Here is a 71,598-nt window from a genome sequence, read left to right as displayed (position 1 = left end):
TTATGTGGAGACATAAGAGTGGATCAGATTCGAGTAAATAGTCAAAATGATCTATGGTACATGAATAAGGTTGGGTACCTTATTCTGGTAACATCATTGGATGTGGCCTACTCTGTACTTGTTACAAAGAATTGTAAAGTGCTACATACGATGTGATCTTAATTCGTACATGTTATGACATGAGGAGTGGGGGCATCCTGTGAAATGAGTTTGCATAAGATCAGGACCAAGAAATAAGTCACTCTTACTTTATAATGTTGTTTACTGTTTAAGACTGACTATTTCACCTAGATAGCCTAGGTAACTCGATCTTAATCCTGGGCTAACTACGAACTTCTGTTTATTCGAGATTGCCCTTAGATTTGCATAGTTGAGGGTTGGCTCAACAGCGTCGACTCAATAAGACTCTCATTTCAGGGGTAAGATTGGATAGATAGCTGGGGACATAGGGTGCAAGACGAAGCTCATGCCTACCCGATTTAGGGACAGAAGAAAGGTTGTTCTCTCAAGTACTGAATCCAGGTCTTGAACAAGGGGCCCCACCCTCTCACTGAGCTGAGAGAGTTTGGTTTGGTGATTGGATCACAAACCAGTTGTTCATTAGAGGATCAGTAGGGACTTGAGGAATAAGACGTAATCTCAGGGATAAAAAAGATATTTGACCTAACCATTATTACAAACAACCTGTGAAGGGTCGACTTGCTGACTATGGTTAAATTATGTGGACATAATATATCTATAGTGGGGGGAGTGCAAATATGGGCTTTAGTGGAGTGACCTATTAGTTAACAAATGGAGATTAATTTGGTCTAATGAATTTAGCCATTTAATCTCGGATCGTTGGAGCCCATGATCTGTAGGTCCGGAAGGTCCCCATACTAGCTTTAGAATAGCGTGATAAGTTAATGAATTAAGGAAATTAGTAATTATATAAGATATAACTACATATTTAATTTAAGAATTAAACAGAATAGGAAAATTTATATATATTTAAATATGATTTAAATATATAAAGATGGATATGCGTTAAAATTAATTTAATATTTGATATTAAATTAATTAAGGTTTATTTAATAATTAATTTATTAAATTAATTAAAAAATTTCATTTTAAAAATCAAATAGATTTTTTAAATCAAATATTTGATTTTATGATAAAATTGAAAAAAGTAAAACAAACAAAACACATAAAATGGAAAAAGAGGTTTTTCAATTATTCATCACCAAGTAGCTCACTCAAATGGCATTATCATTGCCTTGTCTTCTCCAAGCATGAGCTGCAACTCATGCAATTCACTCTTTTTTCATGTTGTTCTGCAATATAGTGAGGAGATTGGAGTGAAAATTGGGCATGCAATCTATAGAGATTTTGAGAGAAAAATTGGTTTGAAGAAAGAGTTCTTCAACTGATTTTCTGTAGTGAGCATTTCTCCTTCTACCCTTGATTCAAGCTTATTTTGAGTCCCACAACTCAATCTAGAGCACCAAGAGAATAGTGGGGAAGATCTTGAGGTGGTCTACAACAAAATTTGGAGAAAATAGCAATTGGTGAAGGAGTTTTGAAGAAGTTCTACAAGAGGTATGTCTTGAAACTCACTTGTTTCTGAAAAAGCATGCTTTATATTTTGCCAAAATTAGTGAATTTGGGTGCTTAGATGATTCTTGTGCTTCCACTGCTGCTGATACAATCCTAAATTTACAAGTTGAAGAGAAGAAATTATAAAAATGCCCCTTACGAGCGTAGCAACCCTCTGTAGAGCGTAAAGCTATTTTGGAAGACAGAAGCATCAGCACTCGAAGGAGCGTCGCAACGCCCATCTTACGCTGAAGCCTTACGCTTGAAGGCAGTAGCCTGCATTAAGTGCAGCGTACCAACAATGCAAGGTATCGTTGCAATGCTAGGAACATTGACGAAGCAGAGGGAATGCGCACGTGCTTGGCAAGTTGAGCAGCATAGTAGATAGCGTTTCTACGCTACATCCTTATGTTGCAGCAATTAAAAAGCCAACGTTGATATGCTGTCGCAGCGTAGCTGCTAGTATAACTAGAATTCTTTCTGAATTAGGTAGAGGGAGGAGGAGTTTTAGGCCAATTTTGAGAGCTTTAAGCTCAATTTTGGCTATTATGAGATTACTTTGTATTTTGAATTTTAATTGTATATCTTGGCACCGTGATTCAGATTCAATGAACCTTTGAAGGCTCATCGTCGGTTTTAAGGTTTGTTGGGTGTTTTCTTTGAATTTTATGAGATTTTGATAAATTCTTCTTGGATCTTTTTGTTTCTTATTGAGTTCCTCTCTTTGTTTTAATTTCAAGAATGAGCATATGGGTAGATTAAATTGACAACTTAATTGCATATACTCATATGTCCATCCACCCTTGCTATGTATGTTTTAAATGTCCTTAATTGTATTGAAAACATGCTTAATTTGTGTAGCAATAGGATTTAATTAGAATTATGGCTTGATTGTTAGACTTCTAGGATTAACTAAAAGATAACAAAATCTAAATATTAGAAATTTGTTAGGCTAGATTTGGCCAATTTAGCTTAATGTCCTAATCAATCCAAGAACTTAATGCGATTAACTAAATGAAAGGGCTTGTTTGACAACATTTAGTTAATTTAGGAATAGACATCATGTTGATTTTTTTTTAGGGAGTTTTTCGGGATTTCCCTACATTTGATTAAGGTCGATAAATAGTTAATCCTTGAATATTTACATTGATGAAGGTAATATTGTGTTCCTCCTTAGTCTTTTTTAATCTATCTTACTTTTCTGCATTTTTTAAATTCTACATTTAGTTTTTCCCGTCAAACCAAACACAAAGCTCCCCATTTTTATTGCTTTCAAAGACTAATTTAGCTTAGAAGAGATTTTATCTTAGGCTCTCTGTGGTTCGATCCCAGACTTACCGCTTGTGCTATCCAATAGTATAAGTAGTTGTCTCAGTGAAATTATAAATATTATTTGATTCTCGAAGAGAGTTTTATGATAACTTGTAGAAATACAAGTTATTGTTCTCTCAAAGTTAGAATAATTAGGATCTTTAGTTATGTAAACACACTCATTATGAAGGAAAACACATGAAATTCCATATATGTAGTAAACTCATACAAAAGTATCTTTTTTAATAAAAAGTTGCCTCACTAACGCAGTTCAACGCAGGAATCAGAAAAATTTACTAAGTGGTGCAGTGAAGGCCAACGCAAGGAGTATGTGTCCCAGACTGTTCAACGCATGAAGGATACAGTTGGCTCGTACATTTAATGTCAAATTACCACTTGCAAGTATGGGCATCTGACTGACAGCGTCTGAGCAATCCAGAAGTGGCAGGCGGTTGGCCCAGGGTATGGAAATTAATGCAATCAAATCACCATGTTGTTGAGAGATTGCCTATAAAAGGGGAAGCCAACTGCAGAATCAAGAGTTAGAGAATTTTAGAGTAGACAGTTACAAAAAGCCAGTAGTTAGAAACTCTCTGTCGTCTGCAAGCAAGAAGTAGGAGGGATGGCCACCATTCCACCGTTGATCAAGAGGTGCTTCCAGAGAGAAGCTCAAGAGAGAGATCTTTTTAAACTCCTCCACCAATTTGGTCACAACAAGCATTAAAAACAAGTCAAAGAGGACAAGAGATTGAACTCTGCAACTTGACTTCTTCCCTTTCATCTTATATTTTCATTCACCATTTTATTTCACTAAGTTGAGATTGTTTGTATAAACACTTGTTATCTTTAACTCAATCTTATCTTCATCCATTCATCATTTCTCTATCTATTTACTTCCAAAGTTGTTGTTGTGTTTGTGAATTAAGTCTTCCTGATCAGTTGATTAAAGTGATAACGTAGTTCATTCATTCGAGAGAGTAGTTTAACGGTTGAACGCATCAAGTTAGGGCATGAAGTAATTTTGGAGATAGAATTTCTCATGTATGTCGCCTGTTCTTCGTAACTAACGCATGCACCATAGATATAGGATTATGTGTGCATTCGTATCAAGAGATGTTGAACTTAGCATAAACTAAAGAATAGAATTCGCAACGCATAGCACATACACTTATATTATAAACAAATATATGCACCATCTTCATTCCATCTTCATTGTGCTCATATAGGCTTGTTATTTCTATTAGGAAATAAACGCATATCATCTACACTTAAAACCATTCATCCATAAATCCCTTTCTCCCTCTGAACTTCTATTCCTTCTTGCATGCATGCCATTAGATTAGTTTAAATAACCAACACCTCTCAGTTAATTAGGAAACATCTACATTAAATACGAAAACAATTCCTGCGTTAGTATTTTAGAGTCTTTGCTTTCGACCCTAGACTTACCAAGAAACTTAGGTTAGATTTATACTTAGGTCTAACTTAAGAGAATTTGTATGCATTTACAAGGTGTGCATGCATCTATCACCAATGTATCGCCTTATTTTCATACCAAGAGATAGATCAATCATCCATCCATCTTCACTTTTCATAATCATTCGTCACCATTTTCCTTCATCTTCATAATCACATTTAGAACCTAAATTATGGGAGAACAGTTTGTGACACCTATTCCTTTGGTCGATCACGTGGTAAGCACATAGAAAGGAAATATCACCTGATACGAGAGATTATGCAACAAGGATATGCGATTATCACGAAGATAGCTTCAGAGCATAACATTGTTGATCTGTTTACAAAGACTCTCACGGCTAAAGTGTTTGAGGTCATCTCGAGGATATGGTCAACGAGATATGCATCACCTTGTCTAGGGCAAGTGGGAGATGTATAAGGTATAGTGTATGCACTAGTTTATTGTATTTTACTTTCATGTTTTGTACATCCCATTAGTTTTAGGACAAGTGGGAGATTGTTGGAATTTATATCCTAAACTCGTAGTCTATAAAGTTGTAAACAAATTTTCTATATAAATAAAATGTTATCTTTAATAACTAGTTGTTATTTATTTAATCACATAACTCAAATCCAATAAATTAAGATCTGAGGTTATTTTTAGGTAACTTGAATAGTATATGGCTAACATACAAGTGAATCATGTTCAAACAATAACCTAAGATTGGGTGCTTTATCCTGGTAAGACTATGGATACGGCCCACTTTGTATTGGGTGCTTAAGTATCGGGTCGTGTAGACAGTGGGATGCTCAACTGAAAGAACTCTTAACGAAGAGCATCCATGAGTGCATTCAGATCTTTCCGATTTCATTGTGACCAAAATACAATACATACATTCTAACAGATAGTTATGCAAATTAACACTAATTAACGGCATGCTTTGATAAATAAAAAACAAAGGAATGAGTTCTCATACCAGTTGAAGATTCTCTTCAAAACTCGAACTCAACACAGCGGAAGAACCTCTACGAACTCTATTGCTCAGCAAATAGTCGGCTACGGAAGCACGATCGTCTACACGAACGGCAGCAACACAAATAAGCACGAACAAGTAAGCAGAGGGGACGACACCACCAGTTGGAGCCCTTAATATTCTCGGAGTGAGAATCCAAATTGTGGTCTTTGGTGAATTTGGTAGAGGTAGGAGGAAAGGCAGATCATGTAGACGATAAGTAAGTGAGAAAGATAGCTATCGTATAGTAGGGATGCTTATCGTTTAGACAAAGCTACACGATCATGTAGGTTTTACTAAGCAATCTTCTAGTAAAAGGTATACAATCGTTTAGAAAACACGGCACGCTAGGCGATCGTTTAGGAAAGCTAAGTGATCGTTTAGAGAAAGGCGTTCGATTGTTTATACACGGATGTGCGATCGTTTAGACGACGAGACTTTATCATATAGGCTCTCAGGTAAGTGATCAAGACGTTTTCACACCGATTGCGATTTTTTCTAACTTTTTTGCCAAATGAACAAATTTTCCTTTTATTCTTCGGTTACCATGACTGAACACGACTGCTCCCACTAATGCACGATTGAGGAGAATAATTCGGCCAATTATCTCATAATTAACCAATTTAATAATAAATGAATATAATCATATTATATTCTTACCCTATAGTTTGATATCATATATCTATTATAGTAATTTCTCCTCCACTTGATATAAATCATATTTATATCTAATTTCCTCCAAAATAATGTATCTTATACATTTAGCCAATTATATCATATATAATTAACCAGTTCAATTATATCATATATAATCGAACTCTCTCTTGTCAATTGAACATTTCAAACTGACCCAAACACTAATTCTCGACTTTATCCAAGCTACCTAGGGGACCTAATGGACCTGTGGCTTGAAGCTACAACGGTATGTGAATAGCTAACTAAACTCTTTAGTCATGAGATCCACTATTCGTTAATTACTAGGCATTCCACTAAAGACCAACAGCTGAACTCTTCTTACCACAGATATATTTCAGTGTCCATCGGATATAACCAATCATGAGTACGATGACCCTTCACAGATGCTCGTAAGTACAGTTGGGTCAATTTACCGTTTTACCCCTATAGTTAGATCTCACTCCTTAAGTACCACTGATTCCTCTAATGAACAATACAACATAGTCCAACTACGTGTGAACACCTCTCGGGCTAAGAGAAAGTGTGTGGCACCACATCGTTCAAGCCTTGGAATCAGCCCTTAAAGGAGCTATCTATCTACTTACTCCTGCCTCGGGAAGGAGTGAATTTCATCTTGTGTAGCTGAGTTCCCAGCTTCCAAATCAGAAGAATCCTCAAAATGGTAGGTTTGAATCGGCGACCTGGCCACTTGTACCCATACAAATCAAAGAATCATCCTCAATGGCAGGAGTTCTCAACTCACTCAGGATTGAGGTCATGTTACCTATGGTCATCCTAGTGAAATGAAGTCTCTGTCATGAACGGTGTTATATAACGAGACGTTAACACTTCGGGGTCAGGTCTAATACAAATTATTTGTATAGAACGCCCCTGCTCACTGTCCTCTACACGAATGATCAAGATCAGATCATTTGTGACAAGTCACAACACTTGTGACCATTCCACAAAGTGGGCCACATCCATAGCGTTACCAGGATAAGGTTTCCCTCCTATATTCATATACTACATACCATTTTGGTTATCACTCAAGAGATGATCCACTTGTATGTCACCACATACATGCTTAAGTTACATATAGATAATCAGGGATTTTATATTTATTGGTTTGTGGTAAAGTAAATAAAACATACAACTGAGCAAAAACAAGATGTGAAGTAAATATCATATATTATACAACACAAGCGGTCGTACAAACTATTTACAAACTACAAGACACGAGACTTTAGGGCATCAGCCCCAGCAATTGTTACAACGATTTAATTCAAATTGTTCATGTGGAGACATGTAAGTAGGGGTATTCTATGCAATGAGATTGTATAAGACTGGATCACGAAATATATAGTCTCTCATTATAACACTGTTAACTGAAGAGATTAATATTTCAAATGATTATCATGAAACTCAATCTGAATCCTGAGTGAGTTATGAACTCCTGCTGGTGAGGGTCATCCTTTGATTTGTATGGGCAAGAATGACCTCGGTTGCCGACTCGATTAGCCTACCATCTTGGGGACGATACCAAATGGGGAGCTGGAAACATAGCGTCACAAGATAGAATTCACTCATTCCCTTCTTTAGAGAAAGTAGATAGGTTGTTCTCTTAAATGCTAACTCCGAGACTTGAACAATGAGGCCTTACCCTCTGACTGGCCCGAGAAGGATTTTATTTATGGTTGGACCATAAACAGATTGTTCATTAGAGGATCAGTGGTACTTAAGAAGCAAGAAGTAACTACAAGGGTAAAATGGTAATTTGACCCAGTTGTAGTTGCGAACAACTTGTTAAGGATTGAATTACAGAAAGTTATTAAAAATTAATAGACACAAAAATATTCTATAGTTGATCAGAGTGCAGTTATGGGTCTATAGTGGAGTGCCCCATAGTTAATGAATGTTTGATTAATTTAGCTAAAGAGTTTAATTAATCTCGTATCAACAGGATTAAACAAGGATTTAGGTGTTATAAATTTGAAGTGTTCAAATTATTGTTTAAGGAAATTTATTGTATATGATACAATTTAATACAATGTATATAGATATATTATAATATATAATTTATTTAAATTAGATTTAAATTTAAATCTATGTAATATGAGAGAATAATATTTGAGGTTATAATATGAATCAGTTCATCTTAAATCTATATAGTAAATTTAATGTGAATGAGATTCATATTAAACTATAGGTTATGAGAGAGATGGATTTTGAATATGATTCAAATATTAAATTAATTAAAGATTTGATATTTAATTAAAGATTAAATAAGTATTACTTTTATTAACTAATTATTAATTAATTTATTTATATTTAAATTAGATTTAATTTCAATTTCAATTTAAATAAATTAATCAGTCAACTCCCCTGCATTGCAGGGGAGTGGTTAGTGGGATGAGGGGTTTTAACTCCCCTCACGTTTTATTTTTTAACCCTAGAAGACTAAGAAATACAGAATAGTCATCTCTCACTCTCACGTAAAAAAATAACAAATAAGAGTTCTCTGGTTTTTGTCTTCCCTTCTCCAAGAACACTAAAACTCCTACAAGCTTCCTTGTTCTAAAGAGAATAGCAGAGAAGATCGATGGTCATGTCATGCTTGTGATTTGATCGTGTTGATCTAGAAGATTGAGAAATGGTCTTTGAGAATTGATTCTACAAAGGGTATAATTCATCTTCCCTATTACTGTGTAAAGCACGTTTGGCCTAATTCTTTATGTTTCTATTCTATAATTTTTTTGTAACAAAATTGGGGCAAAGCGATAAACCGCTTCTGCATTGGGATTCAATCCCTTCACCTCAAAGGCACTTCTGGGCAAGGTAGTTTGGTCGAGGTACTTCCTGTTTTTAGTTAAAAGCGTTGATGCTGATTAGGGCTTTGGCTTGGATGCACGTCGTTTGATTACTGGATTTTGTGTGTTCCTTGGAGATTCTTTGGTCCCTTGAAAATCTAAGAAACAAACCACTATCTCTCGTTCCTCCACTTAAGTTAGATATCGGGCCTTGGGTATGGATTTCTCAACTCCTTAATGATCTTCACGTTGATTCATTCTCTCCTGCTTTGGTCTATTGTGACAACCAGGCAACAGTATGCATCGCCACCAATCCCACATTTCATGAGAGGATGAAGCATATTGAGATAGATTGTCATTTTGTACGTGATAAAGTTACTACTAGATTTTTGAAGTTGTTTCCCATTCGATCTTCATTCCAGGTTGCATATATGTTCACCAAGATTTCCTCCTCAACTCGTTCGCACTTTCTTATGTCTAAGACGGGTGTTTTAAATTTACACACTCCATCTTAAGGGGAGTTTCCATTGTTGAAAGCTGTAGATTAGTCATTTTGTTATGTTAGTTTGAACTAGAATTAGTTAGTGTATTTCTATTACTTACTCAAGCACAGTGTACAAATATGGGTATAGAATCCTTTATCGAATGGTGGAAAATAGAAGATTGTTCTTCCTGAATTTTATTTTCTTCCAAAATAACCAATAAATAGGGTAAGAAGTAGCAATAAATTCCCACAAAATGGGACAATTTGGTGTCACTGTTCCCCACGTTCACTTAAACACTTTAACATTTATTAAGAAGATTGAATTGCTTCTGATTTCATAAGTACACATCGCATTTAAAGAGGAATTTGCACTTAAGTTAGCATCCCACAAACCTCTGATTTTCTTTTTATTCGAGAGTGTCTGAACCTATTTATGTATGCTTCATTTAATTTCGTAGAATAATTTATGATAATTAATAGATTTTTTTAAATTAAATTTGCCAAAATTTTAAAAGTTAAAGATTAAACTTGACAAAATAAGTATAACTCAATTGACATTTGAATGTGTTAGCCACCATCAAATCCCTCAAACCTCTATTATATTAAAAAGAAAAAAGAGATTAGATTTTATAAAATAACTTGAAACTTTAAAGTTTGTTTCGGTTATATATCTATCTTTTAAAAATATTTATTTTGTTCCACTAAATAAGTTTTTTTCCATAAAATGAGATGGAATGACTAATGTGTAAAACTTAAATTGCAGACATGACATCATTTAGAACATCATATGATTTATATGTGACAACTTATGTATTAAATTGATTAGGTATATGAATTTAATAATATCTAATGACCCTTTTGAAAAAAAAAATGGAAAAAACCTAATGAGATGAAATAAATTTTAAAAAAATGAAAATCGTGTTCTAATTTGAATACATCAATTTGCATTCTTAATTTTTGTAACAATTTTAAAATTTAAAGGTATTTTTCAGAACAAATTTAAAGGTTAAAGTTTCAAAGTTAATATACATAACTGAAACTAACCAAAAGCTTAGGTTGTATTAAAAAAAAACATTTGTATATTTTATTCTTAAAATTTGGAATAGTGTTTTCAATATTATCTTTTTAGTGAAATTCAAAATAGAACAATGTTAAAAAGTAAATAATATTTTCATAAACATGACCCTTTTGAACTATCTTTCAATCGACTAGAGATTTCAGTGCATAAAAGATGTGTTAGATGATATATAATTAAATTCGTCTTCATTCATTAGTTTAAACTTTTGGATCAATTGGTAATTTAAGATGATATTAGAGTAGATGGTCTAAAGAGGTCCTATGTTCAAGCCCCTTATTTTTATTTTCCCCCTAATTAATACTCGCCTTCACCCACTATATCTTAAGTTTTTGGGTCAATCGGTTAAGAAGCTGGACACATAGGACATTGCGTGTGGGTAAAACTCTAGGAGAATTGTTGAAATTGACCTAAATTTAATCTCATAGATTCAAACTTTTAAACTTTTAGAGTGTTATTTGCCCATTTTAGACTAATATGATCCTTAATATGTAACAATTGTCTTCAACTTTCAATTATTATTTTGTCGACTTAAACATACTTTAATAGATAGAATATCTACGATTATATAATGATTTAATCTTTCATTCTTGTAGCAGTAATTCAATCCGCAAATTGAGTATGAAAATGATCACAAATTTCAAAAACTAAAACCCCATTTGATAACTATTTTGTTTTTTGTTATTATTTTTTAAAATTGTCTATTTCATCCACATTTCTTACAATGATGTGCATCTTTTTTAAGTACAATGGTTAAATTCTTAACAAAATTCTAAAAACAAAAACAATTTTTAAGTTGTTTTGTTTAGTTCTCAAATTTTGGCTTGGTTTTTTTAACCATTGGTAAAAAAATAAATAACAAATGAAGAAATTTGGAGGTGTAAGTAGTGTTTATAAATTTAATTTTTAAAAACAAACACAAAAAATAAAATGGTTACTAAACGGAGTCTAAATAATAATCAACTAAACTATTGGGAAGATAATTAAATAAGATATATATATATATATAATATTCTTGAATAATAATCAATAGATAATATGTTTAATATAATCTTCAGTTCAACTCGACATTAAGAAAAACATAGCCTAGGACGACATACCAAATGTTGAACAGGAGAATTAATTATTGTATTTAATTTTCATGATGTCACTCTTTTTTCTTTTTTTTTTCCTTTTTCCGATCTATCTTGAGACAGTTTTTTCGAATAATTTATCAAACTGAATAATAAAAGAAGATGGAAAGTGAGAAGTTGAGGAGTTTAAAAGTAGAATAAGTACAATCTTTTTAAGTATTTAATTGTAAAAGTAAGTCATTTTAAAAAAATAACTGAAAGTTAAACAACTATCAAGATAGTTTTTAAAACACCTTTAAAATTTATTTTGAATAATTATCAAAAGAAGTTCAAATAAAAATGATTTTTTTTTTTAAGAAAACACTTGTTTTTAGTTAATTCAAACAGTCACTTAATATCCAATCGCTTATTTTAAGTTGGTAAAATAAATTATTTATTAATCTATTAAAATTATTTTTTTAATTCTAACTATTCAGTATCATTCTACTTCCAACTTTAAAATCAACTATTATCATGAACATAACTGATGTTCAGAAAAAAAAAATCAAAGTCTGATTTTTCTATACCACAATATTGTACTTATATTATTATTATTATTTTAAAAAATAAAGTCAACAGACCAATTAAAATACAATAATGAAATCTAATATTATAAAAATATATTTCTCATGTAAGTGGTCTAATATATCCTATTAATATAATTTTTTTTTTAGAAAGATAATACATCCCATTAATGACGAAGACAACCACTGTCATGTGACATTTAAAGTCAAATCTGTATAATTGGCATTATGCCCTTAATCACATATAAATACACATTAATTCCACTCAAATACCATCATAATTTTCTTTAGTAATACCTTCTCATCATTTTTAATCATAGCATTTTATGTAGATATATTATAATCTTTTCCAACTTTGTCACGCTCCCAATTTGTATGGGGTGGTTTGATTTTAATGCTATATATATATATATCAATTAATATTTCTTTTAATAAATATAATAATTTATTATCAAATTAATATCGTCATCCTAACAATTAAGTGAAAACAAAACATAATTCAAAATTCAACGACCAATCCAGTAAAATAAGTACAATAAATAGAAACAAAATTAGTTTTAGTTCAAAAGTTGCATAAATCAAATCGGATGGTCAATCAAGAAATGGCAATTTATGTCATATCCGTCTGGAATGATATAAAATGATTATTGATGTCTTATCTACTAAATTATGTCGTGAGTTATATATAATAAAGTATGAGGTTGGCTGGAAAAAAATGAGTGAGAAAAAATTTATAATTCTTTTTTTTTCTCTCTTAAAAAAAAGTGAACGATGTCACTCTCGACAAAATGACCTCTTATATAAATTATTGGCTATATGATACAAAAATGATGGATCTTTTAATATAAAGAAACATCTTCAATTCCTTTTACGAAATCGATTGCAAACAAAGAGATGGAGACAATAATTTGTGTGTAGTAATAATTAATAATCCAACCAGAACAAAAAAGAAGAGAAAAATAAAGAATCTTTATAAGAAAGGAAGAAGCCAAATTAAATGTAAAGCAGAGGAGCCAATTAGAAATCATAGCGTGGCAATTATCAGAATCTTAATTGAAGATGATTATAATGTAATTGGGTCCAATTAAATAGTGAAAAGGAGCCAATTTTACTCGATGCTGGGTCAACTCAAACATCTGTCACCTCCCTTCCTTTCTTCTGCGATCAAAACTTTGCTTTTAGAAGGATTTTGGAGTGATTTGACTCGGGAAATTAAAGGGCAGTTTCCTTTTTTATCTGTTTTAACTCTCAATTCTGAGGTTTAATTTAATTAACTACACTGTGATTATGATCATTGATGAGATGGGCTGCTCTTGTTTTGTTATATAAAGGCCCTCATGGCCATCGTCTGCCTTTCCCAATTATAATTGCCGTTTTTCTCCATTTTTGTTGAAGTTCATCAAATTCAAAACAACCCCTTGTTGTCTTTTTTGAGTAATGATCCTGAAATTCTCTTTTGTTTTGTTTCTCCTTTTTTGGGAAGAGTTTCAATTCTTCGCCATTTAAAAAGGGTATTATACTCTGCAGAAGATACTGCTGCTTCTGCTTTTCTTTTTTTCCATAACCCCTTCTGTTAGTTTTTGCCTTTTCCCAATGTTTCTTTTCGAATTATAATAAGGAACACTTCGATTGTGAATGGAAGAGAGTAATTCAAAAAGCAAGTTCAAGAGGGTTTGCGTCTTCTGCGGCAGCAACTCGGGTCATCGAAAAGTCTTTAGCGATGCTGCTCTTGATTTGGGAAATGAATTGGTTTGTTTCTTCTATAATCCATCTCCACCCTTTTACACTATATTGCTTTTCGATTGCGATTGGGTTTCACTTTCACCATTGATTGCGTTATTAGGAGATGTTTCATTCTTTTCTTACCCTATGTTTCATTGGGGTTTTTTTCAAAAGTCATTTTGCTCTTATTTCCATGGTTCCCATTTACTTAATGCTGTGAATTACAGGTGGAGAGGAAGATTGATTTGGTGTATGGTGGGGGAAGTGTTGGGTTGATGGGCTTGATATCCCAGACCGTATATGATGGAGGCTGCCATGTTCTTGGGTAGGATAGAATCACAATTTGGGCTGTTTTTTATTCGGTGCCTTTCATTGATAATGCAAGACTTGAATGAATTTGAATTTTGAAGTGCACATTAATGAGAATTGTTCTTGATTTTTATTTACATGTAGGGTCATTCCAAAAGCTCTGATGCCCCATGAGGTATAACTTATAAGCTTGTTTTGTTTCTTCATTTAGCTAAACTAGTATTCCTTTTGCTCTTTTATTGTCTCTAGACTCAGAACATGTCTTTATTACAAGTGCTTCACCTATTTTTATCAAAGTACGAAAAAGAAATTGACCACATGTAAATTGTCTTGGATGATGATCCTGGTAGATTTCTGGTCAAACAGTTGGGGAGGTAAGAACGGTTTTGGACATGCATGAGCGCAAAGCTGCGATGGCTCGAGAATCAGACGCTTTTATTGCTCTTCCTGGTAATTTTTATGGAGAATTCATGCCAACAACTTTCTACATAGTTCTACATTATTGCTCAACAGCATTTTGTTTTGCCAATTCATTAGCTTGGAGGATTAGATGTATAGTTTGTTTTGATGTATGATTATTATTTGCAATAGGAGGGTATGGGACGATGGAAGAGCTGTTGGAAATGATAACGTGGGCCCAACTTGGTATCCACAAGAAACCAGTAAGCTTAACCTGTGATAATTCTGTGGTTAAAAGTCTTGTTAGTCTAGCCAACTTTCTTTTAAGCTTGTACTGTGGGCATTACTCTGTGCAGGTCGGCCTGCTTAATGTTGATGGTTACTACAACTCTTTGTTGGCATTATTTGATAATGGCGTGGTAGAAGGTTTCATTAAACCCGTTGCTCGAGAAATTGTGATATCTGCTCCAACAGCAAAGGAACTCATGGAAAAAATGGAGGTATCTGACACCCCCATCCCAGTTTTTACTGAAAGCAGTGTAAGAGAACTGAATAAATATAGAATGAAATGAAACCAAAGCATAGATTCTGACTTTGAAAGTTTTTTTATAAGACTAAGGATCCTGAAGACATTTTCGATAAGATTCGTATATCTTTGAGATCAACGAGTAGATGCTTACTGAAGTGTGATCAATATTTTGTATTGACCTCTAAAATTGACTTGGAAGTTCAATTTTGTATGATATGACGATTACACATCTGGTCTCTTGCCACAATTGTAACTATTCGATAAAGCCATTCTAATTCTGTTTTTGATAATTTTGTTTTCCAGGAACATACTCCTTTCCGTGAAAATGTTGCTCCCCACGAAAGCTGGGAAATGGAGCACCTTGGTGATTATCCGAGCCATGAAAACAAACCTTGACAGATATGTGGTAATGGGACTTCCCTTGAGATTCCTGATGTCATCCATCATCATTTTTAATCATGAATGGAAACCTGTTGTGATGGGGCCATAAGTGGTTCATGATTGTGTACTTGTGTTCTTTGTGATTGGAATTTTAATAAATACCCCTTTCTGTTTAAGAAGTGCTTGGTTTGTGGTCAATCAAAACACCAATCATAATATCTAGTGGACTGGTCACCACTTCTTAAAAGGAAAAGCAAAACAGAGTAAACAAGCATTATTAATGCAGAACTTTCTTTGCACTTTGAAGGCCTAGTCCCACAAATTTGATGTTCTTTGTGGACTTAATTAGGAGAGTTAAAGAAGGCCACATCTTTCAATTAATTGATGAATTCCAAATAATTGAAAGTCGGTTTCATCATTTTGAAAAACGTTTTATTAAATTACATAGACCATCTTGAAAACACCCTTATTTTAAATACAATAGGCACCACATAATTCCCTATGAGTCGATATCAAGCGCCATGCTTTATAACATTTTCTAAAAAAGATAGGGACTAGTCCTTTAATTTGGGCCCAAAAAACTGATGCCCTAGCATTGGGTGCCACTGCCAGGTTGTAGTTGCAGAATTTTGGCCTGGGCTGATAAGAAGTTAAAACAAGCTACCTAACACTTCATAGAGGTCAACATTCCAATAGATTCAATGTTTTTAAATGTCCAAGGCACACTAAGGCGTAATGGTCCTCTAAAGTCTAAGCGTAAAGCGCACAAAAAGGCACGGGCTTTTTTTTTTTTTGTGGGGCGCACTATATATAAAAATATTACATCAAAAAGAGAAAGCAAAGTTGAAATGGAAATATGAAGAAAAAAAAAGACCCTTAACACAAGAAATTTTGCATTTAGGCCTAATAAACTTGATTCTTTTAGTGTATAATGAAGGAAAAGCCTTAATTACTACTATTTTTTAAAAATAATAAAAAAGCTCCAAGATCCAGGGCTTTGAGTCTTGGGGCTTCACAAAAGGCGTGCGCCTGGGACGTGCCTTATTTTGTGAGCCTCGCCTTTCCAAGGTGAGGGTGCCAAACCTGCACCATGGGCCTAGGCGCGCGTTTGAAAGGGCTTTTTAAAACACTGAGTACATTGTAATTTATTTAAACCTTCAGTACTTTAAAAGGCCTTTGTTATACTGAGCTTGAATTGATAAATTTGAATGATTACAATTTACAAATTTAGTAGATTCTTAAACTATTTTGTTTGTGAGAAGAGTGGCAAAATTTTTGGGGAGTTTACCTATTTGCCATATTATCTTGTTGAGTGCTTTTTCTTCTTATAATGGCAGCTTGTAGTTCAACTTGTTTAAAGGTCCATATTTATACTGAGCTTGAATAACAAATTTGAATGGTTTAGATACTTCAGCTGTCTTTCAGTTTGAAAATGAATGGATATAATTTCTTGTGCTCTTTTGGACAAAAGAGAATATATATATCTTTTCCTAATTGTGATGCACAACTCATGAGTTAATAGACACCAATATCAAAGCCGCTTCATCAAGCAGATTCTCAGATAAGACAGGATGAAAGAAAAAGAAATTAACCTATTCCTGTGACTTCCTTTTTTCTCCTATTGCTTTCTTTAGAAAATTAAGTAAATATTGGAATGCCATTTCGTCTGAAACCTGAAAATTTTCAACTTACCTGCAAAAAGCCTCTTTAACTTTACATTAGAAGAGACACCCAGATGTCAATACACTGACCAACCAAATGTATCTGGTCCCAAAACTATAGGAAATCCAATACTCTGTCAACCCTGGAAATCCAGTTCATCATAAGCTAGCTTTATTTGACAAGCTTGGCCTCAAGTCAGTTTGCCAAAGTGTCACATGGGTTTCTCAGGTTATTGTCCATTCCCGCCTCAGGTGTAGGGTTCTTATGTTGTGGGCATCTTTGCAGTAGTCCTATGACGATGTTTTGCTATCAATCACTTGTCTGGTTGTGATTGGAAGAATCATAAACTAAGGAATTTGAAGCTGAAAGCATAGGAAGTGTTTTTGAATGCTGGGTTTGTTTGCATTCCATTTTTTTTTTTTTTCATCATTAAAGAGATGTTGCTAACACAAATTAGTCAGTCAGATGAAATGACACGAGGGGCCTTGAGTGTATTATGTGGTGTAAATGAGAGTTAATGATTTTGGCTGTTAATTCTTCCCTTTTCAGAGGACCCTTTTTTTCTGCTATGAGTCCCCACAGGCTATAGAACTGCTCGCTACTCTACTAGACATGTTTGTTTGCAATAATGGAGATGATGGAAAGCTGAGGTTATCAGATTATGGATTCATCTCCCTCAACTTTGTCCTTGCACTTGCAGATTACAGATATTTCTGTTTTATTTTAGCTGTGTTTTTTTATGAAATGCTGAATGTTATTACCTTCCATGGGTGTTTGAATTATTGGTGTCCCAAGTAGAAAAAAAGGAATGGATTTGATGTTATTGAAAGAAAAAGAAGGAAAGCTGGTTGCTTGGTTGGTTGATTCTTCTGATTATAAACTTAAAGAAATGGCAGAAGCAGAGATTTCTTACTGTTGAACCCATTTTCAAATCATTTCCCACTCTCAGGTGTGGAAACAGGAGGAAATTTCCAAGAGCTTTTGGTGTTTTCCCAATTGTCTATGTTCTCTTGGTTAAGATTCCTCTATCTATCTCTCTGTGAAGAAGTGAGCTTGAAAAGTAAAACTGTTTATTATTCTATTCTTTTACATTTTGGTAAGCACTAGACTACTAGTAGTGCATTTTTCTCTTTATTATCTTGTGTTATTAATTATTGGCTCTGAGATGTCCCCAGTGCTGCCCTCCTAATTGCAGCTTTATTCATAAGCACCCTTCTTATTAATTTCTTTTGTTTTGATCGTTTCTAAAAATTGGTTTGTGTGTGCGCTCAAAGTTATTAAGTTTAAGATACTATTTGGAAATTGGAATGACTTCTTTGAAGTGTTTTTTTTTTTTCTTTAACACTCAGAAAACCATTTCAAACCTGTTCTCTTTTTACCAAAAAGGTATTAAAGTTGAAGCAACCTAAAAAAAAAAAAAAAACCAAATTTTGGAACAAGAGTTGACTTTTCAAAAGCTTAGACTTCAGAGGCTAACATAAAAAATAAGTGATATTTCATGTACTTGTTGAAGTGTTTCTTTTTTTTCTTTTCCCCCTTTTTGGTTGGGGGCTATAGAAAAACATGCACCACTTGATTCAATAAAATTCCCACTTATTTGACTTAATATTGGCTTGTATCTGTTCCACTAGAGAGTAGGGAGTAATCAGCAGTATGTCCAAATTTGTTAGCTGGCATATTTTCTTGACTACCAAGGATAGTACTTTCCAGTTTCCACCATAATTCATAGGTAGGAGCAAACTTCAATAAGAATGTTAAAAGGTGTTTATATTCCAACTTTTTTAAGATTTCCATGCTCTTCGACCAACATTACACCACAACCTTTTCATCATTAAAAATTGAAGTAATTGAAATGAAATTTCATTAATGGAAGAATCATAGTAGGCTTGAATCGCAAACATAATTTGATTACTTTTGATTTCATTTATCTATGGCTTGATCATATTCGGTAACAATCAATAACGGTAAAAATAACAATAAATATGACAATTTCATAATTTTTATACTGTTACATAACAATATCTATAATAGTAACAATAAAGGTAGTGGATCCTACATAAGAGATTAATCGGCCTCCATTTTTTATATTACCATCGACAATTATTATATAACTATTATATTTAAATTTAAAATGTTTTTTGTTTAATAACCAAGACTATAAATGTTTGAATTTAACATATATGAATAATTTTTTTTAGTACATGTATATATATAATTATTCCCTTCTACTAAATAATTTCTCATTAAATTCAAATAACTCATGTGAAATTAATCATTAAAATCATTATTTATTATTATTATTTTTTTTTTTTTTTTTTTTTTGACAAAGTTAAGTTATGCTCATATTGACAAAAACTTTTCAATAGTGGTTATGTAAGAGACTGCATTTTCATACAACTTCAACAAATTGTAACAAAATGAACTAAACAACCAGAATCCATTAAATCTACGTATTTCATGACTGAATTAGATTATACTTATTATCTAAACAGTTGTTTAAATTGGATAAATTTACGATCCAAACTCTGAAGTGCCACACATAAACCGGTCTTGCAGACATCTCAAATGGGTACATCTCTTCATAAATGGACTCATATCAGCATCATCAATTTTCAAAACTTAAATATTGTAATGGGTAAATGGATATTAAAAAATGGTCTTAAACATTGAAACAATCAAATCCAAGGGGATTTCACAATGTCGTTGCCTAAGCAAAAGAAGGTATAATCTTATATATATATATATATATATATATATAAAATCACATTAAAAGTACACCCATGAGAAAGTGGAGTGCATTACCAAATTCCAACTCAGATCCGTATACGTTCGTACCTGGTCTCCCACATTGGTATTGTCTATACATGAACTGTCTTCGTGGTTTTCAAGCGTCAGCCTTTTCTTTTGAAGATAGCATCAAATTTTGCAATGTGGTTGTCTGAATGATTGCACTAGGGCTTGAATCTCTTAAGCGGACAGATGATCCTGATCTATGCCCAAAGTTCCTATCAACACCACTTCGCTTAAAGCGCCGGTATAGCCAAGTAAAACGTCGAATCAGTCTTGAAGAACTCACAAGCAGAATAACACCGACGATGATTAGCAGCCTGTACAGAGAATGTCTTGAATTAATAGGCCAATAGACACAACCTACATATACCAAACTTCTAACACTTTCCAGCCATCTAATGCACCAGAGCCTCAAAACAAGTTCCGTCAGTTATCGTAAACTCGAAAGGTAATTATAGTTTTTCTTTATCAAGTCAAAGTAGCGATGTGGAGTACACAGGACGAGGTATGTATTTCTAGTTTACCATCCTAGCAGAAGGAGAAGGCGGCCAGTTGGTGACGAGGGCAATTCTTCACCCAGAGCAAGCATACCAGCAACAACACCAGTGATGATCGATGCCACAGCAGCACATGTAGACACCACAATTGCCCTCCCATGTTTTAGTCCTCGAGTCTACTAAAAAAAAAAAACAACATTATTATGAACTAGAATAACACAGGCAAAAGCTGTCAATAAAACAATGAACATTAGATGCAAAACAGAATCGTAAAGAGATCAAATCACCAAGCATTTGAAGTACCTGATAGTAAAATCCTGTAGCACTGCAACAAATACTTATCAGGATGCATATGGGAACCAATATTTCATGGAACCCCTGCTCCAAAAATAAGAATCCCATCTTTGATATTACAGACGCCATCCTGCAATTGCAGATTTAACTTGTGATGTTTTGCTATTATGAACCTAGAAAGCTGATCGGATTATTTCCCTTTCAACAGGTTGCATGGAAATAGTTCTATGTATTTATGCCACATATGTGTAGAAGACTAACAATTCCCCAACATCATGGACACTCGAACAGTATACAGACAACCATAACAATGATTATTCGAAATTCCTCTTTTCATTGTCTAGTCCATCCTGAACGTCAAAATAAAAGCTGGCTAAGATTCAATTTAAAACAAACTAAGATATCACCACAATCAGGCAGGAGCTATAATTCCTCCCAGTGAAGCAAAGTTCTAGTTCCTAATAGTCATCCTCAACCTTAATGATTGCAATGTAATCCATCAAGTAAAAGACTGCAAGCCAGAACATTACCCAAACAAAATGCCAGATTCCAAGCCATATATTATTTCTTCAACAACTTCAAATTCCATCTGCAACATATACATATATGTCATATTATTTTTTTGGGAGGACAAGAAAACAATTGAAATGTCAATATAAAAGAAAAGCAAGAATTTACCAACTCTTGTTCTCTCCTTTGGCGTTTGTAGAAATGAAGCCATCCATTTAGAAGAATCTGTTAAACACACACGTACCCAATCATTTCTAGATGTCAGTATATTCATCTTTTACAGCTTATTGATAATTCACAAAATACTAGTATGCTATATTTGTTCCTGCAAGCAAGACCATAAAACTTCTAACATAAAAGGCCTTATCTAGTTTACATGGCCAGAGATTTTTATAAAATATCAGGTTATAATAATATAAGATACCTACAAACAAGATGGTCATGATGAATGCTAGCCATGGCAAATGAAAAACTGATATCGCAGATGCCTTTTGCTCCTCACCTCCGGCACCAACCCCTAGAAATGGGGAAAAAAACCAAAAAAAGGAAATGGATAACTAAATTACAAAAGTATGCTAGAAAGATGAAGATTCATAAAACAGTTGAGATACAAGACATGACCAAACCTGAAATGCATAAAACAAAAATTTAAAGACAAGAAAGGGAAAATAATATGAAAGATATCAAACAATAACTAGATTAAGACACAAAGGTGAACTTACATTACCTATGGTGCCAATGCCAGCAAGCATAATCCCCATCCAATCAACGACATTCATAATTTCCTTCAGATAAAAATGTGAGAATATAGAGAGGATGGCAAGTCCACACCCAGAAACTGGTTGAATTATAGAAACCTGAAAAACATAAATTAGAAAGGAAATGCATTTTTCTGAGAATAAAATGCACGTAACAACATACATTGACAGAACTGTATAAATTGTCCTGTGAGGTACGGATTCTTGGGGAAAACGTAAACTATAAAACGGTTTTGTAACATCAAATTAGAGATGAAATATTTAGAATCTTTGATTACATGTTATTATTTTCATAAAGATAGATATGATATAATAAATACGACAAAAGGAGTCAATTAGCCATCAAAACATCAATTGATATCTCCATCAGATGTAGCCTGTGGGGAGGTTACAAGGGCGCCCTAAATTCATCTAGATCTCAGAAAAAACAGCCTATGCGCTTAATAATGCAAATATCCAATCATCCAATGCCAATGAAAAAAAAAACGAAAAGAAAATGGCGTATGTAGCTGAATAAAAAGACTTACAGGGGCGAGGGATAGCGCTCTCAGCATTAAAATGGCTCCAAATATATCCATCAGAAAACCAATTATCCAAGTTTTGTTAAAAGCGTAAGCCCTTATCACCTATATAACACAAACAATCAGAGAGAATTCATAATTTCATTCAGGAAATTCGCCAAAAGAAAGAGTTTATAATCAGGATAAAATCCGGAAATATTCACTCAAATCCCCAATGAAATTCGAAGATTGAAAATCAAATAAGATCAACATCAAAGAAACACAATACGACTAGCGATCGGGCAGTTCAAGGGAGAAAAAGAAAACGAATCGCATGAAATTAAATGACCTAAAAGGAAATGTGGAAAGAAAAAAACGTAACAGATAGAAAAGGAGAAAGTGTACCTTGAGCTTGAAAGAGAGAGGAGGAAGAATGACGGTGCCCTTCTTCTGAAGAATTTTGCCGATATTGTTGCCGGCGGCGGCGGCCAAGGTTAAACAAATCGGTTCCCACATATCTTCGTTGAAAACCCAAAAATTGAAACCCAGAGAGCAAAAGAAACAGAGAAATCGGGAAGAAGAAATCAAGAAATCGGAGGAAGAATTACGATTTACGTTAGAGCATTGCCTCGAAATTTTTGCGCCAACGACAGAATTTTGTCTTTTCGCCTTCTGCTTTCGCTCGTATTTCTAACAAAACCAGACCCGCCAAGAAAGCCCATGGGATCTAATCACGTGCGGCTCAGATGTTCCTCCATCCTTTTTCCCTGCCCCACGTGCCAACTTTTTATTGGCTGTTCAGGGTTAGTTTCTTCTTATCAGCTATCTCTTCTCTATATTTTAACCCTCTCTCTTTCGTCCTCTAATTAAAGTTGCATGTTAAAATAGGAGGTTTCACTTTCACGGGTTATTTTGGTAGTCAAATCAAATCGGGTTCGATTTTTTAAACTCAATTCCATTTTCAAATTCAAAATTTAACCCAATCGAGAATAATTTCAAATCAAACCAAATCAATACTTAAAAGTAAAAATTAAATTTTCGGTTCCATTTGATTTTGATATTTATCTTGATTTGGTTGATTTCTGAATTCACTTTTGGGTTAAATTGTCACGATGTGATAAAATTAAAATAAATTGTCCATATGACCTACCACGCTCAAAATTTAAGAAGTGGTATCTAATAACTTAAATTAGCATAATTTTCTTCCAATATAAATAGACGTTTTTTAAAATTAAAAAATATGTTTAACAGAACTTTAATTCAATGACAAACTTGTAACAATAAAAGTGTCTCCCTATTAGGAGAGAAGTTAATTGACATGGACTTTTCAAGGGTTAGAATACAATTCAAAGAATTATCACATGATCATGATTTTATTGAGTGGAATTAATTGGAGGTAGTAGGATTTGAACAACAGATCTCGTGGTTACTGACACACTCGTATATCACGGTTTGACATATGATCACGATTTTAAATTTAAGTCGATAGGTTGATATTTCTATATATCCATTATCCATAAATTTGACATCCACATATTGTAAAAATCTATTCAAGTTACAAGTTCCTCCATTAATTTTTATATTTATTATATCAAAATTTAAAATGTGCGAAAATCAAAATAGGGTCTAATTTTAAATTTTATATCCAATAGTTTTTTAAACATTATACATATAATAGACTTGATGATACATTCAATTTTAAATTACTCACATACTTATATATTAGCCTAACACAAAATTTAAAGTTTTAGATATGGGAATGTTATTATTAACACATAAATTTTTGTGTTTAAATTCTATTTTCAGTTTTTAACTTTGAATATTGTTCTATTTTGACTTTTAAATTTTTAGAATTATCTATTTTAGTTCTTCAACTTAAAAAAAAATGCTTATTTTGGTTACTACTATTGAATTTTTTGTTAACTTTTTAACAAAATAGCCAGATGATTTGTATTTTTGGTAACTAAACTACCAAAAGAGTTAATCACAGTAAAAAAATATACGGTTTCAATATTGAATAAGATGGTAAAGCGATTTTGTAATGGATAATTTGAAAGTCATTTTTCGTTCAAAATTTTGGTCGTTTACTATTTTGATGTGTTGGTAGTTGACATTTTGCTTCATTTTCATCTTTCTCAGCCAAAAAATACACGCCACCTCACATTTTCATTTAAATTTTAATAAAATTGTAACTACAAGGACTAGAATAAATACTTTCTAAAAGTGCAAGAACTAAAATGAAAGTTTTTAAAAGTTTAAGGATCAAAATACATTAAGATTAAAAGTTGAAAAATCCAAATAGAATTTAAATATAAATTTTTTATTATTGACTCTTCTTCCGCGAGGAAAAGGAAAAAAAGAATTTGAATATTTATTCTATACCCAATTCCTAAACAAATATTACTGAATTTATTTTTTATTTTTTCGAATAAGCCACCGGAAGTCGAGCTAAATCATCTTCTTGCCAAAAACAAAGTTGACCATAAATCAACGATTTGAATTTTGAAATAAAAGCAGCAGTAAAATTCCCTACACTCATTGCAAATTGCGAAGAACACGCCACCGAAAATCAATTCCAAAAGTCAGCCGAGCAACAAGAAAAGTAAGAATATCCCAAACAGAAACCAAAAGAAAAAACAAGCTCCAGTCCCCTTCATTCCCCAAATTTGACCCTACATTTTTCCATCATTCCCTTCTCCCAGTGTTGTCCTCTTCAAATTCGCTCTATGACTTCTTTTCCCCTTATAGATTAACCCCTCAAATCTTCTCCCTCTCTCCCAATCTCCCATGGAAGATTACAGGTCAAATGGAAATGGGTTCACTGGAGAGAACAATACAGAGTTCAACTATGCCCCAAACCCTCGAAACGCTTACGAATTGCGATCATATTCTGCATCTTATGCACAAACCCAGATGGAAATCAGGGATTCCCAGTTCAAGAAAGGGAAAACCCCTTCTGAGTCTGTCTCGAAATCTTGGAGTTTCTCGGACCCTGAATTTCAGAGGAAGAAGAGGGTTGCTAACTACAAGATGTATTCTGTTGAAGGCAAAATGAAGGGCTCTTTCAGAAACAGTTTTAGATGGCTTAAACGCAAATGCGAACAGGTCGTTTATGGCTGGTGGTGATTCATTTGGATTTGGCTATGGTGGGTCTTGTTTCTCTCTAATCTTTTCAAGTGCTTTCTTGCAAGTATTGGTGAATCTTTTTTTTCAGTTGTAGTTACAAGAAACTTGGAAAATTAATGGTATCATAGTTCTTGATGATACTTCTGTTGTATGCCTATGATTTGATTAAAAGAGAGGAAAAGAAAGAGGAGTTTGAGCAATTGTATTGTTCATCTTGCTAGAATATTCATTTGTTACTGTTTAGTAGAGGGGATTCTAATGGGAGCTTGTGTTGGAAGAAGAATACATTGGATTCTATGTAAGGTTGGTTATCTTTCAAGAATTGAAACTTCATATCTTCCATTTATCTTTACCTACGTTTGCATTGTACAACTCTTTTTGAAATTTTGTGAACTGGGATTTCTTGTGGACTGAACAGAAGTGCCTTTGATTTTAGCAGCCTGGTATGGTAGTTGAGAGTTTTATAGCTTGATGACTAACTAATTCAATGATTTGGATTTCAAACAACATGCTTCTGTTTAGAATGTGTGAAGAGAAGGTTTTTAGAGTTTTGAGGCTACTTTGGAATTGTGTAGTTGGATAGAAACATCAGTCCCATATGGTGGTTAGAAGTGGTTAAACTCCTTGGTTTATAAGTTAGGACAAAATTTCCATTGGTTGGCTTGTTTGGTTGAATCTAGAAACAAAATCATACCGGCTTTGGACTATATCATATCTTGATCGATCATGGAGAGATGTGTTGTCTTAACATTACATGAGTGATTAGAAATTAGAATCATGTGTGTTTTAGTTTCTTATCTTTAATTGCTTGAAGTAGTTTTCTTGCTAGGTTTTTGAGTTGGTCTGCAGTTTTTTTACATACCATTGTTCATCAAAACCATTTAGATATTGTTTCAAGTTTTGGAACTCATTGTTGAAAGGTTAGAACCGAAATGAATGCTCGAACCTGTGACAGGGATTGGCAGATTGGCAGGGACGTTGAACTCGCCACAACAAGTAGAGTATTGTGTTCAACGGCGATAATGAACCTGAACACCGACATTACCTAAAACGTAAACCAGTTCGACCACATAGTTCAAGTCATTTCACTCTTTGGTTTGATGGTACTGAGAGAATTGCTTTACACAGTTAAATAAAACCATTGGTTTCTTGCCTTGAACTCTGCATCTTCAGATTTTATAATATTGACTGTGTTATTTATTCATTAGTAGAAATCATCTGAGCAAGATTCTTCAATTTGTCCAATAATTTTCTGCCTATTGCTGCTGTTTGTTCATATTCTTGAGCATCAATTGAAGTTTCAATCGGGCTAATAAGTCATGAATTCAATTTATGGTGGCCACATGTTAGGATTTAATATCCCACGAGTTTTCTTGACGCTGAAATGTTGTAGGATTAGACGGGTTATCCCTTGAGATTAGTCGAGATGCGCGTAAGTTGATCTATACACTCACGGATATCTAAAAAAAACTGAAGTTTCAATCAACAAAATGTTTAGGTGGGCTTCAAACTCACATTCCATCTTTCTTTTATCACCTCTTGAAATGTACAGATAAAGAAATCCAACATTATATATATATATATATATTTGGCATAACTCTCTTCCCCCTCATTTCCTCAAAGAATGAATTTTTTTAAAAATAACTTTTTGTTTGTTTTAAAATTAGATTTAAAACACTGTGATGGGATTGCTTGTAATAAACATTTATGACTATTTACCAATTTATAAATCTAAGAGGAAGAATAAAATTCTTTTTAAACAAAAAAATCTAAAATAAAAATATTGTTTAAAAATAAATTCTGAAAAATTTTCTAACCAAATAATTGAAAAAATGATATGGAGTTGTGGAATATCACTGTGGTTGTCATTTGGATGATTTGTTTGGAATTTTGTTACTTATTTATTAAAATATCAAAGGGTTAGCAAATTTTTGCCTGGCAATAGCTGAGTCAGCAACATCAATTAGCAATTTGGACTTGAAACTTTGAGACTAAGAGATTGGTCTGGGCCAAATTGGGCCTGTTTCTAGCTTGTTTTAGGCCCATTTCCAATAATGGAAGTGAAGCCCACTGCAATTGTCATCCTCCTGTAGGAATGACAATAAAGGATGGAAGCTTAGGGCACCTTTACTTAAATAGAGAGAATGAGAATTGGAGATAAAATTTAGGAGAAAAATAAATTTATAAAATTGTAGTTGATGTAAAATTAGAGAGAAAATTTGGAGTTGTATTCATTAAGACTCATAACTAATAATTGCATTAGTTTAAATTATAGACTTTTGACATCAATTTAAACCCTTTGTCATAATTTTGTTTTAAATTTTTGTTGATGTATAACTTTCTCGTGTATATAAACATCTTTAAATGAAAAATTAGTATTAAATTTAAAAGAAATATATTAATTAAATAAGTAGCAGCAGTTTTTTCATTAAATTTGAAAGATTTTTCATTGCTCATCTTCCTCTCTATATTATCTCTATCTATTTAGAAATAATTATTGGAAAATTTTTCTTTCTATTTTAGTATAACGTTTGGAGAAAAATAATTTTATTTTTTTTATTTTAAATAGAATTGAGTAAAAATAGATATAATTCTTTAATAAATAATCTAAATTAATTCACTCATGAAAGTTTAAGGTTATGCACAATTTTAAATTAATTAGTCTTTATTCTTTTTTTATTATTATTAATTTTATAAGATAAATAAAAAAGTAAAATTTACTCTCAATTTGTGGGTCTTAGATAACAAAATTGAGAATCATTCTTATTATATGGTGAAAAATATCATTATAATATTCCTGACCTTGATGGGTCCACAACTTTTTTTTTTAATTTTTAATTTCAATTATTGTATTTGTTTATGCTTTTGGTAGGTTTTATCAATTTAATATTGATTCTCATTTTGTACAATGTTAGTGACAATGAATTAATTGTTTTTCCAATTCCAATTTAAACAAATTTCTGATTTTCTCTCATCCGCTTCAAGTAAATATTAGCTCAACCTAGAGATAATGGCTACCCACATGGATAAGCTGTGGAATTTTATATATCAAAGAAAAAACTTACAAATAAATATAGAAATTCAAACCTATTCACTTTTGAAACTTTCATTTACCCTACTCTTCACTATTTTTTTTTTTTTAAAAAAAAATCAAATACTACCATATTATTTAACTCCCCAGTATTGTTTGTAGTCATCTATATACTTTCCTTGGTATATTTTTATTCTTTTCAGTTCAATAACATATGTGTCGAATTGATTCAAATCTTTGACCTCTTAAATTTAGACCTAACATTTAAGTTATAATTTTTTTTTTTTTTTGTTTCATTAACGAACTCAGCTTGTTTACTTTGGAAAAATGGTCAATAATTTTTATAATCAATACATTTCTTTAAAAATTGTAAATTCAATACTCTTTATGTCTCTAAGTTTTTACCCTAATTTTGTTAGAGAAACAAAAGATATAATTTAATTAAAGAAAATGCATATGAAAATGGTTTTTTTAACCTTTCAATCAAAATAAAGCTAAAAATCATAGCCAAAGTAAACATAGTTCAAGAACTTAAAATTAAAGGATGAAAATATTCGTCGATATATCGATATATTCATAAATCGAAGATTTTGAATATTGATATTAAATATTCATAGATATCTTCAACATATTTTATTAAAACCCGTAAAACATGAAAAAAATCATCTATTTAGTATAATAAGAGTAAAAACAATTTAATTATTGACCTAAATAAATTTTTTAAGCCCCATTTGTTAATCATTTTTTTTTTGTTTTTTTTTTAAATTAAGTCTATGTATACTACTTTCACCCCAAAATTTTTTCTTTTGTTATCTATTTTTTACCGATAGTTTAAAAAACCAAGCCAAATTTTGTAAACTAAAAAAAATAACTTTCAAAAATTTATTTTTATTTTTAAAATTTGGCTAAGAATTTGTACTTATAAAATGCAAAATATAGATGAAATAGATTTAATTTTAAAAAATAAAAATAAAAAACAAAATGTCTACTAAACGGGATCTTAAATTTCGTGATTTATAGAAATTTTGTCAATATATCTATAAAATTAAAATGTCGATACCGATGTTTTAATCATTTTCTATAATATGTGTTGGCGACCATAAGATTTATGGTTGAAATCTTTTTACCTTGTTGAAAAAAAAAGCAAAAAGAAAATCATCAAGAATATTTTTTTTAGATGGATAATATAAATTTGATGGGAATTACACCATGGTGATGTTAGTGATGGAAAAATTTTCATTGTGATTGGTTCATCTCCATAGTGATGAAGAAGATGTTAACTGAGAACCAATAAGGAGATGAAACATGAACGGGTAGGAAAAATGGATGGTGGGCGGGAGACAGTAGAGGGAGTGACAGCGGCAGCCGATGTGTGGCGGTGCGGCAGGCGGTGCAGGGCGGGCAGTTGCATGGCGTCAACTGTCAGAAATGCATGCGTCCGCCATAGCCAGTAACAATTTTATCCAGAGCGACACCTAATTTGAATATGTGCCCATATCTTTGACTGCACCATCATCATCTTATGTGCCCATTATTTCTCACTATTCCCCCCTTCCATTTTCCCATATTTCAATGTCATTTTCTATTTGGCCTTTTCCATCTCCCTCTAATATTCCCTTTTATCTATATTCATGTAGCATCATACACAACATATATGACTTATTTTTTCATAAGGTTTTCATGGACAATATAAATGCTACGTGTAGGACAATGAATCTCTCCCCAATTTTCACATTAATTCTTATGCCATAAAGTAAAAAAAAAAATCCATTGACAAAATATATATATATATATATAACCTCATATATCTTATAAAGATTGTGACCCTCAACAAACCTCATTGAAATGGTACCTCTCTTTAGATTTACCATTCTCGAGTTAGATAATTTTTCTTGTTTATAGTCGAAAATACTTGTTTAAGTTTCATGACTCTATATCATATTAAGTAAACATGAATATTTCATCAAAAGGATAACTCACTTATCTTATAAAAAAATGGTGAGGTCTCTTTATCTTTGAGATGTAATCGCACACCCAACAATATTTTTACGTTAAACATACATCCTCTCAAAATAGTGATCTATTCATCCCACTCTCATCAGATCGAGCATACCCAACCACCAGTGTGTCGATAAATTAAAACTCAATCATCGGTAAAAAGGTAGGTTGTAGGGGTATAATTAAAACCAAGGAACCCTATGGTTGATGGGGGTATGTTGGGTTAGTTAAAATTGTGAGACAGAATTAGAATATAAAGTAAGTATAGATTTAGATGATTTTATTTTGGGTATCTGTAAAAGGAGAGAAGGGTAGACAATAGTTGAGAGAAAGAGGAACAAAAATATAGGTCTCACATCACATGTTCTAGAGAAATGAAAAAATTCCCACTTCACTCGTTGGTCCCTGAGTGTGTGTGTGTGAATCTTAAAGGAAAAAGGGAAAAATAATGGAGAGAAGAAGCCCTAACCACAGAATATGGAAAGTTTTAGGACCACAAATAGAATGATTCTTCATAAAGAAAGAAAAGCCAATAATAATAATAATTGATATATATATATATATATATATATGTGTGTGTGTGTGTGTGTGTGGCCATTATCGTCATCATCATATTGATTCTAGTGGGTGGGGATCCTTTGGGTTTCCTCTAAACCCAACCCAAAGCCATATACTTTTGATTTAATTTTATTATTATTTTGTGTGGGCATATATTGGCCCCCCACGTTCTGGACTCGCATGGCCTGTACCCTGTAGCCGAAAGTGCATGCGGGCAGAGTTATCAAAATGCCCCCATATATATTGCCAACTCTGCCTCCATTTAGGGTTACCAAATTAGTTGCCTTTCCCATTTTGCCCCCCCCCACCCTTCTTTTATTTCTCATTTAATGTTGCTCATATATATAATCTTCATTTTCCTACCTTGTATAATTCATTAGATAAGACACTAGTTATCATTTTACGTTACTTGTCGTGGTATCCATTGCCTTGAAATTTCAGCATGATCTTAGTGTGAACCGTTAATGTCAGTTGCTCTCTAAGATTAATACAAAACCCTCCTCGACCGTGTACTCTAAGAGAGAGAGAGTTAGAACCAAAAAATGTAGAAGAAGAAAGATGATCGTTCCTATGGTTTAGATATGGCTTCTAGTTTCTGAAGAGGAAAAACAAAACCGTCCCATATTTGGAGGAAATGAATTTTTTCCAAATCTGAAATTATTCTAATGAGGTGCATGCTCGAGGTGGGTGTTGTGTTAACCTTGGAAGTAACTACCATTAACGATTTGCACGATATCGTGTTGAATTTTCTTTCACTGCAGTAGATTCCATGATACAATGCTTTCGATCTGGAATTGTCGACACCTGACATTTTAAAGATCGATTGTTCAATCCCTTGGTCTAACTGATTTACTAAGTTTAAATCATATAGAGAGATCGGATTATAAATTTTCAAATCATAGGGATTAAATTGAAACTAAAATAAAACCATGATCTAAAACGACTTAATTATGAGGGCGCTAAGGATCAATCTAAAACAAATCAATTATGTATCATTTTTGGATAAGGACATGATGAGGACACTAAAGATATGTCAATCTAGTTGAGATGTTTTCATGCGCCTCCTGATCCCACAATCTCTAGCACTTCTTTTCAAGAGAAAAAGAAAAACTTAATTAATTTCTCATTTAAAGTGGGTATATAATCTTTCTTTTCGAAAACTAGCTATTCACTAATTGACTAAAAAACGTAAGTTGAAGAGGAAATAACATAATAGAGATCATTTGAATATATGATCATCTACTCTTATATCATATTAAATCACTAATTAATTAAAAAAATCTTAAAAGTGATGGAGAAAGATAAAAGAAAAAAAACCTCAAATTGAAACTAGAAGTTTTAAAAGGATTAAATTGAAGTAAGATAAAACGGTGGACTAAAACGGCTTAATAGATGCTCTTTGTCCATTTGTCCCTTTTTACTTAGCTTAGCCTCCATTATTAATTGCTAATTCAAAGTGGGTATAATCTTTTTTTTTCCCCGAAAATAAATTTAAAAAAATGTGTCCTTTATTATTATTTGTTTGAGAAGTTGGCTGTTGGGGAAGAATAATCATGATATGTGTCTCTACGCAAGCATTCTCTCATTTCCCACTATCCAAAAACGGAAATCCTACCATGAAAACTTCACACACACTTTCCCCTTTCGGAAAATCAACCCCCTCTTCTTAATTTCTCCAAATTCTAAAAATCCATACCAAAAAAATTTGTAAATTTTCATTATATTTGAAAAAAAAAAAAAAAAAAAAAACGGCTTCTCTCAATCCATCAATGATAATGTAAAAAGTGGGCTTGGTTGATTCATTATGAGTTGTGGAGTCCACTTTTACATATTGTTACTGGGTATGGTAATTATAATCAATCTGCTACATTTATTATTACTTTTACCTTTACCGTTGGAGTCAAGTAGTAACTATAATAGTAAAATATGACATATTCATAATTCTATCAATGAATCTCATTTCGATTACATTAAGGTCTAAAATCAATTTATGAAATGAAGTTAAATGAGCCAAGTGTCATAATATTTTGGAAATGAAGTGAAATTATTATTATTATTTTTAAAGGGCATCTCTGCAAAAATGTACCACGCAGTCGCATGCATTTGCTGCAAAAATTTAAAATAAAAAAATAAAAAAAATAGTCAACGATTCTTTGCTTTATGAGGTGATTGGATTAATAAATTGTAAAGCATATATACTTTAGCGCCGTTGCGTGGCCTTCTCCCTTCTGTTTAAATCTTATTGGTTCATTCATTGCATCTTCCTTTCTTTTACTTTTCTTTTCATTTTCTTAATCCTTCTTTAAAGCTAATTGCTTCTTACTTTTTTAACTTAATACGCACTTTAATCCCCACATTTAATCTCAATTATGTGATCGGTGGGCATCAAATGTTATCTTCTTTACTTTACCATCATTTTTTATACTATTAATCAGCTCCCCCAATATGTAATTATGCATTTAATATCACTATATTCATTTCTTTTTATTCAATTCAGTATTAATATTAATTTAGTACACCATCCTAATCAACATACCAACCTTCCTTTTCACATATATATATACCTTAATTGACTTGTATTGTATTCTTTCATGTTGGAGGTTCAAATCTTCATACTCCGTTATTATTGTATTTGGAAAAACATGCTTAATTTTGCGACTCAATTAAACTTAGAACCATTTTAATGGGTTAAAATCAACAACGAATAAGCATTTCATCATTTTAAAATAAGTTCATTGTTATTAAAAGAGAAACTTATTCATCTATATCTATACTATATTGAAAAAGATTATAAGGGAGAATTTTCTCATTCCCTTTTTGCCCTTATATATTTTAAAAATTCCCTTCTTGCCCTCATAACTAATTAGGTGGCCCTTCAACCAATATTGTATCTCTTAGCTTTAAACGTATTTGATGTGTTGGTTAATGTGGAAGAGTCACATCTATTTGGATTTGATGATGATGAGACACAACTCTCTTATTGAAAGTGTGTGGGTGTGTGATATACCTTTGAAAAAAAAAAAATTGATGGCCAATTAATGCATTACATTGTCGGTGCAAATTTTCAATTTCCTAAATGATCAGAGAAGAAGTAAAATCTTTCAAGAAATTATGTAGACTAAAAACGAGGCTTTGAAAATTTATAAACTCATTTTAGAGGTATTGTTATCTATCTTATGACTAAATTCGTAATGTGCTTTAAGAAGTTTTTTAAGGTGAAAAGTTTACCTTGAAGATGTTCTTTTGTTAGAAAAGGAAAAAGAAATAGAAGAATTAAGATGAGATTTAAGTTTAGTAGAAAAATGGATGTAGTGTTTCATCTCATGACTCATGAGTCACATGTTCCTTCCCAACAACCATTTTTTCTATTCCCACTAGAGTAACAAAGAAAAGAGTAACATATCTATAAATATCTAGAGAAAGAGAGTATTGAACCGACCTATGATGGTACGATTTTGGCTAATTATCGATGACTTCAAAGTTCAATCATACTCTTATGTTTATTTTGCTTTGTTGGAAGATGTTCATATAAAAGAAATTTTTAGATGTTAAGTAGATATGGAGAGAGGAGTAGAAAAATTTAGGAAAATATTCCCTAAAAATAGTTTAATATTTTTTAATTTAAAAATCTCAACCAACTATTTTTTTCCTCTTTTTTCTTAATCTAATTTCATTATATTCATTCTCCTATATTTAATTTTTTTAATACTTTTTTTAATTAAATACTTATTGAATTATTTTTAGAAAATGTCAATATATGTAGTTCTTATATAAATTTTTATTTCTTTTTTTTTATAAGCCGTATACAACAATTACTCATAATATAAGGTAAGATATTATGTCATATTTATTTATATGAGTTAATATATAATTTTTAGTTTAATTACATTATCTTTATGTATTTTCACTAAACTCATCTATTTTTTTTTTATTTTTTTTTCCATTTCGATCCCTTTTCCCTTCCCAACGACCATTTCTTCTATCCCACTAGAATGACAAAGAGAAGAGTAACGTATTTGCAAATACTTAGTGAAAGAGAGTATTGAACCGACCTTTGGTGCAATTTTGGCCCATTATAGATGATTTCAAAGTTTAATCGGGTTTTATGTTTATTTTATTTTGTTAGAAGATGTTCGTATAAAACAATTTAATGTTTTTTAATTTGAAAATCCTAACTAATGAATTTTTTCCTCTCTTTTCATAATCTAATTTCATTATATTTATTCTTCGTTCATTCTTATGATGGATATTTAATTTGTTTAATACTTTTTTCAACTGCATACTTATTAAATTATTTTAAAGAAATGTCAATGTCCGTAATTCTTATATAAAGTATTTATTTATTTTTCTCTGTAAGCCAGTTTATTAGAAGAAATCACACAACAATCACTCAAGAAGTAGTATATTCTATTATGTCACATTTATTTATTCGAGTTACTATATAAGTTTTAGTTTAATTACATCATCTTTATGTATTTTCACTAAACTCATCTATCTTTTCATTTTGATCTCTTTTTCCTTTCAAATTTAATGTCAAATATTTACCATTTATACTTAATGAAATATATATTAATTCACAATTTACCTTTCACCATGCAATTTATATTATAGAGATTTTCAACTACGTCCAACACATTTTATATTCATTTTTTTAATTTTTCTTCTTTTACAATTTGTGAGGTAGGAGAATTGATCATCTAACTTTGAGACAGATCATACAAATGTATGTCATTCAGTATTCAAATTTCACCTATTTTTTCATTATTTTGTAAAATCAAGTTAAATATTTACTATTTAAATAATGGATAAATATTCAGTAAAATTTATATTTTAAAAAATTTTGGCCATATGCATCGCATGAGATTTTTACCTAGTTGTTTTAAATTTCAAAATTACTGAAAATATTTTCAAATATAACAAAAAATCACAGTATATCAATAGACATTGATAGATCAGTGTAATCAGTGATAGGTGATAATATTCTATCAGTATCTATCAATGTCTATCACTGATAGACAGTAATATTTTGTTATACTTGTAAATATTTTGATTAATTTTTCTATACTTTAAAACAACCCTTATTATAAATATTATAAGTTCATAGATGTTCATACTTAGTATCCTAAAAGAACGAGTGTCTTATCAATTATCTTTCATTGCCCCATCTGTCCTAAAAAACACATGTTTTATCTCCTATTGCTCCATGGGGATATGATGAAGGCGCTAAGTTCGTGTCGACCTAGTTGATATGTTTCGGTACGCCTCCTGACGTTGTTTTCCCAGTAGTCTTTTAAAACACGTATCTTAGTGCATATTATTCATATGTATTTTGAGTATACATCCTTAGTGTCCAAATAATTTCATACTCTACTTACCAAATTGTCTATAGATAGTGATATTCAGTGGTTTTATTTTATGGTATGTAATATTGAGGAAAATTTTCAAAGAAAATGCTTAATTTTTCATCTACTTTTAATTGTCTGTAATTTCCTATTTTCACTTTTTTTTTCCTAATATTATTTTATTTTATTTATTTATTATAGTTATCATAATTTCTTGATTTTTGTGTTTTCATGGTGCGTCATATTGGTCTTCAATTTTACAACAAAAATCTTTTTGTTATTTATATTAGATACTCATTATTTTGATTATGTTTCATAGATTTTTCTAAATTTCAATTTGAACATATAAAATGTCGATGGAAATATTGATATTTCGATAAAAATTTACAATCTAATTAAAAGTATTTTTAGAATATAAAAAATGAGTTAAGAATACCTACTTGAAAAGTTTGTGTGTATATATATATAACAGTTTTATATATTTCGAACTCATTAGTGATTAATCTATACTCCTTCTTTGTAGTCAAATTGAATCTCCAAAATTATGATATTGATTAAAAAAAAACCTAAACACATTAAAATGATTTTTTAAAATATCAAGTCGTTTGAATTTTGACGTTGGATTCCATAAAATAATGGAGTAGATTGAATTGGAAATCATTGAAACATGAGAAAGAAAATTGAAACTTTTAAAATGTCAAAGAAAAAAATTAAAAATTTTAAGTATATTTTTCCAATAATATATTGATATCTAAAAGCCATTTCTAGTTATAAACACTTTAAAGAACCTCTGAAGAAACACTTAATAAACATTTTTTACTGGAAATAATTAGAGCAAGAGAGTGTTCCATTAGAAATTACATTATAATGCTACTCATAAAAACTATTCTCAAACAAAATTTTGATATCTTAAATCAAACAATGCATGCCAAACCATTTTAATCAGCCTAAATAAATATGTTGAAAAACTAATTACAAAAAAAATTCAAAGTTAGATGTAAGAAAGGGCCACCAAATTAAGAGCATATTCAGCTTCTTAAGATATTCAAAACCTTCATCGATCAAATTTAACTCACATTTATGATATTGTATTCTAAACATAAAATAGAAGTAAGGGAAGGATTTAATCAAGGAAAAAATTGGTATAATTAACATAACTCTTTGATGAAAATATGAGAAGCCAAATAGGGTGTTGTAATGTTATTCATCGGTAAAATCATATTTTGTTTCTAGGGTACGTAGAAGTGTTATTTGTTTGGAAAATCATATTAAAAAAACATAGTTTAAAAGAATTAGAGTGAAAATTCGAGCTTTGACCGATGTGAACAATATCGTCGTAAGAGGATCATTGTCCCTAACAAACCTATTAGCCGAAAGTATATGAAACGATGTTATATCTTTGGTGGCCTGTGGAACACAAAGTCCTTATTTTGTAATTATAATATCTCTACTATTGCACCAAACTGGAGTATCTTTCTTTAGCTCTCTCTCGCTTCGTTTTTGGCTTGAGCTTCTCTCTAGTTCTCAATGTACATATTGATTTTCATCCTTTTCGAATGATTGCAGTGCTACTTATTTGGGGGTATGATGAGGGTGTTAAGAAGGTGTTAACCTAGTTGAGATGTCTCGATGCACCTACTGATCTTATTCTCTTTTAGTATCTTGTTCAAAAAATATTAGTCGAGAATATATATCTTAACCATTTGAATCTATATGCGTTAATTAACTTATAATTATTACATAAAAGCCAATTCGTCTCAATTTCATTGAGAGATCTCTTCCTTTCATGTAAAAGTTATCTTGTGAACATCCAGATCTTATTGACCCAATTATTTGTCTTCCCACATTGACAATTTGTTCTCTAAATACGGGAAAATTTTAGGTACTAATATACTACCTTCCTTCATTGCTTGTCATGATAATAGTACTTAAGAATAATGTGGGGTCTACAAAAAAATTTATAATGACTTAATATATCGTTTAATGGCATATCAATCTATGAATAAAAGAAGTAATTACTATCGTAGTACAGTAAAATTTTCCAAAAAATTAAGTCAATTTTCAACCTTTTATTAAATTATAACTCAAACTTAAACAAAGCTTGCAATTTTAAAGTTTAATTAAGCTTAATTTATAAATGTTACAAATTTTTCATTTGAAATAAGATTTCGTTCTAAGTATTGGTTAAAATGTACTTTCATTTAAATGAAGAGACGGTAGAAGTTTTATTAAAGTTTTTAATATGGTCAATTTATGCCTAATCAAATTAAAATTATTCAAAACTCGAAGAGTTGAGGAAGATGTTGGAACTGTTTTTTTATTAAATTTAGTGGGTTAGCAAAAACTAAACATTGAAGTCTCGTTTGATAACTATTTTTTTTTTTTTTTGAAAATTAAGTCTATGGACATTATTTTCACCTCCAAATTTCTTCTTTTGTGTTATCTACTTTTCATTAATGGTTTAAAAAACCAAACCCAAATTTTGCAACTAAAAAAAGTAGCTTTTAAAAAATTATTTTTTGAATTTGATTAAGAATTCAACTATTGTACTTAAGAAAGATGCAAATTATTGTAAGAAACGTGGATAAAATAGACCTAATTTTAAAAAACAAAAAAAAATTCAAATGGTTACAATACGAACCGGAATAAAATTGCAATACTCATCTAAATCTAGGGTTCAAATTATCTGATGAAATTGAAGGTTTATAATGAAAATTAATGCAACTTAACTATTTTAAGGTTTAAAATTTTATTTTATTTTTTTTCTTTTTAAGAAGAAACAAAACAAGAAAGGAATAGTGAGTATATAAACTGAGTTTTTTTTTTTAAAAAAAAAAAAAAAAAAAAAAAAATCACTTATATGTGAAGTGCACAATAGAATTGGTGTTAAAAATTACTTTTGGTCCCTAAACATTTCAATCAAAATAAAAGGGATAGGGAAGAAAAAAGTCATCCTTTATAACAAGAGTAAGAACATCTCCCAAGATTTCCGAATTGGAAGAGACAAAAATGACCAGAAAACTTTCCTACAACATAAAATAGTCCTATGACTTTAGTACGTAGCAAGTGAGTATTTGTACTTCAAAATATACAAAAATTTAATCCTTATCATGAAAATTATTGTTATTATGCAAGGAAATTTCTTAAATGAATAAGCTTCTTTTTTTTTTTTTTTTTTTTTGAAAAGGGTATGAAATGGATTAGCAAGTGCACGGGAACATCTCCACTAGATGGAGACCTTCCTAGCACCCTCATCTTCTCCCATATATATATATATAATAAAGCACCAAAAGATACAAAAGAGTTCGGAGAAGGCTCTAGAGATAAGTCCAAACAGAGAATTAAGAATTACCAAAAGTACTAAGGTTTAGAGCAAATATCCTCCCAAAGTTGAGTATAGCTTTTGTTGCTGTTCTTAAACATCCGATTATTTTTTTCTATCCAAATGGTCCATAAGATAACATCCCCCATGTTGAAAATGATAGTTTTTTGTTGGTATTTGGCTTAATCGAGCAAAGATTTTTTAGAAAATCAATGATAGAATTGCTTCTATTGTTCCATCCTACCAAATTAGACATAGAATCCCAGAATCTCTTAGCCCAGTTGCACTAAACAAAAAGGTGGTTTATATTCTCAGCCTAATTGTTGCATAGAGAGCACCAATTCGGACTGAACACATGATTTGGGAGCTTCTTTTGGAGGATATCCATAGTGTTAATACTCTGATGAGATAAAGTCTAGAGGAAGAACTTGCATTTTTTTTGGAATTTTTGCTTTCCATAAATTTTTATATAGTCTGACTTCAAGTGGAGAGTTTTCCTTGTTTGCTTGGTTGCATGAAGCAATCTTAATAGATGAAGTTTTAAACGTCCCATTCTTGTCAAGTTTCCATATGGGTTTATTCGGGCCACCATTACTTTGTGGATTTGTGAGATTGATTTTTACTCTGTTCCATTGTTCAGTTTCTCTATCACAGAGTAGTCTTCTAGGTTGTATATCCCAATTTCTGGCTTCACTACTGTTCTAGGCTTCTTTTATATTGCCCTTAGTAATTTATGAAAGGGCAAACAGTCTCGAGAAATTTTTTGCCAAAGAACTTGAATCAACCCAATAGCCTCTACAGAAAGAGACTTTTTTCCCGTTGTTGATCTTCCACTTAATGTTAGTTGGAATTTCTCCATATTTGTTTTGGCATATTTGGCAAGGATGAGCCTTTTCCAAAGGGGAAAGTCTTTTGCATAAAAACGCCATAACCATTTACAAAGTAGAGCAAAATTTGTGTCTCCCAATTATCAATTTTGAGGCCTCCTTTATAATATGTTTATATAATCTATAAAGTCTTAATCACTAAGTAATAACAAGTGTTATATTGTTACAAATTTGAAAGCATGAGAACTAAATGGTTAAATACTAAAGTACCAAGATTAAATTATAGAAAATACTTGGGTGCAGTCCATGCACCACCTGTTGTACCCAATTAAAAATTGACATCTATCACTAAAAAAACTGATTAATTTTTTTTGTGTGCGTATATGTAGGAATTGGAAGTATGGTACTTAGTTGCAGTCAAGATACACCTAAGTATTGCTCCTAAATTATTACAAATATAAATGTATAGAAATTAAGTTGCTACATACCAAGTATAGAAAGATTTAAAGTACATATACTAAATCGTAACAAAATTGAAATTGTAGACTAAAGTGTATGTTTGAGAGCGATTTTGAAATGGTTAAAATCACTTCTATCATATTTAAAATCACTTTGAAACACATCTTTAATCACTAAAAATCAATTTATATCTAACTTTATGCTTTTAAATATAATTTTTATATCATTAAAATCAATTTTAAATCATTAAAAACATGTTGATAATGATTTTAACCATTAAAGTTTTTTGTCCAATAATATTGAATCATCACCACACTCTCTCAAATGAAAAGCAACACATATTGGGATCAGGAAGCATGGGAGAGATTAGATGCACTGTAAAATGTAGGGGAAAAAAAAGGAGAAGAGAGATTGTATACAAATTTATATTTACAAGAATGCATTGGTAACAGTAATCAAATAAATGGGACAGTAGGAATCCTTGTTTGCATACACACACACATTATTATAGATCACAAAAAATTTAAAATATATATATATTAGATTAATTTTCATATATATATATATATCTTTGTTTTTCTCCATACTTTTTCTCTGTGAATTGACAATAAAATATTAGAAAGACACCCAATAAAAGATGAACACATTTATTCCATACATTGTGCAACCTTCCCATTTGATCTTTTTATTTTATTTTATTATTTTGCTTCTTCTTTTTGAATTCTATATAAACCCCACAGTACTTCTCCCTCTTCACACAACAACTCTCCCACACCCCTCTATTTGTTCCAATTTAGTGCAACAGCTTTTGGCTTTTGGGGCCATTTCCCCCTTTTTTTTAAAACAAAAATTTGGGTTTTTTTTTTTTTTTTTTCTTTTTCCTTTGAGAAGATGATCAGTTGAAGGTCATTTGAGGTCATTTTACCAATATTTTTTTAAAAAATGAATGAAATTTAGGGTAAGGAAAGGAAGGTGACAGAAGAGAGTGAGCACACAAGGTACTTTCTTGCATGTTAGGGTTCATGCTTGAAGCTTTATGTGCTTACTCTCTATCTGTCACCCACCACCATCTCTCTTAATTCTCTCCTTTTTTTTTTTATTTGGGTAATTTTATTTTTTTAAAATTCAATTAATTTTTACCTATTCTCTTTATTAAATTTCTTGTTTTTTATCAAATGGGTTTACTAAAGTTTTGATCTTTTTTGTACTAATTAACAGCTTTATGTCTTTGAAGCTGTAAGGTTAATAGACAATTTTTATTGTTTCTTTTTTTCTTTATTCATGAGATCTACTAATTTAATTACTCAATCTTACAGATTTTGCCCTAGCTAGGCTTGTGGAATTCTTTGAGATGGGACAAGCTCTCTCATTGCAGGTCCAAAGATCCAATCTTTTTCCTTTGTGGGAATCAAAATCAAAGGATTATTATTTCATCAATCAATCACATGTGGGGTTTCTTAATGTAAATTTAACCTAGTTGATGTAACATGCAGCTGATTTTCTTTTTTATGGGTATTAAAAAATTTCTGCATTTTTGTTGTTCTTTGATTTGATCTTTTCCTTTTTCTCTTTAGGTTAGCTTCTTATTTCTATGTTATTGGATGTAATTAAACTACTTTAATTTCCCCTTCTTCAATATATATATGCTAATTTAATTCTTGTTGGGGTTTTGAAGATGATATATTCTGAGAAAGAAACAACATGAATTTATTGATTTGATTGATCTACAAATCATAGTTGAGAATTTTGGGCCTATTTCGATAACTCGATAATCAAAACACTTCAATTTCTAATCAAATATTTTTTTTAAAAAAAAAATAGGTTTGAAAACTTAGGTTTTGGAAGTTGACGACAAGATATCCGAAAGTAGTGTTTGTAAGGTTAGAAAAAAAAAATCAAATAGTTATTAAATAAGATTTTAGTTCTTCGAGTTGAATCTTTCTCAATACTAAGAGGATTGGAGTTAAAAGATGAATATGATTGTATGTTTGCAACTTTAATTTATTAATTAGAATTAACAAAATGAATATTTAAAATACCTGATGTTATATTCTATAGAAAATAAATGGTCTGAAATTTGATGGATTAGATAGTGAATAAGTATATATACTTGTTATTGCAGTTTCAATTTGCTTTGAGCAAACACACAAATCAGTACATATATGTAAGAATGTCTTTGAAACACAGTTCATGAGATATCCTATGTAATCCAACAAGACATGAATTTTTTATAATTAGCTAATTTTTTCTCTTCTGATTGGGCTCATAATTTATTGTGATTTATTACAATAAAACAGGTTTTCATTACTCTAAAAAACTGTCATAAACACATTTCTTGACTTATTTTTTCATCTTTGAATCTTCGTACATCAATAACACATTTAAAATCTGTCCTTATTGGATGATTCATGGCTTTTCGATAAATAAAGCATTTGAGTTAAATTTAGTATATCTAGTAATATTGAAGCAATCTTTGCCTCACTCTAAAAAAAAACTAGGGTTTTTTTTGTGTAAGAGGTAAAATAATTGTTAGATCAAGTACTGTTTTATTAACTATATAATACTTAAGAAAAGAGAAGTCCTACAGCTCCTTAGTTATGCTCTTCACATGTAATGTAATTGTATGAGTTTAATTTTATTGTTATTATTAGAATATGTTTGAAACTTCTTCTCAAGTTAAAGGATGTACGATTCTGAAAAAAAAATGTTAATGTTCTGCTATACAGTTGTTTTAAAATAATATAAATCAAAATTAAAGTAAGAACTTTGTTTCAAAAAGTTGAGAGTTATGAAGAGAATTGAATGAAGCCATTATTTTGTAAGAGATTCATATGTTTCATAGAGGAAGCTAGAAAGATATATCAGGAAAAAAAAATTAAACAAAAACATCAGCTTCTAGAGATAACTTGCTTGACAGAAGTATGGACTGATGCAAATAATTGATGTTTGATCCAATCTCTGCTGGAGATTTTTTATTTTCGTAATATATATATTATAGGAGGAAGAGATTTGAACTTTCAACCTCTTGATTCTTTTTGAAATAAATATATGAGGTAGGATGGATCAGTAGATACACCAGGACGTCTCGACTAGGTTGACATAATACCCTAACACTTTCATCATACCTGGGATATCAAAAGATATCTTGATATAAAAAAAACTGTACAATCCGAGAGATGGAGCCGAGCTCAATGTTAGATAATACAAAAACAAAGAGAAGTGGCCATAGAAAAGCCTTCCTGTTCAAAGCAATACTAGAGATATCATAATATACCAGAGAACTTTTAACTCACGGTTGCAAGTACACGTTTTATGTTAATTGAAATACGCTAATATTATTGTTAGTCTTTTTCTTTATACCCTTCCATTCTATACAAGTTGGATTTCTTTTCCTCCTTAATTACTTTCCTCAAATGTGGTTTTCTTCAAAATTTTGAATGAAATTTTTTTTCATTCTTAGTTCAAGTTCAAAAACACCAAACTTTAGTGATGTCGTCATAATTCATTGTTTTTCCTATGCATCCATTTGGATTTGAATTTCTAATTTAGTAAAATAACTCATTCGGAGAGGATTAACAAAAATTTAAGTGAAGTAAATAAAGTTTCTAATAACTATTTTATTTCTTGTTTTTGTTTTTTAAAAATTAAGTCAATTTCATCCACATTTCTTATCATGATTTGCATCTTTCTTAAGTACAATGGTTGAATTATGAGCTAATTTTCAAAAACAAAATAGTTACCAAACGAGACCTAAAAAAGTATACGTTTTCTACCCATGAAAAAAAATTGTTTTTCAGTAGAGTTGAGTTATATTGTGTAAATATTTTGTTAGAAAGTTTTTGTTTATTAAATGAAACCCTAAGTTTTTGTTTGCCATTGGTTTATATTTATTATATTACTATGCTCTATCCACTGTTACTGGTAAAACAAAACTAGAGAATTACCCTAAACCAAGAAGAAGAATCTTCCACCGTCCTATTCACTAGGGAATGAGCTACAATGTTGGGATAATACCTCACATAGGAGAAGGAAACAAATCCCAAGGTATACACAAAATCCTTGGGATCATTACGTAAACAGAGACTTTTTAATTAAAAATTACAAAGATGTTCAAAACATCGATGACTTCCAAAAACAATCGGATTCCACTAAAATGTAAAATGAAGATAAATATGTACTAGATTCATCATTACATAGGCTAAAATAAGATTAGCTCAACATTATTAAACATACATTCATTCACTTGAGGTTGAAAATTCAATCCTGAATCATCACATTCATGTACTTAAAAGGAAAAAAAAAAAAAAAAAAAATCATCAGTACATAAATGCAATGGGGTGTTTCATAAATTCCACGTCCACTCTCCCGTTTTCCTGGTACAAATAAATGCGCTCTCGTATTATGAAAGCTTAAATATCAACTCAAGTCTATCCACTGATCTTCCGGTACAAATACAATTAAATATCAAAAACTGCAGATTCGCATATTGATTCACATATTTGATTCTATGCCCTCCTTTGACGTATCAAAGAGAAGGCCGATAAGAAGTATGTTGATCAGTTATCTGGAAGGAAGTACATAATATTCAAAGCGGTACTGGGGATATCACAATCTCTATCAGCGAACCAAGAGCTTACAATGCTTTGGGATGACTTAGATGAGACTCCTGCAGTCCAAGAATCAGCCAGCCTAAAACCGAATCGATGAGCAGTTGAAACAATTGTTGGCTCGTCAACTCGACGCAGGACATGGCAAAGAATCAATGCACGTTCTGAACCCTTGCTAGATGAAATCAGCTCTTTTGCAGTAGAAAACAGTGGAAAAATAGCTTCAGGAACATACGTGACATCAGTCCCTATGATGACATCAAAACCTCCTGAGCTTAATTCTCTGATAGTTTCAATATGGATGCTATTTCCCCACTCTAGTCTCTCTGTAATTAGTTTAGTGAGGAAATGCGGCTCAAGATTTGAAGTTACGTTTTGATATAATAGGTCAAGAGCACTCGGATCTCCGTCAGTGGCAACGACGAGATTAGCAGAGCCAACAGCAACCATAGAGCAGATGCCCCCACAGCCACACCCCAGCTCTAACACCCTCTTTCCAGCACATATAGCTGGATTTGCTGCCAGGACAGAAGCCATCAACCGAGCGGATTCCCACAGCATCAAACCAGTTGATTTGCAGGTATGTTGAAACTCTCTCGAGAGAACTTTAATTTTGAAATTCCATCCTCTAACATCCACCTCAACAATCTACGAAAATCAAATGATATGACGCAAGTAGAATTTAGAATACGGTTGGCCAGACAGGTCCAAAGAAATAAATGGAAAGATCAATAATCTATATGATTTGAGGGCCATCTTAAAATTTTATCCTTGGGATAAATACACACCTCATTATCCTGAGAAGGTGGAATTCCAAACATATCAATTGCAACACCCTCAGAGAAGTCAAGTTCAAAATCATTGACAGGCAGCTCTGAACGGTTCTCCTTGGGCTTAGGCTCGGTTTTCACTTGACCAGGAAAGCCTGCCGTAAGTTTAGCTTCTGGAGTTGCAAACTCTGAAAGGCTGAACACAGCTTGGACCCATCGCCTTAAATCACAAATAGAAACAGTACAATAAGAAAATAAAATATACCTCGCCCTAAAGGCTAAATTTGTAACACAAGGAACAAAAAATAATGGGTTCGAATTGCACATTCAGCAATTTCTTTTCGTAGTCAGCAATATCTTTTCGTAGGTTAGGACATCACACATGCACCCACATCATTGACATTGAGAATGATCAAGACAATCACGATAATGAGTTTGAATTTCAATATTGCAATTCTAAGAGGTAGGTCAAATGGGCCAAAGATCTGATTTAATATATTGTGGATTTGAGCCTCCCAGACCAGCCCCCCGAATACTGAAGGGAAGAGAAGGCAAATTGCTCCATGGGATTGACTCGCAAACATAAAATCAAATTGACTAAAGCTTATAATGTTGAAGTGCTACACAGCTCTTAAAACTAATTTGAATCTGGAAAAACAATCAGAGAGTGAAAGAATTTAAGCTGCCAGAAATTAGTAAAATTACCGAGCAAAACATGCCAACGAAAAGGTAAGGACATGATAACAATTAAACTAACAACTACGATATCCAAAACCTAATGCGTGGGTCAATAATCGGCTAGCACTTTGAACCTGGCAATTCGAATTCACTTAAGTGGATATTTGACAAAACAATTAAACTAACAACTACGATATCCAAAACTGTGGACACTACAAATTAGTCATAATTTTGGTCATGTAATGGATAAGCCCTTTTCCAATCTGAGCAAAGGAAACCAACTGTAAATGAATTAATTTATTCAAGAAAAAGGTGGCAATATTTGTACAAAAATTTTACCTATTCATGATCAATTCCCTCGATCTGTTCTCGACTTGTTTGCAACATACATCAAGTTCTTTAACATCAAATCCATTTTCTTTAAACGTACTTGTAAGAAACTCATTGGAGAAGTAGAAAGCACGCTGACCAACGTAGAGGCATCTAGATTAAAAAGAGACTAAACAAAAACGCATACTACTGTAAGCATGAAACGATTGTTACTTACAGTTCCATCTCCTCGAACGTAAAAGTTCTCACTGATCTTTTGATCTTTGCAATCAAGTCGTTCCTGTAAATGAGACCCCGAGAGATTGTGCATATGTATACTTGAGAACCTTAGGGTGAAGAAATGTAAAAATCTTATATAAAGACCAACGAAAAGGTAAGGACATGATAACAGAAAAAGGGATGCTCTATCCTCTAACTACTAACGTGGAAATTGTTGAACATATAATTTGTAGCTACGCTATCATTTCAAAATTCTGCTTTGAGCATTTTGATGTAAAATGAAGAGGCCCTTTAGATAATACATAGGGGTTTGGCTTACCAACATGAGTTGAGTTGAGTTGGTATAATATACCAACTCATTGTTTGACCCACCAACTTTAAATGTTGGTGGAGTTGAGTTGGTATATTTTACCAACTCATTCCAACTCTCCCTTCTTCCAATGTTTTCAATGACTTCATTCATCGGCTATCGTCAGCGACTATCACTGCCACATTTTGGGAACCAACTCAACCACTTTGACACGGCCAACTCCGACGACCAACTCTGGGCCCCAACAACCACCTCTAACGATATTTTACCAATTCTAATGACCGCCTTCGCGCAACCAACTCCGACGACCAATTTTGAGCTCCGATAACAATTTCTGACCAACTCCAACAACCACCTCCGACGAAAACTCTGGCAATAAGTTCGACAACCACCTTCGTGTGACCAAGTCCGACGACACTTTTCAGGCTTTAGCAACCAACTCTAACGATCAATTTCAAGCTCCAACAACTGCCTCCGATGACAACTCTGATGATCAACTCTAACTACAAACTCCGGCTAAAATCATCTTCAATGATCAACTTCGACAACCGCTATTGCATGACCAACTCGATGACTAACTCTAAGCTTCGATAACCACCTCCGATGACAAACTCCGACGACCAACTTCAATATCATCTTCGTGCGACTAACTTGGAGCTCCGACAATCACCTTCAACTACAAACTTCGGCAAAAATCACCTTCAATAATCAACTTCAATAACCACCTTCGACTCATACGTTCGTGCAACCAACCTAGGGCTCCGACAACCACCTCCAACTACAAATTGGCTCATTGTTGGCCATTAATGAAAAACCTATTTTTTGTGCACGTTCAACTCATACATTCCATGACTATTAAAGTAGGTTGTAAGGTTGTTGATTATATGAATAATAGTATTTTGTTTACTTTAAATGCAATATGTAGAAATTGTAAAATATAATTTTATTTGATTGAATTCACATTTCAAATGAGTGTTTAAGAATTTGGAAATGTATTTATGCAATTGAATGGTGGAACAAAAAGTTAAGAAAAAACAAACAAAAATAAGAAATAAGAAATAAAAAAAAACCATAAAATGGATATGGGAAATTTTCACAAATAGAAAAAATGTCAAACTATTTACAGAAATAACAAAAAAAGAATGATAGACACTAATAGACTTCTATCAGCGTCTACCACTATTAGACACTGATAGACTTCTATCGACCTCTATCAAAGAAGATTAAAATTTTGCTATTTTGTGTAAATAGTTTCCCTTATTTTTCTATTTTTGAAAATCCCCCTATTTGTTTTCTAGAACATTTTTTTTAGCAAAAATTAGTGAAAAATAGAGATTTGTTCTTTGACAATCCTCCAAATTTGAAGAAATTGAAAGTTGAATTGTTTAATAAACGTGGTGACATTACATTGCTTGCTAAAATGATGGAAGAGAATAAACTAAAAAAAAATCATGATTGAGCAAAAATAGAAAGAAGAAGAAAAAAGAATAAGAAGATGATGAAGATGAAATTCATGGAGAAAAATTAAGAATTAAAAGAGTTTCTCATTTTATTTAACCATATTCCTGAAAGAAATGAAATTAGTTAATTGTTGTTCATTAAAAAAAAAAAAAAAAAAAAAAAAGACGAACTTTAAAAAATAAAATTAAAAAATTGCAATTCATATTTAATTAAAAAGGGTAGAATTATTGAAGAAAAAAGTTTCTAAACAAAAATAGTAATCATAAAAGTAGACTATGAAGAGTTTAAAAAACTGCACCATATACCCTTGACATATGAACTCAACTCTGCACCCCAAATACAGACATATAAACTCCACAAACATATGAACTCCAGACATCATATCTCAACTCAACGTCCTAAATAGTCCCATAATGAGATAGGAAAATTGACATAAGAATCTGAGATGAATAAAAGCAGAATAGCGCACACAGAAAAAAGAGATCAAAGAAACATGATTAGAAACCTGAGCAAGGTCACCAGTTGCATAGTCACGAAACAGAACACATCCAGTTGGCTGAAAAAAAAGAAAGATAATCAAATTTCATTGGTTCATCAGCCGTTCTTAACAAGATACCATTTAGAAAAGTAAATAAATAAATAAATAAAATAATGATGATGAATGAATGAATGAATAAATCTTCTGGTGGGTATCCAAACATAGAAATTATACGAAATGGATATATCGCAATATCGAGAAGAAACTACAAGATATACAAGTAATTCGAGGTTTCTGCACCCTTCCTCTTGAAATATCTCCCAAACCCTAAGTCACTAGCCAAATGCCTAAGTTCGTCCTTGTCCACATTCTCAATTTATAATCAATCTCCATAACTACTTTCCGAACTAAAAAATTGATAATATACTCTTATAATATTCCTAATTATATCTCTAACATCTTAACAGTGCTAATGGGTTCTTACTTTCAAAACTTTTTTCGCATTTTGCAACACCAGGGACATCTTCTCTGGAGAGACTGCAGACAAAACAAAAATCTGCTTAATCAGTTAGCTACTTGAAAAAAAATATTAGAAATGAGACTAAATTAGAAGATCAAATGACTGAAAAAATGGTAAGATAGAAAAAAATTTCAACATACTAAGCTAGTTAAATATCAACAATACGTTCAATAGAGAGATAGTAATTAATTTTCAGTAAATTACCATCATTACTACATCGATTGATGACGGAGAAATGTGGTTGCTCACGTCATCTGCAGTAAGATCACAAACAAATGCAGCAACACGGCTCTCATTGAAGTCTTTATGTGTCTGCATAAGCAAACCAATACATTTTGCCAACTTTAGCCACAATTATCAATATCAAATTCCAAAAGCTGATGAAATACTAGTTGGAATATGAAGGCTGTGAAACAGGACAGTGATGAAAATGCTAAACTTCTTAGCAAAAATTTGCTATCATAAAGTAAGAAAAATGCCATCAAACCTTGACTAAATTCACTGCTCGTGGTGAGAAATCACATGCATGAATGAAAACATTTGGGTATGTAGCAATCAAGGGAAAAACAGTGTTTCCTGCTCCACAGCCAACCTGAACCGGAGAGAAAAAAGTGGTCTAAGTACCCAGAAAGTGAAAGAACAAAGCAGTCGCTGAAACAACATCGAAAGGATATACTAATAAAGTATTTGACCTTATCTAACCTAACCCATCACGACATCTAAATTTCCTCTTTTCAATGAAGATAAATGTTAGTAAAAAAGTTGTGTAGTTATTGCTCGCCCCCATCATTGCTAAATCAGCAGGAGGTGATCAAAGGAAATCCATTCCATCATGAACAAGCTTAAGGGACGTGAGATATTATTGTGAATAATTCGAAATACTAACTAGCACCCAAAGAAAGATAATGGTAGTGTGTTTTTCATTTTAAAACATGGATAACCGGGCAACATTGAACTGAAATGACAAGATTTCACCACTTACCTCCAAAACAACTTTTCTTTCTTCTGCCTGAAGATCCACAAGATAGCAACGATTGAGTTCATTTGAGGCCTCCATAAAACAAGAAAAAAAATGCTACAACTAAACCTCGCAATGTGTTGAACTCACAAAAAAGTATTGGCCCCATTCTTTGTCCAGGTAGTGTCGGTCCTTGAAAAACTATGAAATGAAAATGGAAGTAAATACCATTGCAATGTTATAACTATGCTTATACATAGTAAAAGAACAAAATTGAAAACTATGAGTAAATTTCAATTTTATATGAAGGTGAGTGAACAACATCAGCTTTATACACAACGGAAAAGAAAATAAGCCTAACCAAATAAATCTTCCAAATACCACAAATCAATGACAGAGTATACGACTACTGGATTTATACAGTAGTTGGAGGCATTGGAGTTCAAAATGGGTGGCCAATAGTGAAGTAGTTGAGACAGATTTTAGCCAAGTAGGAACTTACTCGATCTTGATGCTTTTTATAAAAGATATCCCAGTACTTCTTAGCATCCTTTTCATACTTCTCTGTGAGAATGAAAAAGTGTTAAATGTGATATATGTGAGAGTGCATGTGCTCTTGAGAGAGAGAGAGAGAGAGAGAGAGAGAGACCTCTCCAGAAAGGAGAAACTCCAGAACTAGAGGTAGAGTATATCTGAATCTTCTGAGTAGCTGGCTGTTGCTCCACAGGCTGTTGTCCATTCAAGGCCATACTCTCTCCCTCAAAACTGCAAGAAAAAAACTTCAGAACAGTAACTTTCAGAGTATACAAAATATCTGTACATTACAATTAATTTAGTACTTCGCAGCACCTCCAAATCCAACCCAGTTCCTACAGGGTAAATAAAAAGGGACCTCAAAGCATAATTCCTCTCAAAATAACTTTCATAAAATCTTGAGCTACCATTTCCAATTACAACTACATGAGTATCGATTGAGCATTCAAGCGGGAACTAGTAAAGAATAATCCAGTGTGAACAACACAGACAAAGATGAAAAGGCCAGAATATGCTGAATCAATCAAAATCACAAGCGATAATGAGCCGATGGATGAAATACAACTTCGCAAATAATCTACCATAAGTAGAACATTGGTGTTAACCTGTTAAGCTTCAGATCGAAGAGCTGAACGAGGAGAGTTGCCGAGTCTGTTTAAGCAACAACGTCTTTGCCGCCAATATGGGCCGTCGCTTTTGTTGCACAGAGGACACGGAGCGGAACCAGGGTTTCTGCAGAGGGTTTTTTAAACTTAAAACGCAGCGTTTAAGGGCCATTGGTAACAGAAACCGACGGTTAACCGTCACTGAGCCAAGCGGGAAGGAAGGATCAAAATAGACTTTTAATATTAATATGGTTGTTTTCAAAACTTATTAGAGAAATTTTATTGTTTTGAAACTTAGAGAAATTGTTTTGGGAGTTCGAGGCTAGAAGTTGAGGGTTGAGGATTTAATGTAGAGGTCAAACGTTGAAAACTCGACAAACAAATAAAAACTTGGAAACAATATGTATATTAGGCATACATAAGTCGAAACGGAAACAATATGTATATTAGGCATACATAAGTCGAAACTTCAACCCTCGACAAGAAGATAAGTGGGTGAAGGAAATCTCGCTAATATTGTGATGAGGATCTCGCTCTAGAAGGAAATCTCGCTAATTTTTAGGTTGTCGAAGGTTGAAGTTTCGACATACATAAGTCGAAACTTCAACCCTCGATAAGGAGATAAGTGGGTAAAGGAAATCTTTGCTAATTTTGTGATAAGGATCTCGCTCTAAAAGGAAATCTCGCTAATTTTTAGGTTGTCGAAGGTTGAAGTTTCGACATACATAAGTCGAAACTTCAACCCTCGATAAGGAGATAAGTGGGTAAAAGAAATCTCGCTAATTTTGTGATGAGGATCTCCTCTAAAAGGAAATCTCGCTAATTTTGTGATGGGGATTTCGCTCTAGAAGGGAATCTTGCTAGAAATGTGGGTTGAATCTCGCTAGTAAGGTGAGCTATCGCTAGGAAGACAGTTTATTAAAGAAATGCTTGAAGATCTCACTCATGAGGAGAATCTCGCTCATAATTGTCTTCACTTTATTTACTTTCCATAAATAAATAAATATATATATATATGACCAATGAGAAAAAAAAGCTAATAATCATTAATGAAAAAATAACAGCATTTTGTTACAACTAATAACTATAATTGAGTAAGTTTAATGAAAGTGCATATATTAAATTTGACTATAATTGAATAAGTCTGAAAAAATATGGTCAACCTTGATTTTATTATCAAGTAAATTAAAAAAATATATGAGGTCCTATCACCATGCTGCCCCTGCACCGATTCCCCTGCGTGATTCCCTGCATGCATTGACCGACTGATCCAATTCCCCTGCACCGATTCCTGCATGCATTGACGCATTCATGCCCTTCTGTCATAGCCTTAATGCCTCTTCAACCACCTCAAACCCATGGGTCGAGTGTTCAACACTCGACCTACATCCTTTTAAACCACCATCCTCTTCATTTTTGCTCACTCACTCCCTCGATAGTTCACTGCACTTGATTTTGCTCACTCCTCTCCCCTTGATTTGCTCACTGCCCCTTCATAGCTCACTGCTCCCTCACTGCCTTCAAAAATAAGCCTTCAAAATCATCTTCCTCTCCTCCCATTTCCATTTCCATTTCTCTTATTGTATTTTGTTTAATACAAATTATTCTCACACAACTATACTGGTTCGTTACTCTACTAAATTTTTATTTTTTAAGAATAATTATAAATTTTATTTTTGTTCTTATATTATTATTTTTTTATAGATTCTATTTTTTTTTTTAATTTTTTGTAGTTGTTGTCAGATAACAAATAGTGAACGTTGTCACTTTGAAGGAAAAAAGAGAACTACCGTCGAATCTGTGAGTTGAACTTATGATATTTGAAAAGTTTAGTTTATTCTTATGATATTTGATTTATTTAGTATTAACTTTGATGTTTATAGTGTTAAAATGTTTAGTTTATTGTTATGTTTAAGAAGTTGATATTTATAGTTTAATACAAAATTATTGTGATAGTTAACAAGTTTAGTATAGTTTCAAAAGTTTAATATAGTTTGAAAATTTTAGTTTATTCATATGAAAATTATTATTGTTATATTTATTGTGATAAGTTGATATTTTCTAGTATTAACTTTGAAGATGTAGTTTAAAATAGTTTGAAAAAGTTTAATTTAATTTAATTTTTTATTTTGTATTAAATTTGAAAAAATAATTTTAAAAAGTTTACCTCATTTTAATTTGAAAAGTTTAATTTGTTGTTATTTTTCAAAATATTTATAAAAAATTTAATTTATTGTTATGTTTAAAAATAGTTATAAAAAGTTTAATTTATTGTTATGTTTAAAAAGTTGATGTTCATAAAATTTAAAAAGTTTATGTTTATAAACTAAAAAATTTAATATTTTTTAATATACTTCTTATAAAAAGTATAATACAAAAAATTGATATTTGTCTTTTTTTTTTTCTTCAGAAAATGGCAAGCAAATGCTTGAGATTTTTGTTATGGTAATATGATTGATGGTATTGATGGAATTGAGTATGACCAACCACCAAGTGAGAGTTTTACCATAAATGTGAACAGTGGAATTGTATTTGAACAATTCATTGAAATGGTTGGGATGTTACTTAGTGTAAATATGGTAGCAAATCAGATAGAAATAATATATAGACATTCTAATCTAGAACCATCAGGATCAATAAGAACTGGCATCTGATCACAACCTTGGTCGAGAGATGGAGGCCTGAGACGCATACATTTCATATGTCTGTTGGAGAGTACACTATCACTCTACAAGACATAGAAGTGTTGTTGGGGTTACCTGTTGACGGCGAGCCGGTCACTGGAGTGATGTACGATGACTGGTCAGAAGTTTGTCAACTGTACCTCGGTGCAACCCCACCTACCGACAAGATTAAAGGATCGAGGTTAAGTTTAATATGGTTAGGAGCACAATTTTGTGAGCTCACAGATGATGCAAATGAGGAAACCGTCATAAGATATGCACGAGCATATATACTACAAATGATGGGTGGAAGCCTGTTTTAGATAAATAAAGTCATTTTATTCACTTGATGTTCCTGCACTGTTAGCTAACCTCCATGATGCGAGGCGGTATTCATGGGGTGGAGTATGCTTGGCATGGTTGTATAGACAACTATGCAAAGCAACAAGACTTGAGGTTCGAAAAATAGCTGGGTCTCTCATACTTTTGTAACTATGGGCTTGGGAGCGATTTCCAACAATGGCTCTACAACTACAACATGTTAATGACGCTTAGTTAGTTGGACGAGCCTACGGTTCTCGGTATGTTGTTTTAATTCAACTTAATTTTTATATCACTGATCTAGTTAATTTAAATTCTAAATTATCAATTTAAAAATTTAGGTGGAGAATTGTGTGACTAGGACAGGCATACATGTAGTTAGCCAGTATAGATACATGTTTCATCTGCTTCAACCTGAACAGGTACATTACACTGAACCTGATTGATTATTTTATACACATTTTTATTGTATTTGTCTTTAATATTCTCTAATATAATATTTTGTGTTTCAGGTTATTTGGGAGCCGTACAAAATTATTATGCATACTTTGTCTAATTTTTGTACGAATGGTCAAAACATATGGCGGACGATGAGTCCTCTCATATGTTTTCACATTGGTGAGTGGCATCTTCCTGACAGGGTGATGAGACAATTCGGTTTTCAGCAGGATGTCCCATCGCCTTGTAGTATTGAATCCGTACCGCATGATATTGACCTAAGAACTGGAGATTGGTCCGAAAAAGTTACACATTTGGTAGTGCGATGACACTATCGTGCAAGGTTTATTACAGTGGGGTTTCTCTTGAACAGTTTGACACAGATGTCACTCTAGAATATATTCATTGGTATAATAATATCACAAGGCGCTACGTCACTCGTCCGGGAGCAGCTGTGAGTCATCTGGTAAATAAATGAATATTATCTAATTATTTTTAATTTAAATTTATTTTAAATATTGTCTAATTGTTTTATTATTCATAGAGATCGAACAACAATAGACTCCGTGAGGTTGCGAATGATCTGAACCATGTTCTTACTATATGTAGTGACAACCAAAGCTATATGGAGGAAATTCATTATATATACGATATACCTATTGTTCCTCCACCAGCTCCTAAACGTAGAGGACCTGTTCGAAAAGAGGATGAGTTTGATGAGGTTGCACATAATGTGAAAGAGTTGCCCCCTATGATGCAGACACAGAGTCAAACTGATTATGTTAGTCCGATGATGATAATGCTAGCATTTGGTTCAGGACATTATGACTTAGAGGCTGGTCCTTCGTCTTCATACGTGCATGGACATGGTCGGGATCGTGGAGAGTATAATGAATATTATGAAGCGTCTGCAGAGGTACCAGAGCAACATCAAGAAGAACCCGAGCAACCTCAAGTTCAAAGTCGACGATGACAACTAACTTGAAATCGACAACGTCCGCCTTATGGGACACATTGATTTTTGTAATTATTTTTATATAAATGAGATATTTAGTTTACATTTTTTTATTTTTATGAGATATTATTATTTTTTATTTATTCTTTTTAGAGTTTAAATAAAATAATAAAATATTTTTAGAAATTGTTTTTATAAAATGAAAAATTAAAAGAAAAAGGAAGAAAGAAAGAAGAAAGTGGAATGTGTAATAATTAAAAAAGAAAAAAAAAAGGAAAAATTTGTACGGATGACCCAAAAATTGAAGTGTACTCTTGCTCTCTATCAAAATCTCGCTATCTCGCTCTCGTTCTCAAAATCTTGTTCTCTCTCTTACTCTTCCTCTTTCTTACTCTCTCCCAATACAAAATTTCATTTTGGGCGATGACATCAGCAAGCGAGAGTTATTAAAAAAAAAAAAAAAAAACAATATTTTTACAAATAGTTTGAAAATAATAATATTTTCCTAAATAGTTTCTAAAAAGACAATATCCTTTTAATTTTCCCGGATCAAAATGCACCGCGTTGTTGAGAATTTTTCAAATAAATGTATGCTAAAAGCGATTTTGAAAACTCCTCGAGTACATAAATAATGAAGGATAATTATTTTAAATGATAAAATTATCAAAAATATTTTCAAATATAGTAAAATGTAACTGTCTAGATATTCTATCAGTGTCAAATTGAATCATTTTTTATATTGAAAAATAGCCCAAAAATCAATTTAATATTTAATTATACATTTTTCAGTGTATTTTGTATATCATCAAAATTAATTTTAATTATTAAAAGTATATTTCATATTATTTTGAAATTGACAAAAGTGAGTTTTGATCCTTTTAAAATTACTGTCAAATACACTTAATGAATTGTTCAAGGAAATAAAGTTCTATAAATTCGCTTATCCAAAAAAAAAAAAGGAAAAAAAAAAAAGACTGCCTCAGAAAAATTAACAATTTAGATGGCAAAGCAAAGGTTCTACATAAATAGAGTCTAAAAATTATAGGATGACAATGTCGAATCTCCTAGTAGATTTTTAAAAAGTAATTAAAAAAAAAAAAGACCATTAGACACATCCAGTTGTATTAATTTTTATCGTAAATTTTTAATTTAATTAAATCACACCATAAACTGAGATGAGGATTGCAATATTAACTTTAAAATTTTAAGTATTGTAACTTTAACCCCTAATAAGTTCCACACTAAAATCATTAAAGAAAAATTATCTAATGCATTTAATAAATTATAAAACATAGTTGGGATATGAAATCTATACCATTTATTAATTTAAGAGAAAAAGATGATGTTAAAGTTATTTTAATTTTTCGAGAAAAAGAATATTTATTATTACCTTAATTATTAGATAGTTTGCATGTTACTGGTCAAAAAGAATATATCTTAACTGACATCAAATATGTATTATTAATGTCGAGAACCAAAGTTGGTATTAAAGAGGAAAAAAAAAAAACATTTTGACCAAATAAAGCACTTCTACGATGCGTCAATGATCAAACACTTATTTCCAGTTTATCCTTTTGGAAATAAAATATTTTCATTAATGAACTCTACCTGTTCCTATATCATACACAGAATGTAACTGTAAGTAACTTTTGCTGAAAATTTGGTGCGCATCAGTCACTCATTCTAGAGAATAATTACAAACGAAGGTTTAAAAGAATAGACCCAAAAAAGAAACAAGAAAAAAATGGAGGGCTACAAAATCAAGTATAGTTTGTTGAATTTAATTGCTTTGCTCTGCTCCACCTTCGCTATGTTTTTCATTACCGTGCTGCAAGGAGGGGCTTTTCTGGTCCTTGTCAGCATCTGATGTAGCTCCATTTTCCAGCGCAGGCATTTCGCCATTCTCTGTAACGCTTTTCTCTTCGGCATTACTAACGGTTTTCGGTAGTTCTCTTGAGGAAGAGACAGTCAATAGCCGACTAATGCCATCGTATAAATTCTTTGCATCCAATATAATCGTCGCCCCGCCAGGATAACAGCGGCCAAAACAAGTGGCACAATGTGGATAAGCAACCTGCAGAAGATGGTTCAAAATGAGCTTGAGATTCTTTTAGAAGAGAAATTTCAGAAGGCATTGGCAAAACTGAAAAAACTGAAACAGCACCTCTATGAATGCCCGGCAAAGCTGGAGGAAAAGTCCAGATTCGTTATCTTTTAGCATGCGAGTTGTGTTGTATCTCAATAAAGAGTCAGAAACAGCCTGCAATCCTTTTATTAATTCCTGAGCTATTATATGTTTCAAACTCAAAGGGGCACAATGGCGAAGTTCGTTCATAGCTGCCGATACACCTAATACCACCAAAAGAAAATGTCATTAACGGATCTATCGTATTGCAACAGCATAACCCTAAAGTACGAATTTCTTACTTCGATCTCACAGGTTGAACTATGGTCAGGCAAGGTACTTGTATCAAGCTATGCAGTACACTATTAGTTACTATTCAAAACAATATAAAAAGCAAGCAAACCACAATGTTCTTTCAGCTTCGAATCTATCAAAAGCAGAACAAAGTTGCACTATTCCCTCTTTTGTCTTCTTTTTAGTTCAACGTGACTACTTGACAAGTTTTCTGGGAAAAACTCGAAAAACCATTTCACAGTATATGAAGCAAATATCTAACATACCATTCACAAAAACAGCAAGAGGTGGATGTTCCATCAAATACGAAGGTGGAGTAACGTCTTCCTGATTTTCCTCGCCAATGGTACTTGCCGGAAAGCCAACAGCTGGTAGTGGGACCCAACGATGGGAATCCAGAACTAACTGCATAGGCAATAAACAGGGTTAGTCAGTCACGAGTCATGACAGTGATATTGATTGCAGCCCAATCAATATCGCTGGCATTTTTTATAAAAATTGAATTCGGTCAAGAATAAAAGCATGCTTCAGATGGTTACCTGAAAATTATCAACTGCATTCCCCATATTTTTTGAAAATAAATTGAGAACCGCCCTGCAGTAATTAAGTTAAATGATTATAAAGAAATAAAAATAATGTCATTAACATTGAGTTTGACAAACACGAAACCAAAAATAATATAAGTGCCTTACTCTTCAAAAAGTGGAGGAAGCAAACCACGAAAATCCATTCCCACCCAGCCAAGCCCCATAGCACAGTACTGCAAAATGACAATAAATAATCAAAAATCAATTAAGCAGCTGGAATTCCAAGTCATTTTGTTACATTGAAATCTTTTCCGAATGAATAACTAAAATTTTAATCAGAAAAAATGAAATAATACAAACGAACATAGAACATAACAATGGAGCAATCATCACTCAAAGTTTTCGGAGTTCTCTTGTTATATTGATATAAAGCCGAGCATGTTGAGGATATCTTGTCTTTAGTTTGGTTAAATGCCTCAGTTTGAGCATCTAAGTTTTCTACCCTTGAGGATGTTTCCAGTTTTTAACTATCATGGATTAGTCTAGTGGTAAATAGGGGGCACAACCTTGATAAAGGGTTAAGAGGTCATGGGTTCAATCATCGTAGTCACCTACCTCGGATTTAATATCCTACGAGTTTCCTTGACATCCAAATGTTGTAAGGTCAGACGAGTTATCCCGTGAAATTTGTTGAGGTGTGCGTAAGTTGGTCCGGACATTCACGGATATCAAAGAAAAAAAGTATTTTTCCAGTCTTTGAAATTTTTTCTTTGTTCTTTGTGGTCTACTTGTACAGTGATGTTAGTTTCGTTCTATCTTTAGATCTCCTTCCCGTGTGCTTTTCATCCCAATGTAAAAATTTCACACCCCCCCCCCCCCAAAAAAAAACAAAAAAAATTAGCATTCATTGACAATTGGTGTTTCCAATTATTATAACTTACAATTAACTATAGTGTTACTATTTTCAAATCCCTTTTTATTACAATGTTTACTATTTCCTACCCATCCTCTCTTTTTATCTTTATTACAATATTTACTATTTCCTACCCAAACTAAAATAGGTTATACCCCAAACGCGGACTATTATAACCTATATACTATTACAACTCACAAGCTATAATAACCAACTTAGTGTCTCAAACATCCCCTTAGAAATTAGACTTTCAACCATAGAAATTCATATATATAGGATGAGATTTTCAAAAATTAAGACAATCACTATAAAACTCATCATATAAGATAATTTTGAAACTTTGAGGCCATTATTTTGGTAGCTTCAGAATTAGGCTTTCAAGTATCACCACCGAGGACAACTTTGAACCGCAATCTGTTGAAAGATTACCAGAACCAGAAGTCGATAATTATTCCATAAATTAATCAAATATTGGGCAGAAGGGATTCGTCTTACCATGCATTGTTCCAATATATTTGATAGAGATCCACCTTCCGTTATTTTTGGGAGCATTATTTTGAGCGTCTTCAGATGAGAAGTTATCTGATGCATGGACCAACTAAAAAGAAGCCCACTATCATAATTTTCTTCACTTCCAGATGTATCATCAGCAAATATAGCTCGATATTGGTTAACAACATCAAAAAGATGTGTCCTGTGACAATTGATCATTCCTTTCAAATATTCATAAGCATTTCTCTGGTCAAGATCTTCGAGAATTCCAGTAAGCCATGCCTCTCGGCATCTTAAAAACTGAAAGAAGGTAAGTGGAATCCCATATAATTAACTTCGACAAAAATTGTTACTGTTAACTTCTTATAAGTTTTCAATATGAGAATAGATAAAGTGCAATTAGATTTAGACTTTTACCTGTAAACGCATTTCATATTCACTAAACACCCCAATTCGACGTAAATATCCAATGATGCGGAGACATTCTGGTAACTGCAGTTTTTAAACATTATTATAATACTGATAGCATGCTTTTCATGACATGTGCTAGCATAATCATAATTCATGAAGAATACCTGAATATTTGAGCGAAGTTTTTGGAGAAGTTGAGAAAGAAGAGACTGGGTGGTTCGCCTGACTTCTGCCACCAGTGCTTGAATAACTGGTATTCTATGGGAACAATCAGAATCTAGTTAAGATGTTTGTTACAACATTAGCTTCCAAACAGAAAATCACTTTGTGAGTAATAGGAGAAAAACTTGCTTAGGGTGCATGGTTGAAAGTTTTGCAACAAATGCTTCCAAGTCAAGAGCTTCATCGTAATTTCCATTTCTTACACACCTGCAGAAGATATTGGATCACCAGGAACCTTTTACAATCTTCTAAAAATATTAGACCAAAATAATATGTAACAGAAATGAAATTCATGCTATCATTAATTCCTAAAGCAAGCTCGTGCTTCAAATTTACAAAACATGCTCTTCTTCATTGTAATTACAACAATAATCTTTCATGTCTAGAGCAGTTAACTAAAGAAAATTACAACGGAGCTGGAAGCACACTAATCCATGTCTAGTGGGTGTCAAACCAAAATCAGCTCTATAAAGAGCTAAAAACAGAATTTCTCTGGAACATATTTTCTGGAACAAACCATTTTGAAGTACTCTACATATTCATATATTCAATAAGATAGCACAAACAAATCAATTTAATCTGATCACAATTTTTTGCATGGGGTAAGATTTTCCGTGCATAGGTTAATCATTCAAATACGTACGTGTCCATAAGCTGAGGAATTTCAAGTAAATCAAGCAGAGTACTGTGATTTGTTAGCAATATCTGGTTCATCTTCCTCTTCTCTAGAATCTGTTCGGCAGATTCAATAAACTCTGTGCAACCCGATGTCAAATTTGGAATCTCAGATATCTATAACAGAGGAAATTATATCTCAATATCAAATATTGTCAAACATGTAAATGTAAGAACAGTATGATATGTTGATTTCACTGCCTCGTCATAATAGTTATCATCCTACTGCTAAAAATAATGAGAATGTGGTAGTAAACTAACACAATTATAATCATAGTAATAACAACGATTGTAATATCGACATTAGTAATTATAAAACAGAGATAAGAAGAGGAACATCAGAGAGATGATCTCTAAACAGATAAAACAACCAAACAAACGAACGACCAAAGTGATTTCACTCTGTATACTAACTATCAAGCCAAGGAACTTAAAATTGATCGAAACATTTGATTGACATGCAAAGTCCAATGCAGAAATTGATTAATTTCCACCCAGTTAATGGTCACGTGACAATAATCATCTGAACATCTATCGGCATAAAGTACAGCTTTCCTTGGTATTAAGATCTCAAATTACGAACACATGCAAGCAAGTGAAGGGAAGGTAAGAGGATTTGGAATTACCAGAGATTCAAGATGCTTATCAATGGAAGATACTTCTTCTCGAATTGCAAGCAGCGCATCGGCGGCGGCAATGAAAGCTCGGTAGTTGCCGACTGCCACCTCTTGTATTTGCCTCCGAATTCGCTCCGCATCCACCTGAAGAAGCTCCGGTTCCTATACAAAACGAGATATGTCACTAATTACAGAGTAGACACTTAGGCACTTCCTTTCAACTTCAAACTAATCGATAGAATAGTCAAAACAAAATCAAGAACATTGTAATCTCTGAACTAGATTGCATTAAACCACTCCATTTCCCAGTGCAACACACAACAGGTGAGATAGATTCACAAATTACCTTGTTTAGACGATCGAGAGTGAAAGAAAGGAGCTCCGACACGTATGGCTGCTGCGCGGCGGAGGCGAGTGGAAGGAGTGTGGAAGCCGTCGACGATGCGAGCTCATCTGCATTCTCGATCTCCATTTTCCGGACTTCCGTATTGAGTGGTACGACAGCCCGGATCTAGAAATTTGTGTTCGGAAAATCAGGTAGAGTCACAGATCTGCCGGCGAGCCGATGAGCTCCGTCGCCGCTCGTTAACGAAACCGGTTATCGTTTGACCATTTGGATCTGAAATGACTTCGGTTTTTTGCACGACTGAGAGGAGGCACACTTTTCCCAAAATTTTCTTTGTTCTTTGAGGGGTATTATGGTCTATAGAATTCCTTATAGTGCTAAACTTACAAAATAAGTGCAATTTTATGAGTGCAGAACTAGTTAAGCAAACAATTGCAAAATTGATTTCAATTTTTCCCGTATTAAGCTAGAAAAATAGATGTTATTTAGGAGGTGTTTGATAAATGGGTATGAGTTATTGAGTTGGGTGGGTATTTATTACCCATATTTGTTAAGCACATAAAGAAAACCTATGAGTTATTAAAACTTTTTTTACCCACTCAAAACTCTCCATTTTTATCCCCTCAAAACTAGGATTTTTTTATATTAATATGATCATTTTCAAAACTTATTAGGGAAATAAGGTTGTTTTGAAACTTATTAGAGAAATATTGTTGTTTTGCTAGAAATCGAGGGTTGAGGATTCAAAGTTGAGAACTCGACATACAAAGAAAAACTTGGAAACAATATGTATAAAGGGTTGTCAAAGATTGAAGTTTCGACATACATAAGTATCGAAAAGAACATATATTTTGTGATTTTTTTTTGGAAACGGCTACATGTTCGATCGGTTCATATTATTTTTGTGATCTTAGGAAAAATATTACTGTACTACATCACATTCTCACTATCATAATCAAATGAAAGGTAATTATCCTATGTACAATTTCAATTCAAAATATACTATCCATATTATATAAAACTAAACTGTTTGATATGTGAAACAATAAAGTTAAGTTATCAAGATTCAATATATATACATACAATATACCAATTAGTAATTGAGATAATTACCTTCAATATATATACATACAATATACAATATACCAATTAATTGAGCAACAATATGAAATATATTTTATTGGTATGTTTTACCGATTGAAGAGAATTATAATTATTACAGTTTTTGAAAAGAATATATGAAAAATAATCTATTATGTTTTACAAATTGAGAAAAAAATTGAGATTGTCCAGTTTATGTCATAAATGATTTGAGAAAATATGTGTATATTTGAAAATTAATCAACAATAGCAAAGCATAAAACTAAAAAATAAAAGAATGAAATAAAAAACAAACCGAAAAAAATAGAACTAATCTCATTCACAAAAAAATTGCATCAGATCCCCAACTCAACTCAACTCAACTCTGCACAACAAACACAGACAATAATTATCAACTCAACTCAACTCTGTAAACAAACACAAATATTTTAACTTTTCAGATAATTTAATTCTTCAGATAATAATTACCAACTCAACTCAACTCTCTACTTTTATCACACACCCTTAGAGTGAAATTTTCAAATTTTTTTTCATAGAGTTAGATCCAAATCTCTAATCATGATTAAATTCCATACTTTAATCAAATAAAAGATCATAATTTAAATTTTAATCTCTTAATCATGTTTGAAAGTTATTTAGTTTTTATTTTTTAGTTGTGTTTATTTCCTCTCAACTTTTTAAATGAAAAATCATCTTTTTAGTTATTAAAATTTGATTTTATGCTTTAAAAACGTAGGTAGAGAGTAAGTAATAAGGCAAAAAAATCGTGGAAGGGATATAGTTATTAACTTAATTTTTAAAAACAGAAAAGCCGACCGAATAGTTACCAAAAAATACTTTAGTTTATTATTTCTTGTTTTAAGAGTCACATTTCAATAAAGAAAAAAACCACTTTTCTATATATTTTCACAACACATTGTTTGGATGATTTAATTTATCTACTAAAGTTTTGCAAAAAGATGATTAAACTATCATATACGAATGTTCAGTTACTAACTTATTATAACATTAAGTATACGGACTAAATCGTTGCATTTTTTTCTTTTAAGTTCAATGTAGAGGTGAGAGGTTCGTCGAACCTCTGTTCTCAAAGTTGATAGCATATATTACATATTATTTTAGTTGAGTTGTACTCACTTCAACTTGCAAAGTGAACTTACAAACAAATTTATTGATTTTTTTTTTTTGAGAAATATCTTCAAAAAATTGAATTGGGATGAGAGATTAAATCCAAGTTTTTGTTTGCTTATTTATTTTTTTCTCGCTCTTTTGAAAAATAAATTAGATAAATTTTAATCCTAAACTTTCGATTTTATCCATTTGACCCAAATTTCTCACAGCATTCAAATTGGGCTAGTTGACACACTAATTTTAACATTTAATGATGTTAAAATTTTACAAAATCACTAATTTACTAAAATAAAGTTTGAGAGATTAAATTTGCTTAATGCCCACAATCAACTATCAAATAATTCCACCAAAATTTACAATTTCTTATTAAAAAGTAGCTCTAGTGTTTTTTTGTCCGGGAGATATATTCGCATAACATTACTTCTCCAATAAATTATCGAAAGAGAATTTATCATAAGCTACAAATTACAGCAAATCTAAAGTATACTTTACAAAACGACTTATATAAACCCTTAATTAGGTATGGTTTGACTAAGGTTATATATATATATATATATATATATATTTGTATGCTTTTAGGAGAAACTAATAAAATTATAATTTATCCACTATTAGGTAAACTAGATTGTATATATATATTAAATGATTTACATCAAAGTGATTTTAGTTCAAATCGCATTCCTTTCATATTTTCAAATCTCAAATTTCCATTTAATTAGGGTTAACGACGACTTATCATTAATATAAGCTTAATTATTATTTTTTAGACTGATAACATTTAGAAGTGAGATATTTAAACGGTTGGCCTACTCATCAAAGATACATGTCAAATTGACAAGCTTATTTAATTATTAAAAAAGAAATAAAAATTTATCACGTATTTCTCATAATAACCACTTATACAAATTCAAGATATTTATACGACTTTCTCACATTTTCAAAAAGTTCATCCGTCTCTCAAATTATTATTTTTTTTCTTCAAATAATATGAGTGAACAATTAATACTAACGTCTAACACATGTTACATGTCAGTTGTGGTAGATTTAAACAAAGACATGATTGAAAAGAAAACATTAATTTTTACAAACTATTCATCAAATTCTCAAAAACTAACCCTTCAACGACAACAATCCGTCAGGTTATTGTCAGCACCATTAGAAAACAAAATGAAGCAAACACACAAACAACACAACGAACTTAGAAACATAAGAGAATGAACCCGAATTTGAGCTGTAGAAATAGTAGTAAGGGTAAGAATAATCCCGAGGCCCCACCGTCTGAGGCATCTCACCGGAAGGTCGTGAGCCCAAAATATAATTCGCAGCCGGTGGCGGCGGACCCCATAAGTAATACGATGGAGTTGCCGGCGGCGCCATATACCCACCATACAAAACTGGCGGAGGCGGGATGTAAGAGTGCGGAGGAGAAGGCGTCGTACAAACCACCGGACATGTGGCGCAGTCGCTGATGCACAGCTGTCCGGTGGAAGGGACAGCCATTTGGGCCTCGGATGACGCTGAAAATAAAGCCAATGCGACGATCCAAAGCACCAAAGAGCCAAGAATTTGCCTTGTTCCCAGAAACGGCGTCATTTTGCTATGACACATCGAGAAATTGCTGAAGAGAAAAGAAAATGGTGTGTTGGAAGAACTGAGTTAAAAGACGTGCCGGTCGGTCCTTCAATGATGTGGGCATGTGAAATGATTATGCAAAAAGGGCTTTTCTTCTACTTTTATGGGGTACGTTCTGTTATTCTTTTCGGTGGAGATTATTTATGGTAAAATCAATTGTCATCTACTATATTCAAAGAAAAGTACCTCCATTTTTATTCAATTAATATTAAAAATATACCATTCTTTTAATTTATGTCAAACCATTATTATGAGATTGTTACGTTGTAGTCATTTCATTCAATAATTATATTTTTAACGATAAAAGAAAAATTTTACTTATTTATTGAAAATTGAAAGATCCTTTATAATGATGTGATATTGCCTACCATAAATTTTTTAGAAAAAGATATCTTCCACAACCCCGCAAGAGAAAACATAAACTAAAAAAAAACAATAAAATTTTGAAATGGAAGATTTGGCGTGAAAAAACTCTAAATTAGAGAAAAAATCATAGATCAGAATCATACATAAATGTTTTTCCAACAATGGTACTCTCTCGAAGTATTCTACTACTCACACAACTGAACTAGTATATCAAGCTTAAAATATTTTATATTGGGATGATTTGAAATTAAAGATATAAACTCTTTTTACGTCGTTTTGTGGTAAAAAGAAAAAAGAAAAGAAAATTTTATTGGGAGTCAGAATTGCAGAGAGGTGGAGTAAGTGGGCCAGAAACATATTTGAAATTGGATCCTAATTGCAATTGAAGTCAAATATTGGGGTGAATGGGAAGGGCAGGAATCGGAAGTATTGGCAAAGTTTAGAATCAATCAAAACTTGGTTCTTTTGCAATACCTTTCTCCAGACATAATCCACCTTTTATGGGGATTGTGGGCCAATCTCTTTAGAATTCATTCATGTTATTGGAAAATTTACTTTCTTGTTCCATTCTGCCCTTTCTTTTTCTTTTCTTTCCCCTCCACAATTGGCCCTATGATTTCGCTTGCTATTGCTCTGATGCAGACCCCAATGCGTTACTAATGCTCAATCATTATTGCTATTTTTTACCTTTTTACTTTAGTCCTTAGTTGGTTTTAATTTGTGGTTAATAAAGAGATTGTAATCCATTTCAAATTGGCTATTGACAAGACGCTATGCAAAACAGTGGGTAATTTCTAGGTAACTTACCAACTTTTTCTCCTTTTAGAGTGGTTATGAAACCAACTCATGAGTAACTGAATTACAATTGCGATTGACATGGAAAAATCGATTAATTGAACCACAATGTTGCAATTCACGATGATTGAACTTCATTAGTATATTTTGCTTTTCATGTTAAGAGATTCCAAATGATAAGAAAACATGTTTTTGCCATCCAAAGGAAAGTTGATCTCTCCATTAAGAGCTTTAGAAATAAGCTTTCATCAAGTTCAACTCATTAAACCAAGCTTTTATGACTTCCAAAGCCATAATTAGTATAATCATTATAGAATCACAAACAATAGAACCTAGATCCACATCATCATTAATAAAAGACATCAACATTCACCTTGAAGGAGCCTGGGGAAGGAAGAGGCTGGCTACTAGTGTCGTAAATAAAGCTTAGAGAAGTATTTGATTTAGCAAAAGAATACGTTGAATGTATAGTGATCGATTCATGATCCAAAGATTATCCAACGGGCATGATTAAAAAAAAAATGTAGTAGAAGTATTGTCGAAAACGACGTGTTGATTAATATCTCACCAATCCTAAAAAAAAAAAAAAAAGCAAACATTGAATAGCACATATCAAAGAGATAAAGACTAGGTGCCAAAGAAACCGAACTTATTTACATATCTTACATAACTACAAAACCAAAATGATACTTCCATAAGTCAGGATAATCATCCAAGAGGACTACAACATGACATTAATAATAAAATCAAGCCAATAAGGAGGATCCTGCTACCACACTCCCCAAGAATATTAGAGGTAGCCCAACAAGTTTATGAGCAACCACATTAATAGATGTAGGAATATGCTTAAAACCCTTAATACGAATTTTAATCGTCCACACTCCATTTTCCTCTAAAAGCACACATTGAGGAGAAGAAACTAAGCCACGAGAATTAATAACTTTCACCAAAATTTGGGAATCAAACTCATCTATCATTCTTAACTTAAACAACAATGTCATTGCTTCTGCGGACAAAACATCCAACTTGCAACTCACAAACTTTGACATTGCCATAATCATCTACCCATAAAATATGTTAGGATTTATGTCTTAAATCTCGTAGTAAATAAATTTTTGTAAACAAATTATTAATAAATAAAGTATTATTATTTTTCAAATAAGTGTTATTTATTAATTACATAACTCAAATCCAATAAACTAATATCCAAAGTTATTTAATATAACTTGAACAGTATATAGTTGACATACAAGTAAATTATGTTCAAGTAATAACCTAAAAGGTTTATACTATATGGATAAGGTTGGGTGTTTTATCATAGTAACACTACGGATACGACCCACCTTGTAAATGTTACAAATGTTGTAAGTATTACAAATGATTTGATCCAAATCGTTGATGTCAAGACATGCAAGTGGGGTATCCTATACAATAAGTTTGTATAAGACCATACCAGGAAATATATAATCTCTCTTTATAACACGTTAAATAAAAAGATTAGTATTTCAAATGATAACCATATAACTCAATTTTAATTCTAAATGAGTTATGATCTCTTACTCATGGGAGTCATTCTTTAATTTGTATAAATGAGAGTGGTCTTAGTTGCTAACTCACCATGCCTACCATTTTGGGTACAATACCGAGTGAGGAGCTGGAAACATAGCTTCATAAGATGGAATCCATTCCTTCTTAACTTATGAAATGAGAGATCAAAAGTAGAATTGGGCAGAGGCAAGAAAGCTCTTTTGCCTTAAAGAGAGAAGACAATGGGGTGAGCTCGTTCAAAATGAGAAGACGTTTCGTCTTTTGCGCTTAAAAAGGGATGATTTAAGCAATGACAAAGGCATGCGACCTTGAATGGTGTCGGGCTTAACGAACTTTGACTTCTCTTCTTTGACTTTTATCTGACCCGAGGGAAAGACTGAATCTTCTTACACTGGGACCGTTCATCCGGATCTGCCCAATGGTGTACTATAGAATTCCCTATCTTGGGGTTCGGACTGGAAATCCAATCAATTAGATCATTCAAGGAAGGCAAGACTCACTTCTTTGATGTCAAATTCTGTAAGTAGATAGGTTGTTCCCTTAAGTATTGACTCCAAGATTTTAACAATGAGGTCTCACTCTCTCACTGACCGAGAGGGACTATTTATGGTTGGACCATAATAAGAATTGTTTATTATGAGATCGGCGGTACTTAAGAATCAAGAGATAATTACGAGGGTGAAATGGTAATTTGACCCAATTGTAATTGTGAACAACTTGTGAAGAATTGACTTATGTAAAATGGTTAAATCAGTGGACACAGAGAATAATAGAGAAGGAAAAGTGGTAGTGTCTTGTTCGTGGTTTTACATTCGTGCTGTGAAATTCATCAAGACCAAGAGAAATTCAGAAGACTGTTCATTAAAGTTTAATTTCTTTTCAATGTAATTTTCTTTTCCATATCACGCTTAATCTATTTTCTTTTAATTCTAAAAAAAATTATTTTCTCCCAAATTCAAAGATAAAAGTGATAAAACGCTTACATTTGGATCCAATCTCTTCACAAAATCCTTAACAAGTGCTTCCAATCTTGTTCCTTTTGATGCCAAATTGCACGAAGCATAAGTTGTGGATAGTTTAATTATGATACATTGTAAAAATAAAAAAAGATTTGGTGCTGCCAAACTATCTTTGTGCAAACAGTATTACGGAGAACACACAAACTGCCAAATCACAAGGATAATACAGTTAGCACAACCAAGTCTTCCACCTTCCAGAAGGCTCATATAATAGACTTGGATGGAAAGGCATCTTGATGGTTAGAATTAAATCAATTATGTTGTGCCATCTGTAATAATAAATACAATTCTATACAATTCTTTATTTCTTTTGGCTCATCTCGAAATTGGGAGTATCTTTGTATAAATAAGTTTGATTATTCATAATAAAATCACCCTAGAATTCAGTAAACAAATCTTCTTCCCTCTCGTTTAATGCTTGAGTTGGTATCAGATCGAAGATGACCAACGTCAATTCTGTCAACTCAGTCATGAATCTCGACTCTGCTAATT

General features: G+C 32.1%; 5 protein-coding genes and 2 long non-coding RNA genes across 9 annotated transcripts; 4 read left to right on the top strand and 3 right to left on the bottom strand.

Moving 5' to 3' along the window:
- The first annotated feature begins 13,037 nt into the window (after window positions 1–13,037).
- LOG8 (Putative lysine decarboxylase family protein) lies at window positions 13,038–18,184 on the top strand. 3 transcript variants are annotated; one of them, XM_090317939.1, is made up of 8 exons: window positions 13,038–13,780; window positions 13,981–14,078; window positions 14,207–14,237; window positions 14,413–14,512; window positions 14,654–14,724; window positions 14,818–14,961; window positions 15,294–15,396; window positions 17,583–18,184. In XM_090317939.1, the coding sequence occupies exons 1-7, from the start codon at window positions 13,667–13,669 to the stop codon at window positions 15,384–15,386; spliced, it is 651 nt and encodes a 216-aa protein (XP_090174065.1). In that variant the 5' UTR covers window positions 13,038–13,666; the 3' UTR covers window positions 15,387–15,396; window positions 17,583–18,184. The 3 variants fall into 3 exon arrangements, with proteins under 3 accessions (XP_090174065.1, XP_038896103.1, XP_038896102.1); XM_039040175.2 differs by lacking the exon at window positions 17,583–18,184 and having other exon boundaries at window positions 15,294–15,547; XM_039040174.2 differs by lacking the exon at window positions 17,583–18,184 and having other exon boundaries at window positions 14,818–15,000; window positions 15,294–15,547.
- Window positions 18,185–19,629: 1,445 nt separating this feature from the next.
- Window positions 19,630–23,083, bottom strand: LOC120085162 (magnesium transporter, putative (DUF803)). The gene is made up of 9 exons (XM_039041043.2): window positions 22,788–23,083; window positions 22,410–22,508; window positions 21,852–21,981; window positions 21,553–21,641; window positions 21,293–21,349; window positions 21,145–21,203; window positions 20,624–20,744; window positions 20,348–20,496; window positions 19,630–20,140 (listed from the first exon to the last, which is right to left on the bottom strand). Exons 1-9 carry the CDS (start codon window positions 22,896–22,898, stop codon window positions 19,918–19,920), a joined length of 1,038 nt encoding a protein of 345 aa, XP_038896971.1. The 5' UTR covers window positions 22,899–23,083; the 3' UTR covers window positions 19,630–19,917.
- A 1,839-nt stretch (window positions 23,084–24,922) lies between these two features.
- LOC120085146 (uncharacterized) lies at window positions 24,923–26,744 on the top strand. Its single transcript, XR_016532368.1, has 2 exons — window positions 24,923–25,528; window positions 26,464–26,744. It is a non-coding gene; the product is annotated as an uncharacterized LOC120085146 (long non-coding RNA).
- A 15,061-nt stretch (window positions 26,745–41,805) lies between these two features.
- On the top strand, window positions 41,806–42,704 carry LOC150034154 (uncharacterized). Its single transcript, XR_016532400.1, has 2 exons — window positions 41,806–42,043; window positions 42,362–42,704. It is a non-coding gene; the product is annotated as an uncharacterized LOC150034154 (long non-coding RNA).
- A 2,665-nt stretch (window positions 42,705–45,369) lies between these two features.
- Window positions 45,370–52,653, bottom strand: LOC120086975 (S-adenosyl-L-methionine-dependent methyltransferases superfamily protein). The gene is made up of 13 exons (XM_039043809.2): window positions 52,516–52,653; window positions 52,026–52,141; window positions 51,879–51,940; window positions 51,527–51,577; window positions 51,401–51,427; window positions 50,906–51,010; window positions 50,623–50,730; window positions 50,383–50,454; window positions 49,926–49,976; window positions 47,648–47,710; window positions 47,440–47,564; window positions 46,441–46,642; window positions 45,370–46,300 (listed from the first exon to the last, which is right to left on the bottom strand). Exons 2-13 carry the CDS (start codon window positions 52,123–52,125, stop codon window positions 45,602–45,604), a joined length of 1,665 nt encoding a protein of 554 aa, XP_038899737.1. The 5' UTR covers window positions 52,126–52,141; window positions 52,516–52,653; the 3' UTR covers window positions 45,370–45,601.
- A 1,599-nt stretch (window positions 52,654–54,252) lies between these two features.
- Window positions 54,253–57,006, top strand: LOC150034153 (uncharacterized). The gene is made up of 5 exons (XM_090318230.1): window positions 54,253–54,315; window positions 54,926–55,759; window positions 55,841–55,921; window positions 56,012–56,403; window positions 56,482–57,006. The coding sequence occupies exons 4-5, from the start codon at window positions 56,263–56,265 to the stop codon at window positions 56,908–56,910; spliced, it is 570 nt and encodes a 189-aa protein (XP_090174356.1). The 5' UTR covers window positions 54,253–54,315; window positions 54,926–55,759; window positions 55,841–55,921; window positions 56,012–56,262; the 3' UTR covers window positions 56,911–57,006.
- A 1,430-nt stretch (window positions 57,007–58,436) lies between these two features.
- On the bottom strand, window positions 58,437–64,015 carry LOC120086993 (conserved oligomeric Golgi complex component-related / COG complex component-like protein). The gene is made up of 12 exons (XM_039043836.2): window positions 63,515–64,015; window positions 63,178–63,330; window positions 62,520–62,668; window positions 62,006–62,083; window positions 61,819–61,912; window positions 61,661–61,735; window positions 61,247–61,543; window positions 60,004–60,071; window positions 59,851–59,905; window positions 59,578–59,716; window positions 59,057–59,241; window positions 58,437–58,966 (listed from the first exon to the last, which is right to left on the bottom strand). The coding sequence occupies exons 1-12, from the start codon at window positions 63,638–63,640 to the stop codon at window positions 58,673–58,675; spliced, it is 1,713 nt and encodes a 570-aa protein (XP_038899764.1). The 5' UTR covers window positions 63,641–64,015; the 3' UTR covers window positions 58,437–58,672.
- Window positions 64,016–71,598: the final 7,583 nt, after the last annotated feature.

The sequence above is a fragment of the Benincasa hispida genome, chromosome 9, assembly GCF_027475165.1.
Source record: "Benincasa hispida cultivar pf3 chromosome 9, pf3_genome.v1.1, whole genome shotgun sequence".
In the NCBI taxonomy this organism is placed as follows: Eukaryota; Viridiplantae; Streptophyta; class Magnoliopsida; order Cucurbitales; family Cucurbitaceae; genus Benincasa; species Benincasa hispida.
The sequence above is the reverse complement of the archived record's forward strand: the minus strand, read 5'-3'. Positions and strand labels throughout refer to the sequence as shown.

What these genes read in the sequence shown, in the direction of transcription:
- LOC120086993 (XM_039043836.2), bottom strand. Translation starts at nt 63,640, where the DNA reads ATGGAGATCGAGAATGCAGATGAGCTCGCATCGTCGACGGCTTCCACA. An exon ending in AACTTCGCTCAAATATTCAG is followed by an intron (nt 61,736 to 61,818) that starts GTATTCTTCATG and finishes TAAAAACTGCAG; the next exon opens with TTACCAGAATGTCTCCGCAT. An exon ending in TTTGCCGGGCATTCATAGAG is followed by an intron (nt 58,967 to 59,056) that starts GTGCTGTTTCAG and finishes CATCTTCTGCAG; the next exon opens with GTTGCTTATCCACATTGTGC.
- LOC150034153 (XM_090318230.1), top strand. Translation starts at nt 56,263, where the DNA reads ATGACACTATCGTGCAAGGTTTATTACAGTGGGGTTTCTCTTGAACAG. An exon ending in GAGCAGCTGTGAGTCATCTG is followed by an intron (nt 56,404 to 56,481) that starts GTAAATAAATGA and finishes TATTATTCATAG; the next exon opens with AGATCGAACAACAATAGACT.
- LOG8 (XM_039040174.2), top strand. Translation starts at nt 13,667, where the DNA reads ATGGAAGAGAGTAATTCAAAAAGCAAGTTCAAGAGGGTTTGCGTCTTC. An exon ending in AAGCTCTGATGCCCCATGAG is followed by an intron (nt 14,238 to 14,412) that starts GTATAACTTATA and finishes TGATCCTGGTAG; the next exon opens with ATTTCTGGTCAAACAGTTGG. An exon ending in CGCTTTTATTGCTCTTCCTG is followed by an intron (nt 14,513 to 14,653) that starts GTAATTTTTATG and finishes TATTTGCAATAG; the next exon opens with GAGGGTATGGGACGATGGAA.
- LOC120085162 (XM_039041043.2), bottom strand. Translation starts at nt 22,898, where the DNA reads ATGTGGGAACCGATTTGTTTAACCTTGGCCGCCGCCGCCGGCAACAAT. An exon ending in CTCTCTCTTTCAAGCTCAAG is followed by an intron (nt 22,509 to 22,787) that starts GTACACTTTCTC and finishes TGTGTTATATAG; the next exon opens with GTGATAAGGGCTTACGCTTT. An exon ending in GAGCGCTATCCCTCGCCCCT is followed by an intron (nt 21,982 to 22,409) that starts GTAAGTCTTTTT and finishes TATGTTTTTCAG; the next exon opens with GTTTCTATAATTCAACCAGT.
- LOC120086975 (XM_039043809.2), bottom strand. Translation starts at nt 52,125, where the DNA reads ATGGCCTTGAATGGACAACAGCCTGTGGAGCAACAGCCAGCTACTCAG. An exon ending in CAATCGATGTAGTAATGATG is followed by an intron (nt 50,455 to 50,622) that starts GTAATTTACTGA and finishes CTGATTAAGCAG; the next exon opens with ATTTTTGTTTTGTCTGCAGT. An exon ending in CACCTTCTCAGGATAATGAG is followed by an intron (nt 46,301 to 46,440) that starts GTGTGTATTTAT and finishes TGATTTTCGTAG; the next exon opens with ATTGTTGAGGTGGATGTTAG.